General features: G+C 29.9%; 2 protein-coding genes across 5 annotated transcripts; one reads left to right on the plus strand and one right to left on the minus strand.

Annotated features, from left to right (window-relative positions):
* The first annotated feature begins 317 nt into the window (after positions 1–317).
* LOC119603294 (mastermind-like domain-containing protein 1) lies at positions 318–26,500 on the plus strand. The gene is made up of 3 exons (XM_037955281.1): positions 318–338; positions 392–1,157; positions 26,360–26,500. The coding sequence occupies exons 1-3, from the start codon at positions 318–320 to the stop codon at positions 26,431–26,433; spliced, it is 861 nt and encodes a 286-aa protein (XP_037811209.1). The 3' UTR covers positions 26,434–26,500.
* On the minus strand, positions 11,828–46,143 carry LOC119603295. Of its 4 annotated transcripts, none has more exons than XM_037955284.1 (8): positions 46,073–46,143; positions 15,507–16,076; positions 15,258–15,345; positions 13,013–13,430; positions 12,806–12,951; positions 12,659–12,739; positions 12,472–12,600; positions 11,828–12,406 (listed from the first exon to the last, which is right to left on the minus strand). In XM_037955284.1, the coding sequence occupies exons 2-8, from the start codon at positions 15,711–15,713 to the stop codon at positions 12,156–12,158; spliced, it is 1,320 nt and encodes a 439-aa protein (XP_037811212.1). In that variant the 5' UTR covers positions 15,714–16,076; positions 46,073–46,143; the 3' UTR covers positions 11,828–12,155. The 4 variants fall into 4 exon arrangements, with proteins under 4 accessions (XP_037811212.1, XP_037811213.1, XP_037811210.1 ...); XM_037955285.1 differs by lacking the exon at positions 46,073–46,143 and adding an exon at positions 22,122–22,140; XM_037955282.1 differs by lacking the exon at positions 46,073–46,143 and adding an exon at positions 21,639–21,697.
* Between the last annotated feature and the right edge of the window lie 13,790 nt (positions 46,144–59,933).

Below are 59,933 nucleotides of genomic sequence, written 5' to 3' on the forward strand. Positions count from 1 at the left end.
AACAACATAAAAGTTTTTATTTATTTACATAACTATGTTTGTATTTTAAATGCAATGTACTCACTTAATCTTGTGTAACTAATAACAACCAAATAAATAATTCATGTAATAGCCTGCAGTATTAGCAGACTAATACATAGAAAAGTAAAAGAATTTTTACTACTTTCATGCAAATCTAAAATTGTTCCATTTTTATTTATTTTATTATACAATATGCGTATCTGCATGTCATGTTGATAAAACATTATTACCCAAAAACCAATTAATTTTCGTTTGTACTTGCGAATTTTTATTTATCTATGCTTGTATTTTATTTAATGTTTCCTTTCTATTTGCAGGTATTTGGTATAATAGTGAAAATCGTGATTGGGTTCGTATTGCCGGCCGATAGTACCCATTACACCCTGTCAAGGGGTTGAGACATACATCACTACGAAAGCCGTCATTTTCAAACATAAACAATAGCAGCAACATCAACGCTTGTCCAGCACCACCACCCACACCACACTGTGTTTGCAACGCTAACACTGTCACAGCAACAACAACATTAGCCGGAACAGGAGCAGCAACAACTGCTATTGGGGCTATAACAAATACAGACCTTTTCAATCCACCATCCACATCAGGTTTATCATTAACGAATTCCCACATTAATCAACAGCAAATAAATTACTTTGAATTTCCACCGAAAGCATCATTACTAGTCCATTCACCCCTTTCGTCGTTATCTGCACCATCGCTGGCCACAACAACAGTCGTTGCCTTAGCAGCTGCTACAGCATCAAATTCAAGTACCGGTTCTTGTGCTAACACCTCATTTACTACCGGTGCAACAGGCTGTGTATCTGCTAATAATTCACCTAAAAGTATCTATCATTATCAACATCATTCCCATACACATACACATTTACATCAACATCACCATCATCATCGTCAGCAACAAAAACAACAACAACAACAAGAGCTGCAACATCAATTGCATTATATATCACCACCGTTACAATCGCCCCCAACTCCACTAAAACTGCAATCACCCTCAGCACCCCCTACACCCACCGCTTCGCAGCCAACTTCTCATACAATTGCCATGGGCCGTAGAGAGATTAAACGTTCAAACACTAGTGGCTCAACCACCAAATCCTACGATAGTGGCAGTGGTAAGTACCTGATTCAGTTTTATAAAATATTTCTATGTTTCTTTGGATGTGCGCGTCTGTCTAACATTGTGATTGATAGTTTCCCATTATATGGTTATCTGAGTTTACAAGAACATTTGTTTGTATGGCGTCATTTTTCTTGTACATATTTGCTTTTATTGTGACTTATTGCTGGACCTCGAATGGAAAGTATAAGTATATTTGACTATTTGGGGTTTTTGTGTAGTTCTTAACTCTCTAAATGTGGATTTTGAAAGCACTTTCGTTCGGGAAAATTTAGCATGATTTAATTTTGGTTTCTTTGTAATTAAGTCCTTAAAGGACCATACAGAACGTCAAATAATTTTGTTAATATTTTTATCATAATAAGCTATAAATAAGGAAAATGTTGACTCCTATTTCGAAAAAAAAGTCAAAATCCATAAATTTATCGTAATGCTCTAAAGCTATCTTTTTGGACCAAAAATACCCTAAAAAGATTTACATTTTATGTTTCCTGTAATAAGCTTAAAATTAGGGAATTTCAAAGTCGCTTAAACATATATAGTACTTTAAAGTTTAAAGGGTTAATTACTTTCGCAACACGTAAATCTCCGGACATGAACATTTATCTTCTATTTGTCCCTCGCATCACTTAATATGCTGATGTTAAATGAATGTCTTTAGTATATTGTTAATAGCCATTATAAAATGTTAGCTCTGGCTATCGGTTGTTTTTTCTTTTATCTTTCCATTACTTCTTCAGTCAGTCATTCATTGACAGTATTAATTCATATAATTAAGTTTTTGTTTCTAAGTTATTGTTGTTTTTGTAGTTATTTGTGTTTTCTTCCTGTTGCCTGTATCCGTTTGTTTGAATTTCAAAATCCACAAAATTGCCCGTGTTAATTCAAACTAATAGAGATCTGTATGTACTATATATTTACATGCATAAACATATGCTCAAAGATTAATAAGAATTGTGTTATTTTGAAAGCATTTAATGAGTTTTCCATTATGTGTCAGTAAGAGTGACAATATTATAAATGTATGTCACGTTCTTTAAGCACTGCCATCTATAAAGGCTGACCACTGGTGGGTGGTAGTTCTATTGTGACTGATGATTTGATTCGTTTGCATAAAGGTGTAAATTGTATTTAACTTGTTTGCTTTTGGGGTAGATTAATAAATTATACTGTTACTTTAGCACTTTATTGGATGTTGTATAAAGCAGAAGGGTATATCGCCATCTTTTTTTATAATTTATAAACGGCAGAACTGATTTCCGTCTCCTGGAATATCTGAATATACCCTTACATTGCACTCCCAGGGAAAAGAGATGCTACCAATACCTCGGGTTAACCGGGCTTTCCTAATAGAGAAGTCTATTGACATTAACTCTATTTAAGTAGAGCATCTATAACCTTGTAGTGGCTATATTGGTGAGGTTATTCCCTTTGGAATACATGAGGTGTTTGCGGTTTAAATCCTAATCGCGGGAAGTGAATGTTATGTTACATTTCCCTAATTGAATTGGTTACGCGTCTAGTGTAGAGAAATGTATTGAAACAAATGTTTATCCCACCCACACTTCTGCAGTAGGTGATTTCATTATCCAATGTCAATGATAGTTGTCTGACATTACGTGGATGATATTTATACAAAAAGATGGAATTGATATGAAATTTCAGGAAAATCTCTTAGGTGTAGCCCCAGCTAAGGTGTTGGTGTACCAAGTACAATTGTTCCTTTTTGGTAAAATTCAATTTTCAAAAGAACAACGGTACTCCAATGGCCCATTTTGTATCATTTTAAATTTATTTTCCTTATTGATATAATTATGTAAAATTTCACTTCTGACTCAAAGTTCACAGGACTTAACGACTTCGCTCATATTTTTACTAAACTTCAGACGAAGAAATACTAATAACTTTCATTAAAAAAAGTAATATTTTAGGAATACTTCTAAATAGCTAAAATTTTATATAAATGTCTTTGAAGTGTAATTTTGAATAGACGTTTAAAGTACTTTTTATTAGACCTTGGACTAGTCTATGAAATGGTCTATGGTCTAGTCTATAGAGAAGTCTGGAAAGACCATCACACAGCCCGTAGATATACTAAGGAGGGATTTTTGGAAATTTATACATTTAGAGGTAAAAAACGGGTAAAACAGGTTTTCTTAATTATCATACAAAATATTAGTTATACAAGAAAGATTTTAAATGCACCTATATCTACTTTTAAAATGAGCAGATGGGTATCTGGTACTTTTTTGAAATTCGTACTTTTAAGGGATAAAAATGTGTAACAAAGGTTATTTTGGTACTTTTTTGGCCCTTTATAACTTTTTAACTAATAAACATAATAACATTTTTGTAAATATTTTGGATATATCTTTCAAAATTATGAGATACCTATTTCGTACTTTTTTTAAAATTCAGTCCTTTTTGGGTACAAAAGGGAGAAAACTATATTTTTGGTACTTTTTTTAGCACATTGAGAACATTTTCAACTTATTGACGTATACCTATTAAATAACGTATTAACTCGGTAATATTTATTAAAAAAAATATTTGCTATTTCACTGGGGAAAAAGTACCAAAAAGGGGAAAACGGGAAAGTAAATTTATTCAAACTAATTGAGCCATTTTTTTAATAATTTACTCACACAAAACAAGCTATTGGTATATTATTTTGGAATTCGGATCCTAAGGCCTATATAGGATCAAATTCGGGTAAATTGTTTGGTACTTTTTTAAAGCACAATTTTTCTATAATAAATAAATGCAGATTTGAATCGTTTGAGTTTTTTTTTATCTGTGATATATATGTAGATTCAAACACGGAATATTTTGTAAACTTCATTTCCGAAAAACTCTATTCCTAGGCGAAACAAGCGGGAAATGGAACTCATTTTAATAGGAGTTTCCACAAAGGTAGAATTGATTCCACTTTTGGTACTTTTTCTTCAAATGATACTTTTTGTATGTTCTATAATATGAAACCAATACACATGATTATTAAACATAGACGGTCCTTATTTAATAAGATTCTTTAGAATAGAACTTTTCAGTACTATTTATCTTTCACATGGTACTTTTTGAATTTTCTAAAATATTCAACCTAGAAACATACATTTGAACATGCATATGAATAATAATCTGTAAGTGGGGATTCTTTGGTACCTTTTGGATTCTCTATAATGGGGAACCGAACACATGACACACGGAGCTTATTAATGAGAATTTATTGAGAGATATTTTTGCACTTTTTCGTTTTTCAGAAATATACAATTTAATATCTATATAGGGACCTTAGTGAATAAGAATCTAATAAAATTTTTGAATTCACTGTAATATTGAACACAGAAACATTTTATTGAAAGATAATCTCTAAGAGGTATTTTATAGGATTTTTTCCTTCTTCAAATAGTACTTTCGAAATTTTCTATAATTTGGAAGCTAAACTAGTGAAATTAAAAATACACACTACTGAATGCGAATTTATTCACGTGATAAATCTCAATAATTTAGAACACAAACATTAAAGAAACTTTTAATTGATTAAAAATTTTGTAAAAAAAAGTAATCAACATTTTGTGTGTATTTAATTTTGGTTAGAGTAGCGAAGCACCCAGGGTATTCTAGCTAATACTATTTTAATAAATTTCAATGAACTCTCATAGTCAAGAAAATTAAATTTATGATCTAATAAATAAATTAACTACATTCAAGTAAATATTTTTAGATTACAACAATCATTATAAAAATCTAAAAGAAAATAAACTAGCAATATTTAGGATTATTTAAATAAGATTTTAACTGTCCATTTCTATATTCCCCCCAACAAATTTGACAAAAACTGCTATCAAATGTGTGTGTTTTTTTATGTTTCAAAAAGATTTTCAAATTCAATTAAGAAATTAAGAAACAAAAGTAATAATGAAGAAATTTTATTTTTCATAAATTTCAATAAACTTTAATACATACTTAGTCGGCTAAATTACATTTATGATCATCTCTATTCACAAATAATAAATAAATTGCCTACAAAAAACATAGCAATAATAACATTCATATAAATATTTTTACATGAAAGCAATAATGTTTAATTAAAAGCAAAAATAATAAAAGTTAAAACGCAAATAAACTAGAAATATTTAAGGTTAAGTAAATAAGATTTTATCGGACCAAAGAGCCACACAGTGAAATACACCCCCAAACTAAGATGTTTTCACAAGTGAAACATTATTTGGTCTCAAAGACATTTACTAAATACCCATGTTTAACTACTAAATACTGAGAAAATCATGGTCAAACAGTTCAAAGAAATACACATACAATTCCAACTACACGTGTAAATAGTCTAACTAATATGAAAGACCTACGATTGCTGCTACTGTTCCCATTCCCAAAGACAGCAGACATTTACGGTTGATGTCAAGGCAAATAAATGATTTTGTTTTTCTTCTGGCCTACCACCTGTGGAGGCAAAGTAGCCAACCTATAACCACCATCAAACTTTGCCACAAATGCTGTGACATGGTATGTAGTATCAACAATAAACATTGGAAACTTTATAAGAAAATACTTACATTTAAACATTTGTGGCATATTTATGTATGGGTCTGTATGTGTGTGTGTTGCAAATATTTTAGGGCACAGCTTGTTCAAACCAAACTCTAACCAACAAAATGACATACAAATACGCATTAAACATTTAAACATCCATTTCTAAATGCTGTAAAGATCTAAGTTGGATTTAACAACAATTAACTTGTGTATACCAGTTCGATGTATGTATTTTACTTTGGACCACAACTACAAGTAGTAGTAAAAATATACAAATTATCAGCAATCCAACTATAGAAGAGAAGTATAAATTATGTTTGAAATTCTTGTTCAAGACACTAATTGACATCTGGGGCATTAGGGTGATTTTCTTTGTTGTATGTTAATTGTAACAGGCTCCGCACAAAGCAAAAAATATCAGCAACTTGCTGTTTAATGGCAACTAGTAATGACTTACAAATTATATAATATGTAAGTACTTACTTCTTAGTCTTCACATATGGTTTCCGAATTTGTTTGTGAAAAGTTAGCTTTTTCTTCGAAACAAAACTACTTACTTAAATCCTTATTTGCAGGCGATCGTAGTAAGTACTTACCTAACTCCCTATTTGTAAGCGAGCGTGACAAGCCATTTGTTATAATAATGACTTAAAATGCTATTGTGTTATCAATGTAGTTTTAGTAGTAGTTTTATTGATGACAATGTTGCCGATCTTAGCATCACTGTCTTCGAACTCGATTTCCTGAAGAAAAGGAGTTCGAAAGGGTAAAGGAGTTCTAATTTTTTAAATAATTTTGTCTTTGAGCTATCCATCTCCAAAAGAGCTTCGTCCCTAGTAAATGTGGAAAAAGTTGAGAGTATAAATATTTTATCATTCTATAATACAATAAAATTTTTGTGGCAGACCCACGAAACTATATTAGATTCTATGATGATAAAACCATGTCCTTTCGTTTGTCTCTCTATTGAAAGCATGCTATTGCTCGAACATATAGGAGATAAGTCATCATACTATTTATGAACTTTTCTTATTCTGAATGAAAAAGTTTTGGTAAAACAGGTTCTGTTCGATGACTCATAACAAAATTCATTCCAGTTATGGAATTTTTGTTTGTGTTACTGTTTCAAAAAAATTTTAGTTGTGTTTTAGTGAAAATTATTGCTATTTCTTTCAAAAAATCCCAAAATAAATACCACCCTAAACTGTAACTTCCATCACAGGACACATAAATATAAATTAATTTTTTTAAATCCAGTTAAGTGCTACAAAGAAATCAAATGGAAAGCTTTTAATAATTCAAGGTATCTCTACGCAGAAAAATTTTAGCAATAAATATCTAAATAAGTACAACTCTTTAAAAAAATACCTATAACATAAATTTTGATATTTTCAAAAACTGTATAGACTTAAATACACACAACATATTGTTGCTTATACTTTTTGAGATATGTTATTAAATAAGTTACATTTTCCTTTATTTATAATAAGTAAATAATCATGGATATGTTTACATTAACAGATCCGGTTTTCTTATGATTTAATCCATTCATTAGTAGATTTTTTTTCGATTTAAGGAAATTGTTATGAAAAGTTGTTTCACACAAATTGCAGCTTAAATCCATTATTGGGACGACAACAAAATCTAAATCTACTTATAGTAAAATCTTTCCATAAATACTTAAGAGTTATAAGCAGCTTTGTATGTGTGTAGCAATTAATTCCTAACAACGTATGATTTTTAATATTCTTTGATTTTTTTTATTCATATATGTATGTACATTAGGGTGGCCCAAAAATGAGGTTCCCAAAACAGCACCTTTATAGAGGACTCCACATAAACTTGTTATATGTTAATTTTTGATTAATACAAATGAGGTACAAATGCAATCAAATTGTAATCCGGCCCTCAAGCCACCCCAACGAGATAGATAGTATACATATATACCCTTCACCTTGGTGAGAAAGATATACATATAAAAGTTTGTCATTCCGTTTGTAATTTCCATAATATAATTTTCCGATCCTATTAAGTATATATGTATATTCCAAATCCTTATAGATAGTGGAGTCGATTAATCTTTGTCCGTCTGTATGTTTGTTGTAATCAATTTTCGGAAGACCCCAGATATCTTCGGGAACCAAATCTTCAACAATTCTGTCAGACATGCTTTCGAGAAATTTTCTATTTAAAATCAGCAAAATCGGTACATAGATAACGGAGATATGAGCAAAAATCCGAGACAGCCTGTGAAAATTTCATCCAAAATTGAGATTTGTGATGCATGCTTGTTTATAAAAACAAAGCAAAGAAAGATTTTAACAAAGCAAAAATTTCTAATAATATTGAACATACATACATATAAACATGATTAAGTGAAAATATATAAAAAGCGACTTTTTGGTACTTTTTCGTTCTTCAAAGGGTACTTTTGGAATTTTCTATAAAAGGGTACTTTTTGTCACTTCCTCGTTCTTCAAAAGCTATTTTTTGAATTTTTTATAATATTGATCATAGAAACATAAAATTAATCATGTAGAGTCCGGAGTAAGTGAAAACAAATTAAAAGTGCATTTTTGGTACTTTTTCGTTCTTCAAAAGGTACTTTTTGAATTTTCTATAATATTGAACCTTGAAACAAAAAATTAAGCATGTAGAGCCCGGAGTAAGTGAGAACATATAAAAAGGGACTTTTTGGTACTTTTTCCTTTTTCAAAGAGTACTTTTAGAATTTTTTATAATATTGAACCAAGAAACATAAAATTAATCTTGTAGAGACCGAAGTAAGTGAGAGCAAATAAAAAGGGACTTTTTGGTACTTTTTCCTTTTTCAAAGAGTACTTTTAGAATTTTTTATAATATTGAACCAAGAAACATAAAAAACAAAAATCTATAGAAAAGGATTTTTGGTAGGTTTTCGTTCTATGACTGGTAATTTTTTGGTTTTTATGCACTCACGCAGCACCCTGGTTGAATGAAAATCTATAAAAGTAGACTTTCAGGTACTTTTTCGTTTTACAACTGGTATTTTTTGATTTTTGTTTTTTAAATAAAATTCATGCTGACCGTTTTTTTACACATCATGGTGAAGGGTATATAATATTCGGCACAACAGAATCTACAGAACTTTTACTTGTTTTAGTACCGATTCCATGTTTAGCGTACGATTGAAAATTATCCATTATTTGTTTAGTAGGCAGAGATTTGCTAAGTAAACAGAGTCTTCGGCTTCCACCATGCATGTTCGATCATTGGGATATAAAGAGAATTGATTAACTTTAATACAATTCATAATCGGTATTTTAGTGTTATATCGTTGTCATGATTTTTATACCCTACATCACTTTAGTGGGAAGGGATGTTTGTAACACACAATAATATTTGTCCTATACCTACCTTAAAGTATACCAATCGGTTTAGATATGTCCGTCCGTCCATGTAAACCTTGTAATCAAAGTACGGATCACAATTTTGAAAATAATTCAATGAAATGATCTTCTATTGTACCAGAAATGAAGCCTATTGATGGTTAAGATCGGTCTATTATTTCACCTAGCCCCCATACAACTGAACCCCCGACTAGGGCATTTAAGTCTTGATAAACCTTGAAGATAAGTCAATGAAAATTAACATATGGGCAATTCCATGAAAAGGTAAACCACGACTGAAAAAATAAAATCCTTATAACTTCTGCATTTTTGAAGATAATTCAACAAAATTTGGTATATGATCTTTTGTAGCAACAAAGACGATGACTGTTGAAAATTTTCTATTTTTACACCTCATCGCCATAAAAACGGAGCCGAAAATATCACTTTTTAGCTCATAATTCTGTTAATTATAATACTATCCTAGTTCCATCCAAAGTTTAATTTCAGAAAAACAATTGAACGTCCGTAACTCACTTCTAATCACTAGTATTATGAATTTGGCGTAAATAAGTTTTATACTAATTAAAATCACACCCTAGAATTTTATGAAGATCGGTCCATTTTTGACCCTAGTCGCCATATAACTCCAGTTTTTTATTTTTATCTATAAATTGCTTAAACAAGTATATAGGTCGGCCATGTCCGACTGCACTTTCCTACTCCTTTTTTTTTATTTAAAAATTATGGATTACTAATAAAAAATGTGTCCCATAGTGTAAGAAATTATAACAAAAAAGATACATCTACAGAATTCGCAGATTTTCGTAAATATTTACATGTACTTTAAAAACACTTCCGTTTTTTGTCACATATGATATCGTCATATTTTAATCCATATTTTGGAAAACAAGGTTCCAAATGGAATGATTCCTTTTGCAAATATAGTATTCTTTAAATGGAACAGAATGACAAAATTGTTTTCCCAGTACTAATAATTTTACAAAATCTATACCACTCTGAAGGCGTGCGAATGTCACATACAATAGTATGGTATTGCCAATATGATCTTCTATTGTACCAGAGACGAAGCCAATTGAAAGTGGTTAACATCGGTCCATAATTTTAGCTAGCCCCCATACAACTGAACCCATTATGACAGTTGTAGGGTATTATATGGTCGGCCTTGCCCGACTATAATTTCTTACTTGTTTTATAAGAGGTTTGTTTTCAAAATTACGACATACAACGTTAGGCATATATCTCGCATTAAACCTCTCAAAATACTTGCTACTATATCTATATCTGATTTAGAATTTGATTCTATGATATTATTTTTTCAAAAGCATGATGCCCTCCCCATTATAACCATTTTATAAGTTACTTAAATACACATACATATCGCAGCTAAAGTAAAATACTTTTTCAAGAGCATGTCTTACTTCTTTTCTAATAACACCGATTTTATTTATTATACCCTACACCACTTTAGTAGGGAAGGTATATTGGGTTTGTGCTGATGTTAAAGTATACCAATCGGCTTTGAATCGTTTCCTGAGTCGATTAAGCTATGTCCGTCCATCTGGCTGGCTGGCCGTCCATGTAAACCTTGTGCGCAAGGTACAGGTCGCAATTTTCAAGATAATTGGATGAAATTTATCACACACGCTTTTTTGGCCCAAGGACGAAGCCTATTGAAAATGGTTAAAATCGGTCCATTATTTCACCTAGCCCCCATACAACAGACCCCCTGAAAAGGGCATCTGAGCTCATAATTGTGTTAAATATACCTATATATTGATAAAAAGCGACACAACTAAATTTTATACAAGTCTAGATGACCTCGCCAAATTTCATAAAGATCGGGACTCATTTGACCCTAGCTCCCATACAAGGTCCCCTTCAGAAAATTACTTCAATGCCCAAAATTAACTTATAAACACAAATATCGCGATGAAATTCAGCACAAATAAATATTATATAAATATAAATACATTCACAAAACTTTATCGGGTTTGGTCCATATTTGCCCCTAGCCCCCCATATAAAGCCTCTTTCAGAAATTTAGTTTTTCATCCATAAATTGCTTAAATATGTATTGGAACAAGGAACAATATTGAATATAAATGCTTTATTATGAAAAATAAATAACATTTAATATTCATAACTTCTGTAGGGTATCATATGGTCGGTCACGCCCGACTATACTTTCTTATTTGTTTTTATTAAGGTTTGAGAAACTTTTAAAAATAATGCATCATACTAACATTTTTATTTCACTTACCTTTTTCATTTAATTTATAAATTAAAAACTTTTAAAATGTCTCCACTTTGAGTTAACGAACAAAACTTGTTCTTTAAACATTTTTTATTGAAATTTTTCATTCGTACATACATACATATATGCGAGTACAAATTTGTGACTTAAATTTACATTTTTCTTCTGGTAATTCTTAAAAACAAAGAAAATCTTTAAATGCACGTAAAAATCACAACAACATAATTGTTACAAAAAAAAGTTTCGAGAATTGAAATTTTCCACTTTAACAAATAATAAATATTAAAAAAATGAGTAAAATACAATAAAAAAAGGAAGACAAGATAAAAAATAAAATAATTAAATTAAAGTCAAGAGGTTTTAAAATAAAAAAAAAATTCCTTGAAAAAGACAAAACTAAAAAGTATCATTAATATTAAATAAAGTAGACATTAGTACAAGTTTCATTTGCTTATTTTTTTTTCTAGCGAGCTAATAAAACCAATTAAATATTAGTTAAGATAAAAATTTTCCTGGTTTACTTGCGCTTTGCAACAATTACTACATAAGAGACTTTTGTCTCTAATTTAGTACTTTTCTTTCTATTCATAATTTCTGTGCATTTAAGTACACTTATAAAACTAATATAAATGAGAAAAAAAGAAGACATTTTTCTTACTTTAACAAAACAAAATAAAAATTGTTAATTATAAATATTATAAATGGACAAAAATTTCCATCCTTATGATTTTTTGTTTTTCAACAACTTTCGGTTGCTAAATAAGTATTTGGTTTTAACTCTAACACTTTTCTCTTCCACTTAATTATAATAGTCTGCCACATAATTTATAAAGGTATCGCGCACATTATCAGCACAAGGATTTAAACCCCAAAAGGCACCATAACAACCATTTTGTTCGAAACAGGAGTAACGTATTTCCGAATTACGACTCGAACAACAATTCACTATGGCCCACACACATTGTGAGATGCCGGCTTCCGATGCCGGTTGTGGACTTGCGGTAGGTGCTCTAGCCACCGAAGTTTGTTGTTGTGTTTGTTGACCTTGATCTGAAAGAAAATATGGAAAATTATAGAAAACTAAAGAAATTGAATAATGAGAAATTTAAATTTACTCATAAAACTGAAATCAAAATTTGCAGGACTGGGATCACGGAATATTGATTCTGGTTGTGGTCTGCTTGTTGCTTCAGGGCGGCGGGTAAAAATTGGTGTGCGGGTGGTAGTAGCAGGACGTTGAGGGTCTAATAAATTAAAATTTTAATACAAGTTTTAAAAACACACTTTTTTTTAATGACTTACTCATAAAACTGAAATCGAAATTTTCTGGTCTGGGATCACGGAAAATTGACTCAGCGGGCCTACTAGTGGGACGTTGTGTAGCTGTAAAACAGTTTGAATAAACTTAAAATGTGAAACTTTTTAAAATAACATTGCAAAAAAACCTACGTCTACCACTTGCAAAGATTACACGATCATTTTCATCAGCTGCCACGCGATTATCAAATGAAATGGGAACTTTGGCATTGGTAGTGGGTTTGGGACCAGCTACTGGTATATCTAAACCATTGTGTTTTTTACCAGGTACAGCATGTCTAAAATAAATTTATTTATTACATGAAATTTCTTTACACATCTCTAACTCTTTCCACTTACTTTACATAGATGTATTGTACTTGAGTGGGCACTTCTCCCGATACCTTGGGCAAATGTCTAAAATATGGATTACGTTTACGTACAATATGTTCACCATTAGTGCTACGTCTTACACGACGATGGAATTTCTTTGGTCTCTTGTGTAGTTCTTCTTTCGCAGGGGTTTCTTCGGTTTCCATATCTTTCAACACACTAAAGTCATCGATCAAAGGCACTAACTTCATATGAGATTTTCTATGCTTTTCCATATCTTCGGGTACAATTAGTGGTTTTTCGGGTATAATATCAAAGAGCATTTTTTCGGGTTTCTCCTCTATTACAACATCGGTCATATTTTGTCTGCTATGACGTCTTCGGTGGGCAATGTCTTTATAACGACGTTTGTGTTTTTCCGCTTTAGTTTCGTTTTTGGGAGGTACTGTTAAAGCAGAGAGAGAGAGAGAAAGACATATTAAAGAGAAGATAAAAAAGATATTAATTTGTTTAAAAAAAGGATTTCTCAAAAAGAGAAAAACGAAAATTTCCTTAATTAAGAATATTTATAGTAAATTTCCTACAATAACGAAATATATCGAAAGAAAATTTATCAAAAATTTCCCTTAAAAGGAAATTAATCAAAAATTTCCCTTAACAAGAAAATTTATGCAAAATTTTCATTAATAAGGAATAAATGGAAAATTTTCTTCAACAAGAAAATTTATTAATTTTTTTTTTTTAATAAATTCATCAAAAATTTTATTTAATTTTTTATCAAAAAATTTATTTTATTAGAAAATTTATTGAAAATTTTCCTTGAATAGGAAATTTATACAAAAATTTTTTTAATAAGGCAATTTATTGAAAATATCCCTTAAAAAGAATATTTATCGAAACTTTCCCTTTAAAAATTTTGCACAAATTAATTTTCTTTCAATAATTTTCCTTAAAGAGGAATTTTAACAAAACACCCCAAAATTCCATTTAAATATATTCTTGAAAATATTGCAAAAATTAGTTTAAATAGGAAATTCGTAGGAAATTTCCCTTAAAAAGAAATTTCCGACGACATGGAATTTTGTTAAAAACATCCTTTTTTATACCCTTTACCTTCGTGAGAAGGTCGATGTTCGTCTGTCTGTCCGTCTCTGTGTCTGTTGAATCATTTTCTGAAGACCCCGGAAATCTTCAGTAATTCTTTAAGACATGCTTTCGGGAAGTTTCCTATTTAAAATCAGCAAAATCCGCCCATAAACGGAGATATAAGAGTAAGAGTGTTATATTCGACCATGCCGAATCCATCAAATCATAACCGGAAAGAATAGCTTCCTTATAAATGAATATCTGAATAGGATGGTTATTGACCGATCCTCAGAAAATTTGGTAGAAAGACTTTGGTTCTTACAAAACTTGTTTATGTTGAATTTTATCGTTGTACTCGTATTTTCAAGCTAGTAATGAGCGGTGAAGCCATTTTCTGAAGGGGAAATTATACGGAGGATAGGGTCAAATGTATAGACCGATCCTCACATAAGTTGGTAGAGAGATTTTTGTCAATATAAAACTTGTTTATGTTGAATTTCATTGCTGCATTCTTATTTCTGAGCCAGTAATAAGCGTTAAAGTAATTTTCTGAAGGGGATCTAACATGGGGAATAGGGTCAATTATGGACTGATCCTCACAGAGGTTAGTAGAGAGATTTTGGCTCATACAAAACTTGTTTATGCCAAATTTCATCGCTGTAGACTCATTTCTGAGCTAGTAAATAGTGATAAAGTAAATTTCTGAAGGGGACCTTATATGGGGAGTAAGGTCAGTAATAGACCGATCCTCGCATTTCATCTTTATATTGGTATTTTTAAACCAGTTATGACTGTTAAAATTGATTTCCGGGGGGCCACTTGTATGGGGGCTATGGAAAAACGTGGACCGATTTCGTAGAGAATATTTCAACTATCTATATTCATTTCAACAGACAGACAGACGGACAGATAGACGGACGGACATGGCTAGATCGCCTCAGAATATAATAAGGACCCAGAATATATATATATATATATACTTTTAGGGGACTTATGCGAATCTTTCGATGTATTACAAACGGAATGACATGCTTTGACATAAAAGCAACAACAACATTGCTTATGGGACACACTATGGTGAAGGGTATATAAGATTCGGCAAAGGCGAATAAAGACATCTTACTTGTTTAACATAAACTAGTCCTTTTTTAACATAAACTAATCTTATTAAGTTTCCCCTACTCACCATAATCTTCATTAACAAGATCCTCTTTATATATAATAATCGGATGATCTTCTTGCGCCACACCATCCACCACCTTAACACGATGTATCTGTAAATTATCGAAAATAAAAAAATATATATATATAAAAAATAACATTAAAGCAATTGTTATGTTTTCTTTTCATTCTTAATTTCTGTTCTAACTTCCTGCAAGGAAAAAAGTAACAACTTATTTTCTATGTACAGCTTTTAAGCTGATAATTATCTTACCTCTAAATTATCGACATCTCGAAATTCTTCGTTAACATTAAAACCTGGTGGTAAATCTTCATCATGACTGGGTCGAGCAGCTGTTTGATGAGCTATGCCACCGACTAGGAGTATAAGCAGAAATAGTAAACTTCCGTTAAATGAAAAGCATTTCCTGCTTGGCCGGAAATAATCCACAACTGTGTGCCAATTTTGTTGTATATACATTGTTAGATTGTGTGTGTGTATATGTGTGTTTTTTAGACTATTGTTGTGAATAGCTGTTGTTGCTGCCAGTTGGTTTAGTTGTATAACAGACTTTTTGCTACTTTAAGAAATTTATTACAATGTTCTGTTATAAAATGTTTGCTTCAAACGTATTAACTTTTAGCAAATTGTGGCTTAAACTTCGTTTTTATTTTAGGGTATGTGTGTGTGTTTTTCCCTTTATTGTTGCCTTTTGTTGTTTTTTTTTCTAACAACTTCAAGAACTTTCTAAAATGTTATTTTTCCTTTAGTTAGTTTCTTTTTTGTAACAAACTTTTCAACAACACGTTTTAAAAGCTGTTTAGACTGGCGAGTAACTAAAAACTGAAATTGAAAAAAATAAAAAATTTAGTAAATGGTTGAACAAATAATAATAATTTTATGTTTAAATACGCACAAACATATTTAAGTGTGCAGAAAAATAAAGGCCAAATTAAATTTAAAAATAAGTTAATTTGTTATTTTTGTATACTTCTGGGAGTATTAACAAATACTTAACTAAAACTTTAATTTTTCTCTTTTAACAAATTTAAAATTTTATTATAAATGTAAATGCTAGTTGTTTGCAAATTATGCTCTATGAATAAGTCGGTAAATATAAATAAAATTATTCTTATACACTTATTTACATTTCATGAAATAATTTCTTTCGTCCTTCTCTAACAAGAGTTTCTTAAGTCCTTAATTGATTTAAAGTGAGTATTGCTACTACAACCTTTTCAAATATTGTTTATTTTGACTTTCATTTAGAATCATTTATTGATTTTTATTTTGCTAACTGCTACTTTGGCCTGTGGTGTATAACAAATGTTGTTTTATTTCTTTATTTTTTTCATTTATTTCCATTTGTTTATTTATTCCCTCCCGAAAAAATAAAACTGTACGAACTCGTTTACTTAATCAAGGGGATCTTTAGAACATAAATATTTATTAACTTTTGCGCTGGTAAATTCATTTATTTAAAGTTAATTTGTTTACAAAATGTTTTTAAGAAAATTTTCTTTAAAAAGTTTATGTTTGCCAACAGAATACTAACGAAATAAAAAAAGACAGTAATGGAAAAAAGTTGTTTTCGAAACTTTAACACCCTTATTGTGATTAATGGGTGTTAGTAACTAAATATTTGAGGTTAATTGGTTTTGCTACACAAAATTCGTTTAAACAAATTAATCAATTGCTTAAATAGCAATTAAGTGACAGAGTTGCTGAATATATTTTTCTTATGACTACTTTAAAGAAAAGAAAAAGTATTAAAGTAAACGTTAAATTTTTTAAACATTATTCAGTACACCCTATTCTACCTTATATGTAGTCGAGAATATATTAAATATTATTAATAGAAAATTGATTAAATAAGCAGTGATTTTTACCCTCATTTAAATGCTCTTAAGCCCTTATATTTTGCATAATGATAAACATATTTAATGATGCAATTTCAAAATAAACTATTAAATTAAATTAAATTAATTGTGTTACACAAGTAATTATAATAAAATATTATATTACGTCTTCAGATATTTATATATATATAAAATACGTAAGTATATAGTAACTTACAATTAGAAGTTATCAAACCTACATTTAAAAATGTATAAGAAATTTTATAAAATTCTATACAAATCCTAGAAATCCTAACTTACATAAAAAATTTAAAGGATTAGTGTATATTTTTTTAATCGCTTAATTTATACCATAGGTTTGCTAACATTTTCAGCAACGCTATTTATATACATATATAAATATTTGCATTCTATAGTATTAAATGAATGAATTATCTTCTATAAATTGAATAAATTTTCTACAAAAAAAAAAAGTGAGTATGCAAACAAAAAAGAAAACATACATAACATTAATTTAATTAAAATATGTATGTATATTTAAAATGATCATAAACGTATGATGCATAATTATTTACATTTAATTCATAACTCATACGTGATGATGTACTCGACAATTAAAATATTTTCGTTATTTGCAAAAATACCTCAGATAATTCAATTTAAATACTTGCACTAAATGCTTATAAAATTGTTAATAAAGAAAATTGAATTTGTAATTGTGTACGTTAAAAAAATGCTGGTTCAATTATAGTTCAGTTCTAGTTCAGTTCTTGTTCAGTTCTAGTTCAGTTCTAGTTCAGTTCTATTCAGTTCTAGTTCAGTTCTAGTTCAGTTCTAGTTCAGTTCTAGTTCAGTTCTAGTTCAGTTCTAGTTCAGTTCTAGTTCAGTTCTAGTTCAGTTCTAGTTCAGTTCTAGTTCAGTTCTAGTTCAGTTCTAGTTCAGTTCTAGTTCAGTTCTAGTTCAGTTCTAGTTCAGTTCTAGTTCAGTTCTAGTTCAGTTCTAGTTCAGTTCTAGTTCAGTTCTAGTTCAGTTCTAGTTCAGTTCTAGTTCAGTTCTAGTTCAGTTCTAGTTCAGTTCTAGTTCAGTTCTAGTTCAGTTCAGTTCTAGTTCAGTTCTAGTTCAGTTCAGTTTCAGTTTCTAGTTCTAGTTCTAGTTCCGTTCTAGTTCAGTTCTAGTTCAGTTTCTAGTTCAGTTCTAGTTCAGTTCTAGTTCAGTTCTAGTTCTAGTTCTAGTTCAGTTCTAGTTCAGTTTCTAGTTCATAGTTCTAGTTCTAGTTCTAGTTCAGTTTCTAGTTCAGTTCTAGTTCAGTTCTAGTTCAGTTCTAGGTCAGTTTCTAGTTCAAGTTACTAGTTCAGTTCTAGTTCGTTCTAGTTCAGTTCTAGTTCAGTTCTAGTTCAGTTCTAGTTCAGTTCTAGTTTCATTCTAGTTCAGTTCTAGTTCAGTTTCTAGTTTCAGTTCTAGTTCAGTTCTAGTTCAGTTTCTAGTTCCGTTTCTAGTTCAGTTCTAGTTCAGTCTAGTTCGTTCTAGTTTCAGATTCTAGTTCAGTTCTAGTTCAGTGTCTAGTTTCAGTTCTAGTTTCAGTTCTAGTTCAGTTTCTAGTTCAGTTCTAGTTCAGTTCTAGTAGTTCTAGTTCAGTCTAGTTCCAGTTCTAGTTCAGTCTAGTTCAGTTTCTAGTTCAGTTCTAGTTTCCAGTTCTAGTTACAGTTCTAGTTCAGTTCTAGTTCAGTTCTAGTTCAGTTCTAGTTCAGTTCTAGTCAGTTCTAGTTCAGTTCTAGTTCAGTTCTAGTTCAGTTCTAGTTCAGTTCTAGTTCAGTTCTAGTTCAGTTCTAGTTCAGTTCTAGTTCAGTTCTAGTTCAGTTCTAGTTCAGTTCTAGTTCAGTTCTAGTTCAGTTCTAGTTCAGTTCTAGTTCAGTTCTAGTTCAGTTCTAGTTCAGTTCTAGTTCAGTTCTAGTTCAGTTCTAGTTCAGTTCTAGTTCAGTTCTAGTTCAGTTCTAGTTCAGTTCTAGTTCAGTTCTAGTTCAGTTCTAGTTCAGTTCTAGTTCAGTTCTAGTTCAGTTCTAGTTCAGTTCTAGTTCAGTTCTAGTTCAGTTCTAGTTCAGTTCTAGTTCAATACTAGTTCAGTTCTAGTTCAGTTCTAGTTCAGTTCTAGTTCAGTTCTAGTTCAGTTCTAGTTCAGTTCTAGTTCAGTTCTAGTTCAGTTCTAGTTCAGTCTAGTTCAGTTCTAGTTCAGTTCTAGTTTAGTTCTAGTTCAGTTCTATTTCAGTTCTAGTTCAGTTCTAGTTCAGTTCTAGTTCAGTTCTAGTTCAGTTCTAGTTCAGTTCTAGTTCAGTTCTAGTTCAGTTCTAGTTCAGTTCTAGTTCAGTTCTAGTTCAGTTCTAGTTCAGTTCTAGTTCAGTTCTAGTTCAGTTCTAGTTCAGTTCTAGTTCAGTTCTAGTTCAGTTCTAGTTCAGTTCTAGTTCAGTTCTAGTTCAGTTCTAGTTCAGTTCTAGTTCAGTTCTAGTTCAGTTCTAGTTCAGTTCTAGTTCAGTCCTAGTTCAGTTCTAGTTCGGTTCTAGTTCAGTTCTAGTTCAGTTCTAGTTCAGTTATAGTTCAGTTCTAGTTCAGTTCTAGTTCAGTTCTAGTTCAGTTCTAGTTCAGTTCTAGTTCAGTTCTAGTTCAGTTCTAGTTCAGTTCTAGTTCAGTTCTAGTTCAGTTCTAGTTCAGTTCTAGTTCAGTTCTAGTTCAGTTCTAGTTCAGTTCTAGTTCAGTTCTAGTTCAGTTCTAGTTCAGTTCTAGTTCAGTTCTAGTTCAGTTCTAGTTCAGTTCTAGTTCAGTTCTAGTTCAGTTCTAGTTCAGTTCTAGTTCAGTTCTAGTTCAGTTCTAGTTCAGTTCTAGTTCAGTTCTAGTTCAGTTCTAGTTCAGTTCTAGTTCAGTTCTAGTTCAGTTCTAGTTCAGTTCTAGTTCAGTTCTAGTTCAGTTCTAGTTCAGTTCTAGTTCAGTTCTAGTTCAGTTCTAGTTCAGTTCTAGTTCAGTTCTAGTTCAGTTCTAGTTCAGTTCTAGTTCAGTTCTAGTTCAGTTCTAGTTCAGTTCTAGTTCAGTTCTAGTTCAGTTCTAGTTCAGTTCTAGTTCAGTTCTAGTTCAGTTCTAGTTCAGTTCTAGTTCAGTTCTAGTTCAGTTCTAGTTCAGTTCTAGTTCAGTTCTAGTTCAGTTCTAGTTCAGTTCTAGTTCAGTTCTAGTTCAGTTCTAGGTCAGTTCTAGTTCAGTTCTAGTTCAGTTCTAGTTCAGTTCTAGTTCAGTTCTAGTTCAGTTCTAGTTCAGTTCTAGTTCAGTTCTAGTTCAGTTCTAGTTCAGTTCTAGTTCAGTTCTAGTTCAGTTCTAGTTCAGTTCTAGTTCAGTTCAGTTCTAGTTCAGTTCTAGTTCAGTTCTAGTTCAGTTCTAGTTCAGTTCTAGTTCAGTTCTAGTTCAGTTCTAGTTCAGTTCTAGTTCAGTTCTAGTTCAGTTCAGTTCTAGTTCAGTTCTAGTTCAGTTCTAGTTCAGTTCTAGTTCAGTTCTAGTTCAGTTCTAGTTCAGTTCTAGTTCAGTTCTAGTTCAGTTCTAGTTCAGTTCTAGTTCAGTTCTAGTTCAGTTCTAGTTCAGTTCTAGTTCAGTTCTAGTTCAGTTCTAGTTCAGTTCTAGTTTAGTTCTAGTTCAGTTCTATTTCAGTTCTAGTTCAGTTCTAGCTCAGTTCTAGTTCAGTTCTAGTTCAGTTCTAGTTCAGTTCTAGTTCAGTTCTAGTTCAGTTCTAGTTCAGTTCTAGTTCAGTTCTAGTTCAGTTCTAGTTCAGTTCTAGTTCAGTTCTAGTTCAGTTCTAGTTCAGTTCTAGTTCAGTTCTAGTTCAGTTCTAGTTCAGTTCTAGTTCAGTTCTAGTTCAGTTCTAGTTCAGTTCTAGTTCAGTTCTAGTTCAGTTCTAGTTCAGTTCTAGTTCAGTTCTAGTTCAGTTCTAGTTCAGTTCTAGTTCAGTTCTAGTTCAGTTCTAGTTCAGTTCTAGTTCAGTTCTAGTTCAGTTCTAGTTCAGTTCTAGTTCTAGTTCAGTTCTAGTTCAGTTCTAGTTCAGTTCTAGTTCAGTTCTAGTTCAGTTCTAGTTCAGTTCTAGTTCAGTTCTAGTTCAGTTCTAGTTCAGTTCTAGTTCAGTTCTAGTTCAGTTCTAGTTCAGTTCTAGTTCAGTTCTAGTTCAGTTCTAGTTCAGTTCTAGTTCAGTTCTAGTTCAGTTCTAGTTCAGTTCTAGTTCAGTTCTAGTTCAGTTCTAGATCAGTTCTAGTTCTGTTCTAATTCATTTCTAGTTTAGTTCTAGTTCACTTCTAGTTCAGTTATAAATATTATAAATTACGAAGTTAAACAAAATAATTATTTAAATTTAGTATTTAACTTTTCCAAAGGCAGCAATAAATCACGTTTTGTTTTTATGATGTTTAAAAGTCATTTTCAATGATAAGTATTTAAAAATTTTATCACAATTTTTTTTTGTTGTTAAGGTGGTAATTATAAATACATTTAAATTGTTTGAATTAGAAAAATAACGTTTAATTACTTTTAATATATTTTTATTTAAAAAAATCTTCTTATATTTATTCACTTTATAAACTTCACTGTTGACTGTTTGAATTTCAAACCACAATTGATATCTTAATGTTTATTTAAATGCTATTTAAGCAAAATTTTCATTTGTTAAAAACATTATTTTTTTATTTGTTATTTCCACTTAATTTTTGTTTTTGCAGTAGAAATTTTCTTAACAAGACAACAAATCGAAGTAAAATAAAAAAAATTAAAAAAAAACAAAATTGTGCATACAAAGATTAGAACGTTTTAAAGGAACTGAAGCATTTTTATAAAAAGAAAAAAAGCAACAAATACAAGAACATATTGGTAAAAAAACTGAGATAATGCAAACACAAAATATCAATTGTAAAAAAGACACAACACTTTTTATCTTTTTATTTATTTTTTTTTTTTTTCGCTACAAATATCTATTGTTTTGTACTTTTTATCCGCTGAGGAAAAAAACACTCACACTCTTCACTTTTAACTTAATACTATGAAATGGGGAAAAATTTTCAAAAAATCGCAAGAAGCAATAAATATTCATTTTTCAAATTAATACAACACTTGTGTACATAAATTTTAATATTTATTATTAAGTACTTTGTATCTTTTTTTCTTTTTCTTAGATATAAACAGTGTGATTACACTGTGGGTTCAAAAGAAAACAAAACCCAAACAATTATTTCTCAACAATTTTCTATTTTTAAGAAAACAAAATTTTCTTGAAAAATTAAATACGATTAATTTTCTATTAAAATTTTATTTCGATTAATTTTACATTTTTAATATTTTTCTTTTTTTTAATTTTCGATAAATATTATATTTTTAAATTTTTATAAGAATCATTTACTTTTAGAAAATTTTAGTAAATTTTCAACTATTAGAAAACTTGTTGGCAAATTCTATTCTATTTTCTGAGAAGTTTTCTATTTTGCAATCGATATTTTTCTACAATATTTATATTTAATACAGAGTATCAATTTTCGTTAATCAACTTTTCATCACCTCCAATACCACTGTTCGTTCCTATGACTGTTATCATTTAGCATCATACCAAAATAAATAAATAAGTCAGCAATTGTTATCGCGCTAAATAATTGAAAAATTATTTGACAAAATTGTGTCAATATACATTTTTTAATATTAAATTTCTATCACATAAATAAAAATAAAACCGATAAAATTCTAGTATAGATTTATGGAATTCCCACGTCATAAAAAATACATTGAACTTAAATGAATGTTTGGTTCTTACACCAAATGAATCATGTTTGTTTTAGTAGTTAGTGGACGTTTAAATTTAAAAAGCAAACAATTCTTTAAGAATTGAATACCAGTTTTTTTTATAATATAAAGTAAAATACTAATCTGTACATAAAGATAAGGAATTCTTCGTTTCCCTTTTTTTCATGACGTCATTTACAAGAATCAATTGAATTGATAATATTTTTACTGCTAAAAAAACACATGTAGAAATGAATGAATCAATCAAATGTTTCGAATTAAACATTATTTTTAGAGTCTCACAAATGTCTACTTCATTTTTGTGACTTTGCACTTTTTTGCTGAAAATCTTTTAAACTGTTGCTTGTACTAGGTTTTGGGTTTTTCAATATTTGCATCACTGAAAATATTTGATTTTAACATTAAATTAAATGGAATTTAATTTTAATTTACGCTGAACATTGTTTATAAAATACTCGTTTGAATTCACTACAAATGTATTATTTTTAATGGTTTATTTATGTGTAAAAGTCATTAAAAAGATTCTATAGTATTTAGTAGTATTTTAGAAATAAGCGTGCGATCTTTAGTTTGGGTTTTTTTTGTTTCAAAATATTTGGTTTAATAATTAAATATTTAATGTCTGTGGTTAGGTTGAACAAATAATTAAAACACGCGAGTGTGCTTTTTGCCAAATTAAGTTTTTTGTTAAATTTAATTTGTGCTATTACAAATAAATTTCAAAACTTCTAGTTTCCAAGTAAAACTAAAACTAAAAATTACTTATAATAATTTTATATTTTTCTGAAAGCCATTCTTGTGTAAAAGAATATTTTAGTTTGAAAACATATGCTATTTCTCGAATACGTTGCCCCTTTCACGTTTCGAATTTGACATAGTTATTCCCATTCTATTTTTTCGATATTGCAGATGTATTTTTTTTTTGTGTTGATATTTGTCCGATCCGCTAAGTGCTACTTGTATGGTGGGTAGGTAAACGAAAGAATCGGTTTTGAAAAATTTTCAATAGCTTTTTTAAAACTATTTTCAAAAAGGCGAAATTTTGAAGGGTGCTTTCCACCATCGTGGTTTAACTTCCCAGAATTTCCTACACTATTAAAGAAACAAATTTGATTACCTTCATGAATGAAAACATAACTAAAGATGACTATTGGCCTAGCCACCATAAAACCGGACCTTTCGATTTGACCTTTTTAGCACATAATTACGTTAAATACACTACTACCTCTCTAACTAACTAACTAACTAACTAACTAACTAACTAACTAACTAACTAACTAACTAACTAACTAACTAACTAACTAACTAACTAACTAACTAACTAACTAACTAACTAACTAACTAACTAACTACTACTAACTAACTAACTAACTAACTAACTAACTAACTAACTAACTACTAACTAACTAACTAACTAACTAACTAACTAACTAACTAACTAACTAACTAACTAACTAACTAACTAACTAACTAACTAACTAACTAACTAACTAACTACTAACTAACTAACTAACTAACTAACTAACTAACTAACTAACTAACTACTACTAACTAACTAACTAACTAACTAACTAACTAACTAACTAACTAACTAACTACTAACTAACTAACTAACTAACTAACTAACTAACTAACTAACTAACTAACTAACTAACTAACTAACTAACTAACTAACTAACTAACTACTAACTAACTAACTACTAACTACTAACTAACTAACTAACTAACTAACTAACTAACTAACTAACTACTAACTAACTAACTAACTAACTAACTAACTAACTAACTAACTAACTAACTAACTACTAACTAACTACTAACTAACTAACTAACTAACTAACTAACTAACTAACTAACTAACTAACTAACTAACTAACTAACTAACTAACTAACTAACTACTAACTAACTAACTAACTAACTAACTAACTAACTAACTAACTAACTAACTAACTACTAACTAACTAACTAACTAACTAACTAACTAACTAACTAACTAACTAACTAACTAACTAACTAACTAACTAACTAACTACTAACTAACTAACTAACCTAACTACTAACTAACTACCTAACTAACTAACGAAACTAACTAACTAACTAACTAACTAACTAACTACAACTAACTAACTAACTAACTAACTACTAACTAACTACTAACTAACTAACTAACTAACTAACTAACATACTAACTAACTACTAACTAACTAACTAACTAACTAACTAACTAACTAACTACTAACTAACTACTAACTAACTAACTACTAACTAACTTACTAAGTTTAAGCAAGCAAGATCGACCTTTATTTAACCTTAGCACCCCATACAATCCCCCTTGGAAAGTAAGCTACTGACTAGGTTCTACATACCATAAAGTTTCCGAAGATTTTTGTAATGATCGGCCTTTATTTAACCCTTGCACCCATACAAATCGCCCTTTGAATAAAAATGTCTTACACGTCAAAAATTGACATATAAGTTATAACCATTAGTATAGCGATGAAATTCAGCATAACTAACTTTTATATAAAAATACATTCCTTTTCCAAATTTTATGAAGATCGGTCCATATTTGAATCTAACTCCCATATAAAGCCTCTTTTAGAAAATTAGTTCTTCATCAATTAACTGCTTAAATATAGGGAAATTAACGTAAAATTCGGTGGTGTGTCATAATGTACATGAACGTAATGACACACCAAACATGGACATTATGACATTTTCATAAGTGTTATAATGCCCATGAGAAGCGTGGCATTAAGTCCATGGATTACAAAAAGTCCATTTGTCATGAAAAGGCTTAATACAGCAATGCCGGTATTCGAAATACAACGGAGTTTAAAATCCCTCCGAAGGACGGCTATCCAAGACACTTTCTTAAATGAATCCAAAATACAACATGCACCAAAGTTACGAGCAATTCCATCCGGAATAAGAGTGCCTTTTTCTTAAATCCTAAACAAATTTTACATACATTTTTATGTTTTAAAAGTGTCACAAAATCAATGAACATTATAACACTTTTGTAAGTGTTATAACGTCCAAGGGCACTAAGACTCTTTTTGGTGTGACATAACGTCCATGGTCATTATGAAAAGGTTTAAAATACAACATGCACCAAAGTTACGAGCAAATCCTAAATAAATTTTTCAATACATTTATGTATTAAAAGTGTCATAACGTCCATGGACACTATGTGACATAATATCCATGGACGTTATGTCACACCAAAATGAAAACCCCATGTAAAATGAAATCTGAACCGATGTGAAAATACTTTTATGTGCATAAATATATACTACAAAATAGTAAAAGATACATCGGTTCCTTATATTAATTTATTCTTAAAAAAAATCCTTTCCTTTTGCAGCATATGTTTTCATTAATTAAGTTTTTGTTTTATCTTTATTTAATTTGAACTTTTCATTTTGTAATTTATTTTCTTTTATCTTTTCTTTTTTTAGTTTGTATAACACACACATGTAAAAAATTTACAGAAAAACCAGAACATCCAGAAAATCATAGCAATTTCCCTTAGAAAATTCCCCAGAAAAACACCCAGTGTAGTTATATGCAGATTATGATTATACCCTTTTCAATGGAGCTTTATTAAATACCATCATTTTTCTAAATGTATAAATAAATAATTATATTCATTAAATTAAATTAAATTATAAAATTTGTATGAATATTATTTAATAAATCATAAATAAGCTCATTACGATAAACAAAAATAATTTTTAAAATAGTTCAACCGGAATGTATGTATGTGTTATTAAATTATCCCATATTTTACATAGTTTGTATTTAATATTAATGTTGTTAGTTATTTAAAATAGTAATAATTAGATTTACAATAAATAGTAATCAATTATTTTTCATATTGCATATTTAAGATTTCTTTACATATGTTATATTAGTTGAAATAATAAACGAACTTTTTCATTAACGAGTTTTTGTTTTCCTTAGCTGTTCAAATAGCAAAGATACACACACACAATATCATCAACACCTTATTAACATTACAACAAATTCTTATACATAAGCCCAATTTTTATTAAAAACATACACAACCATCCACCACACGTCATACGTCATCAAAAATTTTGTCTGCAAATTTGTCCAACCTCGATTTTAACGAAAAATTGAAATCTTAATACCAGGTGACCAGAATTCTCAGATGGTACTACTATTTGAAATTTGTTCAATGAAAACACATGTAAATAAACCACATATTAAATATGCGGGTAAAGTAACACATACTTTTAGGCTTAAAATTAAAGTTGATTTTAATTACATCCCCAAAGTATGCATTGCAATGCTGAAAAACTTAAATTTGCACAGGGTGAGTCAAGTATTTATGATTTATAAAAAAATTTCACATGCAGCTTGCTGAAAATTCTATGAGCCTGGTATTAAGATTTCAATTTTGAACAAAATCGAAGGTTGGGCAAAATTGCAAACAAAATTTTTGATGACGTAGTAGTTTAAGGGATGCATGTGAGTCTATGTATGTAAAACATTTAATAGGAAATTATGCATGTGTATGTTTGTAAGTAGGCATGTAATTTTGTTTGTTTATTTGTACGTATATTTCTGCGTATAAATAAACATAAACAAAACAAATGAAAATAAAAATGCTTTTGTTTATGAAACATGTTTTTTTTAGTTTAATGAATTAATTAATTTATTACATAGTATTATTTCTTTATTATTGCAAAAATAAAAAACAGTGTATATTTCTTTATTTAATATGTTAATAGAAAAATAGTAAATATGAGAATTTATAAAATGTTGTAAATAAAGATTTTAATTAAAGAAAATTGAATATTTTATTTTAATTAAAAATACATATGTACAATGTACATTGTACATGCTTTGAATAAAACAGGAATTTGGAATAAATTTATATAATTTACACATTTTTTTCTATTAGTTAAATATATAAAAAATATGTACGAAGTATGTGCATATAATTACAATATAAATAAAATGAAGTTTAATGAATGATACAGTCCAGTAAGAAAATGATTGAAGCTCCATTAGTACTGATGATGAATGGATGGATTGATGAATGAATAGATGATATATGTAGAAAGAAATTGCTGCGTTAATCCGAAATTCGAATATTAGTTAAGACATCTCTTCCTTACAACATTTATAATTAGAAGAAATCTTCCTTAACCTGAAATGTTTGATATAAGTAAATCAAATAGAATAGAAAATTATGGAAGTAATTTCTATAGGAAACTTATAGAAACGCTTTGAAAAGTGAAGTTTTCTATAGAAGACTTATTTTGAAGGATCTTTTCTATAGGAGACTTATTTAAGGGAACATTTTCTATAGAAAACTTGTTGTAGGAAAAGTCTTCTATAGAAATTTGAAGGGCGTTTTCTATAGGAGACTTATTTAAGGGAACATTTTCTATAGAAAACTAGTTGTAGTTAGTTACTTAGTTAGTTAGTTAGTTAGTTAGTTAGTTAGTTAGTTAGTTAGTTAGTTAGTTAGTTAGTTAGTTAGTTAGTTAGTTAGTTAGTTAGTTAGTTAGTTTAGTTAGTTCGTTTTTCGTTAGTTAGTTCGTTCGTTAGTTAGTTAGTTCGTTTCGTTAGTTCGTTCGTTAGTTAGTTAGTTGTTCGTTCGTTCGTTCTTTGTTCGTTTCGTTCGTTTTCGTTCGTTCGTTCGTTAGTTCGTTCGTTCGTTGTTCGTTCGTTCGTTCGTCGTTCGTTCGTTCGTTCGTTCGTTCGTTCTTCGTTCGTTCGTTCGTTCGTTCGTTCGTTCGTTTCGTTCGTTCTTTCGTTCGTTCGCTAGTTCTTTCGTTCGCTCGTTCGTTCTTCGTTCGTTCGTTCGTTCGTTCGTTCGTTCGTTCGTTCGTTCGTTCGTTCGTTCGTTCGTTCGTTCGTTTCGTTCGTTCGTTCGTTCGTTCGTTCGTTCGTTCGTTCGTTCGTTCGTTTCGTTCGTTCGTTCGTTCGTTCGTTCTTTAGTTCGTTCGTTCGTTCGTTCGTTCTTTCGTTCGTTCTTTCGTTCGTTGCTCGTTCTTTCGTTCGCTCGTTCGTTCGTTCGTTCGTTCGTTCTTCGTTCGTTCGTTCGTTCGTTCGTTCGTTTGTTCGTTCGTTCGTTCGTTCGTTGTAGTTCGTTCGTTCGTTCGTTCGTTCGTTCGTTCGTTCGTTCGTTCGTTCGTTCGTTTCGTTCGTTCGTTCGTTCGTTCGTTCGTTCGTTCTTCGTTCGTTCGTTCGTTCGTTCGTTCGTTCGTTCGTTCGTTCGTTCGTTCGTTCGTTCTTTCGTTCGTTCGTTCGTTCGTTCGTTCGTTCGTTCGTTTCGTTCGTTCGTTCGTTCGTTCGTTCGTTCGTTCGTTCGTTTTCGTTCGTTCTTTCGTTCGTTCGTTCGTTCGTTCGTTCTTTCGTTCGTTCGTTCGTTCTTTCGTTCGTTCGTTCGTTCGTTCTTCGTTCGTTCGTTCTTTCGTTCGTTCGTTCGTTCTTCGTTCGTTCGTTCGTTCGTTCGTTCGTTCGTTCTTTCGTTCGTTCGTTCGTTCGTTCGTTCGTTCGTTCGTTCGTTCGTTCGTTCGTTTCGTTCGTTTCTTCTTCGTTCGTTGTTCGTTCGTTCGTTCGTTCTTTCTTCGTTTTTTCGTTCGTTTTTTTTTTTTTTTTTCGTTCGTTTCGTTCTTCGTCGTTCGTTCGTTCGTTCGTTCGTTCTTTGTTCGTTCGTTCGTTCGTTCGTTCGTTCGTTCGTTCGTTCGTTCGTTCGTTCGTTTCGTTCGTTCGTTCGTTCGTTCGTTCGTTCGTTCGTTCGTTCGTTCTTCGTTCGTTCGTCGTTCGTTTCGTTCGTTCGTTCGTTCGTTCGTTCGTTAGTTCTTTCGTTCGTTCGTTCGTTCGTTCGTTCGTTCGTTCGTTCGTTCGTTCGTTCGTTCGTTCGTTCGTTTCGTTCGTTCGTTCGTTCGTTCGTTCGTTAGTTCGTTCGTTCGTTCGTTCTTCGTTCGTTTCGTTCGTTCGTTTCGTTCGTTCGTTCGTTCGTTCGTTCGTTCGTTCGTTCGTTCGTTCGTTCGTTCGTTAGTTGTTCGTTCGTTCGTTCGTTCGTTCGTTCGTTCGTTCGTTCGTTCGTTTCGTTCGTTCGTTCTCGTTCGTTTTCGTTCGTTCGTTCGTTCGTTCGTTCGTTCGTTCGTTCTTCGTTCTTCGTTCGTTCGTTCGTTCGTTCGTTCTTCGTTCGTTCGTTGTTCGTTCGTTCGTTGTTCGTTCGTTCGTTTCGTTCGTTCGTTCGTTCGTTCGTTCGTTCGTTCGTTCGTTCGTTCGTTCGTTCGTTCTTCGTTCGTTTCGTTCTTCGTTCGTTCGTTCGTTCGTTCGTTCGTTCGTTCGTTCGTTCGTTCGTTCGTTCGTTCGTTCGTTTCGTTCGTTCGTTCGTTCGTTCGTTCTCTTCGTTCGTTCGTTCGTTCGTTCTTCGTTCGTTCGTTCTTTCGTTCGTTGTTCGTTCGTCGTTCGTAGTTGTCGTTCGTTCGTTTCGTTCGTTCGTTCGTTCGTCGTTCGTTCGTTCGTTCGTTCGTTCGTTCGTTCGTTCTGTTCGTTCGTTCGTTCGTTCGTTCGTTCGTTAGTATCCTATCTAAACTGAAGTTTAATGAATGATACTTGTTGTAGATTAAGTTTTCTATAGATAACTTATTTTAGAGAAAGTAAAACAGATTTTGTATTGAAAACAGATTTTAAGTGAAGTTTCTATAGAAAACGCATTTTGAAGGATTATTATTAAAGAGATATTTTTTATAGAAAACTTAATGTAGAACAAGTTTTCTTTAGAAAACTTACTGTAGAGCAATTTTGCTATACACAATTTTATAAAGAAAAATTTTTATAAAAACTTATTATAGAGATAGTTTTCCATACAAATCTTGTTGAAGAGAGAAATATTTTATTGCAATCTTATTAGGAGAAAGTTTTTTTATAGAAAAATTAATGGTAGAATAGACAATTTCCGTTAAATGAAGTTTTCTAATGAAAACTTGTTCTTCATTTCTATTCTTACAAATTTCATAAATGGTTTTTCTTCAGAAAACTCACCTTAAATGAAACCCATAAAGTATAATGCAAGTTTTATGAACAAAACCATTGCGGAAGACTGCATTAATAACAGACCTGGGCGATTTCCATTAATTTTGCATTAACATTAAATTAAAAAAAAATTAATTTAATGTAAAAAATATTGCATTAACATTAAATTTTTAAAATTTAATGCATTAAATTTCCATTAACATTAAATATTTTTGAATTTAATGCATTAATTTTACATTAACATTAAATATTTTTCAAATTAATGCATTAATTTTGCATTAACATTAAATATATCTGAATTTAGTGCATTAATTTTACATTAACATTAAATAAGCAATAAAATTAATGCATTAATATTCCATTAACATTAATATATATAAAAATTGATAAACATAAATAAAAATACAGCTCAAAAGACCTCGATCTAACTAAACAACTAAAATTAAATAGGTTAAAGTCCTTTCTAATAACTCCTATGTTCCATTCAAACTTGTGTGTTTTAAATATGATATTTATATAAGATTCCACAGACAAAATAAACTAAAAAAGGAATATCTGGGAAGTGATATTATTCTTCTAATATGTATTATCGAGTATAGGACTTATTAGAAAGAACTTTAACAAAATAAACTAAAAATGGAATATCTGGGAAGTGATACTATTCTTCTAATATGTATTATCGAGTATAGGACTTATTAGAAAGGACTTTAACACATTCAATTTTACTTGAATTTTGTTAGACCGAGGTCTTTAGCGCTGTATTCTTATTTTTATAAATTATTTTATACATTAATGTTAATGGAAAATTAATGCATTAATTTTATTATTTATTATTTAATGTTAATGGAAAATTAATGCATTAAATTCAAAAATATTTAATGTTAATGCAAAATTAATGCATTAATTTCACAAATATTTAATGTTAATGTAAAATTAATGCATTAAATTTAAAAATATTTAATGTTAATGCAAATTTAATGCATTAAATGTACCCATGTTAATGTTAATGCAATAAACTTGCATTAACATTAATTTTTTTTAATGTAGAAAAAATTGTTAATGCATTAACACATTTAATGCATTTATCCCAGGTCTGATTAATAATGTCAACATCATTTCAAAAATCAACGTCTATAAGTTTTCAATTGCAATTGCAACAAGTTTTGAAAAAAAAACTCAATATAAAGTAGACTATTCCCAACTGACAACACTAAAAAAACAATGAACTCTTTATGGTTATAGGGTATTTTAACAAGAGGTAGACAAAAACTTCTCGGAATAGAGAAATTTTGGTTAAGAATAATTTTCAGTTTTTTTTTTAAATTCTAACTTTAAATTTCCTCTAGTTAAAACACCCTTTTTAGATGTATTTATGTTTGAAAAAAAAAATCAATACTAATGTAGAAAAACACTTTAGAAAGTCTGCTTGCTATAAGTTTCTTAAAATATTTTTGAAACATTTTTGTTTTGATATAGAGCAAAAAAATATAAATAAAAAAACAACAAAAATTTTCGAAACTATATACAACGAAATATATACAGTAACAGTTTCAAACACTTTTAATATTAAATGTCATGAAAACTTTCCATTTGCAACATCTGTAAAAGTTCTCATCTTACATAGTAAACGTTTCGAATTTCTTTTTACTTTAATTTTTTTTTTCTAACAAAAATCTTTAAAATAGAAAATTGGTGGAAAAAAAAGCAGCTCAAAAAATTTAAACAAATAAAAATGTGTAAAAACATTTTGTTTTTGAAACTTCTAAAAGGCAACAAAATAATTGACAATATGATGGCTATCATTCAGTACAAAAAATATAGAAGGACAAATTGTCTGTCCAGGACAGAAGTAAATAATAGTCAAAAGAAAACACAATTAAAGTACTTAAACATAAGGACACCCTTTTAAAATAGTTTCTTTATATGGTTCGGCCAAAGGATGTTAATGTAGCAGTGTTTGTATCTGTATAGGTTATCGGTCATACATGTAGACAGGTTCATATTAGAGAGAGAATGTTTCAAGATGTCAAACTCACATCCTCAACAAACAAGCAATCAATCTTAGAAAATTTACTAAACAATAAATGTAGCAATATAATGTTGAAAGGGCTAGTAGCCATGTTACAAAGAGTCAGGTGGAATGGTCAGAGAAATGCAACATGCAACAGTGGCAAACTTGTGTGTTACTAAAGACATATTGATGTTGTCATGGTTTTTAGAATGATATACGAGTGTTTGTAAGCATTCATACTGTGCTATATAAACGATATATGTTTGTATATATAGGGCCTTATTCACAAACATTTATCAAAGGTTTATAGAACAAATTTTATATGAAAATTAATTTAATAAACCTTTGATAAAAGTTTATGAATAAGACCTATAATCTATACATTTATGGACTTATGGAAGAGTATATTGTTTAATGTTTGCTTATAAGATTATTCTGTATAGTTGATCACAAATGTATGATGTAACTGATAAAATTTTTAACAAAGTAATGCTTTTTTGAGCCCCCGATGAGAACTATATAAAAAATTAATGATTTCACCAAATTCCTAAATAGATGTCCTGTTACCAAAAAACCATTGACTTTTGAGAAAACTATATTTCCGTTCAATTTTGTTGATCATTGTACAATTTTGTTCATAAGTTAACAAAAGTAACAGACATTAATATCGAATACAGTTTTAAAGTGATTTTACAGGTAGCAGTAGAAAGAATGAATCATTTATCTTAGCTCTTTTTTGCAATTCAAACGTTCATGTTAGACTTTCATTTCAATTATCCATATTTCTCCTCTAACATCAACATTAAAGTGTTAATATTGATTTTTATTTTGTCTGATTTATGGTCCAATAGCCTGGTCACTGTATCTTTTGAACAGATACATTGTGGTGGGCAAAAATAAGAGAAACAAAATTTGATGATGTTTAAGAGGAAACAACTTTAAGTGTTGCAAAGCTTCATTGCAAATTCTGTTACAAGTGATGAAAATCTATAGAAGTTTTGCGGAAGGTATTTTTAATTTGATTACAGGAAACAGGAGCGTATGGTGGAAAAAGTTTCCAAAAAAGGACACTTTGTTATTAAAAAATGTTATGCAGGATATTTGCTAAAAATATAGATCCCTCTTCCAGCAACGCCTTCATATTACTTAACTTGTTGTAGTTAACAGTTGCAGTTGTTGTTATTATTGCTTTATCTATAAATTTTTTCATCAATGAACCCACAGAAGTTGTTAAGTGTCAACAGTATCAACCAAAGTAACCAAGCAACAACATCAACATCTTCATTATTATTGTCCTGGATTTTGTTTGGCTCTAGATTGTTAGATAGCTGTCGGTTTACTATTTTTTTTTTAATATTTTGTTTAATGTGTAATCATATTTAAACAAATTTTTATTTTCGTAAAAATAAGAAATGAAAAAAGTTAATAAATTGTAATTGTTAAAAAAAAAACAACTCAATAACAAACATATGCCATGATAAATAATAAAACTACCAACAAATTGAAAATTATTTTTTTTTTAATTAAACACCAACAAATTGAAAAAAATGTGTAACAAAAATGTAATCTACAATATTTATAAATAAATATTTAATAAAAAAATAAAGTAAAAAAGAGAAAAAAGTAACTACCAAATAAGTTAAAACCACAAATAGTGTTCAAACCCAATAAAACTGTAAAAAATATACGACAACTGCTAGATAACAAATACCTACATATGTACATAACATGCAAAAAGGTAAAACATAAATATTTTGTGCATTTTTCTTTTCATCCATAAAATTCATATTTTTTTGCGGGATAGTAACCGGAGGTTTAATTTAAAATTTGTCAAAAGAAATAAAGAATTTCATTTCTCGACTTCGTTTTGTGTGCCGTATATGCGAAAATAAATTAAATGTCTTTCGTTTCCTAATAGCTTTTTTAAGTTTGTCATTTTATAAATGTAAAAAAGAAAGTTTCAGAAAATAAAAATTTAAGGATTTTGTCGAATAATGAGTTTTATAACTTCCCAGCAAAAAAAGAAGTAGAATTTACTCCATGGAAGTACTGAAAAAGACCTGAAAGAGTCCAAATGCTCCTTTTTTGGAAGTTATTCGGAAGTGAAATTGTGTTATTGTGGAATACAACTAATTTGACTTAAATAATATTAACATTAATAAGGGTAATAGATACATTTAAAACAGAAGAACAAAAATAACAATTTTTATCTCACAAAAATGTAAGAACAAAAAAAAAATGTCTTCAGCATTGAAAAACTAGAATTATTTTCTCTTCTTCGGAAGTCATTATACATCACTTCCACAGAAAGTATAAAATTCGCTAATTGCTACTTTTGAAGTACTTCGCTTTATTTTAGCTGGGTTTTTTTTTCCTTCGTTTTGATTTAAAAAGTTGTGAATTTGAAAAGACAAAAATCAGAACTTCTGATTCCAATCCAATTAGATAAAACTTCGAATAATAATACCAATAGTTTAAATCTGAAATTGTAGTATTTGAAGTCAGGGTATCAAAAACAAAAAGCAATATTTTTAATTCTTTTTATAGATCTATTAGATCCAAACTCTCTTTATATCATCATTAGTTATAGAATGTTTTTGTGTCAACAAAGTCTCATAATCGGGAAATTTTCCTTTACTTTTATTAATTTGAAAAAAGTCCAACTGAAGTATAGCGATTGCCAATCGATGCTTATGGTGAAAGCATTCAATCGGTTTCAATGTGCGAGAGATACCTTGTGTGGTTCTGAAGTGGGGTTTTATCAAGGAAACCCAGATAGTTGAAAACCAATAATTGGAGCCATTACTCCATGAAGATTGTGGTCAAACTCAACAAGAGCTTATAAAATCTTTGCAAGATTTATCCAAAAACAGGGAAAGTGGTTATGATATATAATATTATGTTCGTCCAAAGTCTGAACACGTCTATTATAAACTGCTGAAATCTAGTTTATTTGAAAAGGGCATCGGTAGAAAAATGCCAGGAATATGCCGACAGATCGGTCACATGTGGCATTGCCTTACAACATGTGGATTAAACACGCCTTATAGTCCAGACCTTGTACTGCATTACTTTATTAATTTGAAAAAACTGCAAGTGAAGTATAGCAATGCTTATGGTGAAAACATTCAATCGGTTTCAATGTACGAGAGATGCTTTGTGTGGTTCTGAAGTGGTGATTTTAACAAGGAACCCCAAAAAGTTGGAAAACTAAGAATTTGAGCAATTACTCCATGAAGATTGTGGTCAAACCCAACAAGAGCTTATACATATCATTGAAAGATTACATGCAGTATGATTTATCCAAAAACCGGGAAAGTGGTTATGATACTGTGCGTCCAAAGGCTGAACATCTATTATGAACTGCATTACCTTGCAACATGTGTATTAAATACGCCTTATACTGTTTATATCGAGCGATGGGGAACATTCAGAACCAGGTATCTGAAATTAGGTGAATTAAAAAAGATGGATAGTTCATTTGGCACTAGAGTTTGGGAATTTCCGGACTTTTCAATTTCCCGGGAAACGGGAATGAAAAAATTAAATTTATATAAAATTTAATTTATAACTATAATAACAAAATTTTTAACAAAAACAGACTACTTTTTTATAAATCTAGCGATATCTAAAATATTCTCTCTTTTGAGAAGAAATCAAACCATTGCTAACGAAAAATTTTAAACATACTTATTTAAATCAAGTCTGTAGGGTACTACATGATCTCAATATTCACGGCAACATAAAAATATTCTTCCACTAAACTCTTATACTACTACTTTCCTATTATTTATACAATGTAAGAATGATCTGTGTTTGTCTTTGTTTGGATCCCTGTGCGTAGGGGCTTGTTTGCTAGAACGGGATCAGCTCTTGATATCTCTAACGCCGTTTCAGTAGCAACTCCGTTAGGTATTATAAAGAGCAGTATCCTCACATTCTTTCTTCAGAATGCTGAAGATAGATGGAAGGCATTGTGGCCTTCTTTCAATGAGAAACGCACAAGACACATTATAACCCGGAATACTCGATTGATAGCAGTCATAACAAGACACTGAGTGCTAGGCAGATATGCAAGTCGGCTTGGGCATGGAAAAGGTAGAAACTGTCTTCCATCTTCTCTGTGAACGTCCTGCTCTAGCCGCTAAGAGAAATTGCTTTTTGGCAGTTACTTCATAGCCAACCTTGGTGAGATAGTTTGCATACCATAGGACTATTAAACAGACCATATACTCCATAGGCAGAGGAATAGTTAAGTATTAAATTAATAAGATACATTCATACTTTTTAGACTTAATTAAATATAAGAAAAGATAAACTATTCCGTTATTTTGTGGAAAAATATCCAGCTACTGAGATAACTCAAACACTTTCCACAAACGTTGGCTTTCGAAATTCATTCATGTCAAAATGTTTGGTTTTATTTGTACTTGCTTCAAGTTAAGCTTTTACATAGATTGATAGTTTTTAATTAAGGATTTTTTCATTTCCTTCTGCACCATTAATGATGTTTTGTAATTTGTCTTTAAAAAAAATCTACGATAAATTCTAAAATCGCTAATTTTTCCAAAATATGTTACAAATACGTTTAATTAAAAAATTTCCCGTTTTCCCGGGAATGCTTAAAAAAATTCCCGGGAAATTCCGACAAACTTTTCCCGAGAACTCTATTTGGCACAGATTTCATAAGATAGGGAAAGGTTAGAGTTAACAATGACCATAAAAAAGGCTACACAATTGAATAACCCCCGCAAATTTTTTATTCTTATTTGAAATAGAAAATTTCTCTGAGAGCACCCAACATCCATATTCCTTTAAATTATTGTGGAAGGTTGGACAAGTTGACCGATATCTGTAAATAGTTTTTCAAATATCGGAAAACAATAGTAGAAACGAAAAATACATATAAACACTTTCTGATACAAGACTATCCAATGTTTAAAACCTCTATTCTGCTGCTTATCTTGCTCTCCAAAACGATTATTTAAATTTAATTTTTTTTTTTTTTTTGGAAATTCTCTTTCAATTTTGTTTTACTATTTTCAGTAAATATGTACATTGGTTTTTTCTAATTTTGATGTTTGCCAACACTACCGAATTACAACAACAACAAAAATGAAAATATATAAAGACAAAAACAAACAACGCCATTGTTTTTCTTAATTGGCTTTATGTGCAACATGTAAAAATGTGTCAAAGTGTCACACAAAACATAGATTTCAGTTATTGTTATTTTGACTATTCATTTGTTATAATTTTTTATTTTGTTGGAATTTCAAATCCTATAAGCTCTGTTGCGTTTTCTCCCCCAAGTATAGGTATGTACTATGTTCTACAATTACATGAAATATTGACATGTGTATACTTCAAGGTTTTTTTATGTATTAGCAACACTAGAATATTTTTGTAACAATAATAGCAAAAAGAGAAAAACTCTAATATGTATGTTGGCAGTTAAATATTTTTTTTGTTATGAACAAAAAAAAAAGGAAAACAGGTCTTAAAAGTTCATAATATTTCACAAAAAGGCTGTAGAATAGAAAAGAAACCCAAACAGCAACAAAAGCGTCAAAAATATGTTTATACTCTTGAGCGTATGAATGATATTATTGAATACAAAGAATGTAAGTTAACACTCATACGCCATGTTGTATCAGCAATATGGTTCATTAAAAGACAGTTTAGATAATAAAGCAAATAATAACACTATCATTATTATACATACATATGTATGTACACATACATATATAATTTTATGTTTAACTAGGAAATTCAGGAGAAGTGAAAACATGATAATTATTTCGTCAAAGACTTTCATAAAGCAGCTTGCTGCTACAAATTATAATAACGGAAATTACAAAGCGGCAAGTAAATTTTGTGATTTAAATATATATTTAATAAATATTAATTAAATTTATTAAAGATGTGCCAACCCCAAATTTTACAAATATTAATTATTCAAAGTAATGCTAATGAATACTTTAATTATAATTAACTAGCAGAGTAGACATTATCATTATCATGTAATATTTATATATGTAAATTGATTTCATATTTATAAAATATATAAAAGACATTTTCAGTTTTAAACCACACTCATGTAACTTACAATCTTCTTTTTATTTTTCCTGAAGGTGTAAGAATTATCATTTAAACATATTTAAATCCATACAATTATTGCCATTTAATCACACATTATACCATATCATAATTGTATGCCTTTGTTATTAAAAGTACTTAAGCATTTTTAAGCAGACTTTTGCTGAAAAAAATGTAATGTATAAAAAACCCCTACTTCTTGCAAAATTTAAAGAATAATATTTATCTTAAACACCCTTCTTAACTTATGTTATTGTGTTTTTTTATTACAATTTATTATCACAAGATAATATTTAAGTAAAAAAGAATACAAAAAAATTGCATTTATTTTTCATTAGAATAACAGAAGACAAAAAAAATGTTAGAATGAGTAAGAAAATACAGTCGGGCATTATTGGATATGTGATAACTCACTAAATTTAAAGAGATTTTCGGAAGGTTACAAAAGTGCGTTTGTTTTATACAAATATCTTATTTGTGTGACTTCTATAGTTTCAGATGTTAATTTTGTGGACAATTAAATTTTATATATTTTAATTCAGGACTGTTTTTGCATGTTTTTGAGATATAGTGCATTACTTTTCCATTGTAGTGATATACTAAAATCTTTGTGATCATTTTTGCGTCATTCCCAAGCTGTTTACACGCTTATATATTGTTATATGTTTTATCGCAGAATCACACTATGGCCCATAGTGCAATGTCTGTCTATCCACATATTTAGAGTAGTATTTTCTAATTTTATTAAAATCACTCTTTAGTTTTAAATATGATGTTATGATAAACTCAGACATTAACTCAGCAGATTTCTCATTTATACCACATTCCACACATTCATTGAGAGAAACATCCGACAGATTCACTCTAGGTATACGGGTGGGTATAGCCCTCATACCTCTAGATCCATGACGTATTATATACACTTGACACCAACTCATTTCAAGCGCTTAGTCTCAGTCACTCTGCGCGGTGTCAGTCATATAAATTATACTCTTACACTAACACTTCCCTATTGATCAGACAAGAAGTCGTAGTGTTTTACGTGAACACCTGCCATATAGGCCTTATTTCCCGATGGTACTTTTACAACTACAGCGTGAACCGATGACAATTTTTGTACATGGTTCTGACGGTTTATGTACAAACACTTTGCTCAAGTACTAGAGGTAGCTAATCTTTAATCATTGCTGACCCGTTGCTAAGCTTCTGAGATGAAAAATATCACTTCCAGTACAATCACGTAGATGGAATGGCTGCTACACCTAGAGACGTAATCGCTAGACTTAAACACGAATCCATCAAATAAGGACTTGTTCATACTCACGGAGAACACCCTGTCGTAAATCTGGTATGAACAGAGTAAACCCTTAACGCTTCTCATTTATACGAAAAACTCATTAAGAAAAACATTCGACACACTCACTTTACGGTGAGCACGACATACCCCTACATAAAACCCGTATAAAATACACAAAGCACCAACTCATTTTCAACGCTTAGTCCCATAGTCACTCCTCTGCGGGGTATTTGTTGTCTCGGCAACAACTCCGAATTTCAGTCTTTTAACCAACATTCTCTTCCCGCGAGTTTGGGTTTAACCACAGCCACCACGTGCACCTCGAAGGGACCTCTCCAATAACTGGAATAAAAAAAGTCCGAAACTCTGCCCTGTAGACTACCGGGTCCCATGGTAACGGATTATAAGGCTCCCCGGTTTGACCTCAGGTCAAACCATTTCAAAGAAAGGCCGAGGATAAATTTAACACCACCAGTTTATAGTCCCGGCACCTCTTCTCCCCCGGATTACAATAACACCAAGATGGGAAAGATCATCAATGAAGATTGTTGTTAAACTCGACAAGAGTTTGGAATTTCAAAACTTTAGCAAACAGCAGGTTTGATTCAAAAACAGTTAAACTGCAGACAATTTTACATGTCCGAAATGTTGCATGTCGGTTTACATAGACAGAAAGGGATTCTGGGTCGATCGGCATACATACTTTAAGGTGTATGATCAATATATATTTTATATTCTATAGACAAGTTAAAGTTTCTGTAGAAATATTCTACTCTATTAAAAATTGCTCATAAATTTTTTAAAAAGGTGATGTTCTATAAAAAGTGTTTCACAAGTTTTCTATTCTATAGGAAATTTTCAATAAATTTTCTACTCGAAATGTTTTTGAAAAATTTTATATTTCAAACATAATTTTCAATGGAGGTTTTCTGGTTCTCTAAATAGGATTTTAAAGGATTTCGGAATATGTATCAATAATCTCGTATTTTTACTATGTTCAGCTTTAAATTGTTTCTTATATATTCATTTTTATATATGTATGTATGTACATTGTTTTGCATTTGCCTTTATATACTTTATAAAGTACAATCAACCAGATGTGTATCTGAAAATAATATTGAAAATAAATTTACGTTAAATAAACTAAAAGGCTGTTGGGTATTGAGACATGATAACAAGGAATTCAATTGGAAAACTAGTACAATAAAAATATGAAAACTGAAAATGTTATTGGATAAAAGTGGAGTTTCAAGTTATTTTAGCTATGCGGTTAATAAAATTCTCAAGATAGAAAAAGCCAGCTGAGCAGGACTAAAGACATTCAATAACTTTAATTTATTGATTTAAAAAAGTAGTTAAAAAATCTATGAACAAAAGTTTATGTGTAAAATACATAACTGTAAACTTTAAACCAAAATATGTTTTTAAATTTTATAAAGTTTAATAACTCCAAACAATTGTGTGTTTTAATCAGACAGTTGCTAAAATAGTTTTACGCATCAGTGAAATTCATATTGTATGTTAAACCACCACAATTGAATGTTGGTTTTTTTTTTATTTTTTTACCATAAATTAACTTGCAAAAACAGCAAATGTTCCATTAAAAGGCATAATGTTTTTAAGTATTTTGTAATTATTTCGGGGGAGAAAAAGGTATCAACAATAAAGAAGAACACAATTAAACCAAACGTGAAACTATTTTTCCGCTTATTTTGATAACAATTGTTATCAACAACTTCGGCGTCATCATCATTAACGGCTACAGCATTAGCAACAACAACAACATCGTCATCATTATTGTTATTGTCATCAACGACAACTATAATAACGATTTAATCATCAACAATAAATATGTAATATAAACTTACACTAAGGAAAAAATATTAGTAAATTTTATAAAAAAAAATGCCCCTGAAATTAATACATATTTGTTTTAAATTTATATGTTGATATTAATCTGTAGCCTTTGCAAGTATAATGCAATATTATATTAAACTTAATATGGTAATTTTTTTTTCCTGTGTATTTTAGTACAAATATCGTACACACATTTGTACCCACATAAAAGTACAATATTTACTGTATATACAAACATCAGAATATGTATTCTGTATTTATGATATCCCACATATTTAGCAAAAACAAATGCCATTAAAAAGACACGACAACTATATCGTTGGAAAAAAGCAAACAATTATGTATAGTTAAGGTTTAAATACCATACATAATATATACCTGTATAACTACAGATTAGGATGGCTTAACGAAATAAACATCGAAAAAGGAATATTAATAAATTTTCAAATAAATTTATAAAAATAAAAAATACCGTAAAAACTTTTAGATAAATTTTCTGTTCTGTAGGAAATTTTGAATGAGTTTTCTATTATAAATATTCTTAATTTTTTTTTTACTTCAAAAAAGGTTTTGGTTTTAACCAGACAGAAATTAAAAAAAGGTCAACTGTCAAACGAACAGTCATGATCAGTATACTATGGCAAATCATCACGACATGAAACGGACCCGTCTACTAGACCCAAGATCTTGCGATTTCACATCCTTCTATAATTTCATGTGAGGCCATATGAAGCTACTAGTTTATGCTGAAATCAAAACTGTTCGTGTTATACGTTGCAAACAGCTGCTAACTAATTAACTAACTAACTAACTAACTAACTAACTAACTAACTAACTAACTAACTAACTAACTAACTAACTAACTAACTAACTACTAACTAACTAACTAACTAACTAACTAACTAACTAACTAACTAACTAACTAACTAACTAACTAACTAACTAACTAACTAACTAACTAACTAACTAACTAACTAACTAACTAACTAACTAACTAACTAACTAACTAACTAACTAACTAACTACTAACTAACTAACTAACTAACTAACTAACTAACTAACTAACTAACTAACTAACTAACTACTAACTAACTAACTAACTAACTAACTAACTAACTAACTAACTAACTAACTAACTAACTAACTAACTAACTAACTACTAACTAACTAACTAACTAACTAACTAACTAACTAACTACTAACTAACTAACTAACTAACTAACTAACTAACTAACTAACTAACTAACTAACTAACTAACTAACTAACTAACTAACTAACTAACTAACTAACTAACTAACTACTAACTAACTAACTAACTAACTAACTAACTAACTACTAACTAACTAACTACTAACTACTAACTACTAACTAACTAACTAACTAACTAACTAACTAACTAACTAACTAACTAACTAACTAACTAACTAACTAACTAACTAACTAACTAACTAACTAACTAACTAACTAACTAACTAACTAACTAACTAACTAACTAACTAACTAACTAACTAACTAACTAACTAACTAACTAACTAACTAACTAACTAACTAACTAACTAACTAACTAACTAACTAACTAACTAACTAACTAACTAACTAACTACTAACTAACTAACTAACTACTAACTAACTACTAACTAACTAACTACTAACTAACTACTAACTAACTAACTAACTAACTAACTAACTAACTAACTAACTAACTAACTAACTAACTAACTAACTAACTAACTAACTAACTAACTAACTAACTAACTAACTAACTACTAACTAACTAACTAACTAACTAACTAACTAACTAACTAACTAACTAACTAACTACTAACTAACTAACTAACTAACTAACTAACTAACTAACTACTAACTAACTAACTAACTAACTAACTAACTAACTAACTAACTAACTAACTAACTAACTAACTAACTAACTAACTAACTAACTAACTAACTAACTAACTAACTAACTAACTAACTAACTAACTACTAACTAACTAACTAACTAACTACTAACTAACTAACTAACTAACTAACTAACTAACTAACTAACTAACTAACTACTAACTAACTAACTAACTACTAACTAACTAACTAACTAACTAACTAACTAACTAACTAACTAACTAACTAACTAACTAACTAACTAACTACTAACTAACTAACTAACTAACTAACTAACTAACTAACTAACTAACTAACTAACTAACTAACTAACTAACTAACTAACTAACTAACTAACTAACTAACTAACTAACTAACTACTAACTACTAACTAACTACTAACTAACTAACTAACTAACTAACTAACTAACTAACTAACTAACTAACTAACTAACTAACTAACTAACTAACTAACTAACTAACTAACTAACTAACTAACTAACTAACTAACTAACTAACTAACTAACTAACTAACTAACTAACTAACTAACTAACTACTAACTAACTAACTAACTAACTAACTAACTAACTACTAACTAACTAACTAACTAACTAACTAACTAACTAACTAACTAACTACTAACTAACAACTAACTAACTAACTAACTAACTACTAACTAACTAACGAACTAACTAACTAACTACTAACTAACTAACTAACTAACTACTAACTAACTAACTAACTAACTAACTACTAACTAACTAACTAACTAACTAACTAACTAACTAACTAACTAACTAACTAACTAACTAACTAACTAACTAACTAACTAACTAACTAACTAACTAACTACTAACTAACTAACTAACTAACTAACTAACTAACTAACTAACGACTAACTAACTAACTACTAACTAACTACTAACTAACTAACTATACTAACTAACTACTAACTAACTAACTACTAACTAACTAACTACTAACTAACTAACTAACTAACTAACTAACTAACTAACGACTAACTAAACTAACTAACGAACTAACTACTAACTAACTAACTACCTGACTACTCACTAACGACTAACTACTGATTGACTAACTAACTAACTAACTTCCTAACTAACTAACTATAGATTATTATAAATTATATTAAATTTAACAAATTGCATATCTTCTGAAATAAACGTTTAACTAAAATGTTGTTGGGTTCATCTCCTCCCCTTAATTATTTCTGTCATTGTAATCAGATGAACACGACAACTTCAGAAACAAAAGAAGCAACTTAAGGTAGAAAATAGATTTTTTATTTAAATTCATTAAATTTCATTGTTGTTATTGTTATTGCAAATTTATATCCACTTCATAGTTTCAAAATGCATGGGGGTTTTCCAGTACGAAAAAGCATTTTGTGCAAATGATTTACAAGGTTTTTATTTGACATGTACATATATGTATGTATATTATTGGATTTTAATTGAAAGAACAAAAAAAAAAAAAAAATAATAATAATAATGAAATTAAGAAGCAGTTGTGTTTTATCAAAGTAATGTTAATGACGACTTTGTTAGATTTCCAAAAAAAAAAACTCTCGAAACTTTACTGGTATGTTTATAATTTTTGTAACGAAGCAAAAATGCTTTCGTCTACATCTAATGATCACAAAATTCTTATTAAATTAAATAACATTTTAATAATAAATAAACAATAAATAGTCCTTGTATTAAATGGAAAACATGCAAACATTTTCTAAAATGAACAATGTTACAAATACAATTCAAATAAATTAAGTTAAATACACAAATTTACATTAATTTATTTTACTAATAATACAATAGAAAAAAACGTATAATTATTTAACACAAACATCTTAAGCAACTAGAGCATTGAACCTTAATTATACTCTATAAAATTAACGTAACTCTACTCTAGCCCATAGCATCTGTCAACACTATTTAACAAAGCTAAATACTACATAGTGAAAAACAAAACAATTACTTACCCTTTTAGTTAAAGTATAAAATTTCAAATTCCAAAAATGTATTTCTCGCCTTTATTTAAAACACCAACAACAATCTGAAAAGACAGACAAAAGAAGAATACATTCGCATAATTAGAAACTTTGGGAAAAGAAATATCTAATTGGTAGATGAAAAAAAAGAAACACAAAATCTTAAATAGAACAGCAATAAAGTCTTTATCTTGGAAAATGTCTTTGTAATTTTCTTTCAATTTAAATAGTAAAACAGGAAAAGAAGACAAAAAAGAGTAAGGGGTAAGAAAAGGGAAACGATACAAAGAAATTAATGAGTTTATAACTATTATAACAATAATTGGAAGGCTTTCGAAAACTTTTTCTTACCTTTCAACAAAATGCTTACAACAATAACAAAAAAGCCAACAATAAAAACAACAAGCTTAACAACTGCCAATTAATGTCATATTGTGTTTATTTGTTCTTTTTTGGTTTTTGTACACCAGGTATATACATATATTTAAGTTTGTTATTCCGTGTGTAACATTGAGAAATATTTTTATCCATTTACTTGGTCCTTATGAAATTCTCAGCCGATTTAGCAATGTACGGTCTGTCTGTCTCTCCGTCCCTCCATCGCCTGTCTGATACATTTAGCAATTACGTCTGTCTGTGTGTCTATCTATATGTCTGTCTTTCTGTCTGTCCGTCTGTCTCTCCGTCCGTCCATCGCCTGTCCTACACAGTCCATATCGATCTACAACAGAAAAATCGTTTTCTATTGCAATACTACTTCTTAATTTCCTTACAATCTTTAGCCAATTACATGTTATATTAAATGTAAATGTGATAACAGTGTTTTTTTAATTTATATACAATTTTTAATTTCATAATTTATATAAATAGTTTAAGGTGCAGGGTACTTAAAATTCGGCACAGCATTATAACATACTGTCTCATTAACATTAAAACTACATTAAGGAGAAAACAACTATTTAGCATAACGATTAAGCTTTATCTCTTATTTTATTTGGGTTAAGTATTTAATTAATAGAATACTAGTACAAAATTGAACTTAAATTGAGAATTAAACAAAAATGCCTAATAAATTATTAAGAAAACTATTTAAAATAAATAAAAAAAAAATAACAAAAACTTTATCAAAATCTTAAAGTTTTTAAGACATAAAAATCGAGTAGAAAATTGCCATCGAATAGAAAACGTTTCTAAAACAGCAATAAAGTCTTTGGCTTGGCTTGACCTTTGAAGCGATTGCGTGGTTCACTATCTTATTGTTGACCAGGTCTTCTATTTTACTTGGTCTATTGGAATTTTGGCTTTGGATAACCGGCATCTTAAACTGCATAGCAGAGATCGCCCCGGTGTCTTCTTCTGGCAACTTTGGCGTAGGATGGCGGCTCTTTTCCTTTTCCACAGTCTTACTTCTCCTTCCTCGTTTTTCGGGACTTCTTTTGAAATACCCTTACCTTCGAGGTTGATTTCGCCCACGTGTTCGTCTTCGGAATATCTGGCTTAGCGTTGTCAACCTTACTCGCAGGATTCTAACTTGAGTTTCCTTTGAGTTATGTAAGGCTTGGCTTCGACTGTGTATTAGAAGACGGGTAGCTCTTTTTTTCTAAGGTTTATTCTCAGTTGTCAACTCCTCGGGAGACCTGATGCTCTTTGCCTCAGATCTTGTGAGAGAGTCCGATTTTTTCCTTTGGAATGTCTTGGAATTGACTAACTATGATTTCTTGAAGCATCTTTCTCAACTCCATCCTCTGTGCTCCAGAAAGTCTTTTCTTAGTAATAGGTAGTTTAGCTATGCTATCACTCAACTCATTCACAATTTGCTCTACTATATTTCATCCTTTTTTGGGATTTGCTATAATGGTGTTGTAAATATCCTCTCATGATTCAGATTCGGAGCCCTCACCTGTATTTAAAGGCTGAGTTTAGAGCTCTCTCCGAGTACATCCTTCTCTTTCACCCCTATGTTTTTGCCAATGGCATGCTGTACACTTGACGCCTTGTCCCTCACGGAGGCCAAGATATCCACCTCCGTAGTAGTATTTTGCTCATGATTGCAGGATGACGACGACACGTGACTCGCGAGTAGATCAACACTTGTCGCCGGTCCTGGGTTATTTAGGCCCGCACCGTAACTTTTATCTTTTTATTTTTGTTTTTTACAGTTTTTACAGTCCGCGGAGAATATAACATTACCTGGTGGTGGACAATCAGCCCTCCTTCAGCTTAAGTGACTCTAAATCTGGGAAAGGACAGATGGTTCATCACCACCCCTATCCGCCACCCAAGGACGCGCTCGGTAGGAAACTCCCCCGAAAAGAAAATACGATTTTCTATTGAAAATATGGAATAGAAAATGTATCAGCAACATTATCTATTATATCGAATAGAAAACTTACTGAAGAGTTTCTACAGAATAGCATATTTATGGAAAATATTCTAAGAAATAGAAAATTTATCGAAAAGTTTCTATGCAATAGAAAATTTCTTGCATATTATCTATTGAAAAATAAATTTATTGAAAATATTGTATAGAATAAAAACCTAATATATGGGCAATTTCGTGTCAAGTGACCTAACTCAAAAAATAGTTTTATATGATAGTATCGGATAGTAGGCCAGACACAAACTTTCAGCTCTATCGGTCATGAACTGCCGGACTTAGAGTGGGTCAAAATTGGACATTTTGGTCATACAGATAACTATTTCCTCATTGTTTCTAAAATTTTTTTTTTTAATTTTTTAACATTTTTCTTTGCTCAGTTTATAGTCCAAAATGGGATGCGAGTGGGATATCTATCAATCGGTAGAGATCGATTTTAAAGTTGGGTAACTTGCCACGGAATTGCCCATATGTAAAAAATTGAATTAAAACAGAAACTTTTTCAAACATTTTCTGCAGAATACAAAAAATATAATAAATTTCAATTTTACACTGTATTTAGTTTCAACTAATTTTATCTTAACTTCTTTTAACATATATCTTATCTTACCATATTTAAAAAAATGAAAATAAAAAAAGGATATATTACTTTTATTCGACTTACTTATCTTCCATTAAGAAGACCATAAAAAAAATTCCTTACTAAATGCTGAACAAAACATTTTCTTCATACACCCCCGCCCCCTTTCATCAACATTTGTAAAGATAAATTTTAATGTTCGTCAAGAGATTGATTTTATTATACAGTTGAGTGAAAAATCAATATAATTTATTGTATTTGTACTACCTCCTATACTCGTATTATAATTTCAATTTTGAAATATTCATTTCATATAACATTTTGTTCAGCAGACAATTTTGCTCGAACATTTTTTGGTTGTAGTAAAACATAACGTTATAACAATGTAATAAAATTTATATATAAAAAAAAACTTTATAATGTATTATTAATAATAATGGTTCAAAGTGAAACTCAGCCAATTGTAAAATCAAGTTAAATTCTAATGCATTTTTTATGAATTTTTAAACCACCACAAACCCAACTATATCGTAAAAGATATAAGCCCCAGAATTTTATTTATTTATCTTTAGGTTGGTTTTTTTATAAAATATTTGTTATGTGTTTAAGAAATGAAATAAAATTGTTTGAAATACCAACAAAGTATTAACTCATACTACTTACATCCTACAGGGATAAACAATATATGTATGTATAAAGATAAATAATCAATAATAAATTAGGAAAAATTGAAAGCAGCTTATAATGCATTTAAGCTTTAAGTATATTAAGCATAAAAACTCAAAATTACTGAAATGCCAGTTAAAACCAAAAATTGCAATGAAAATCGCATAGATTTTATTATTATTTTATTATCGCTTGATTTATTAAAAATACTTGGAATTCACATTTGAGAAATAATAAATAATTTTATGGAACAATATTCCTCTATCAAAAATCCTTTACAATTTTGATACACATTTCAATTATTACTTAAATTCCCAACCAAATGGTCCCCTTTACCACAACACAGAATCCTTAAATGTTTTTTTTTTTCAATTCCATGTAAATTGCCTTTGGCAAGGCAACCAGGACCAACAAAATAATTTATATTTTGTTCGTCGGAGAAAAGTATGAAAATTCCATAGAACTCATAGTTGTGGCAGGTAATTCAAAATTCTGTAACAATATTAACAAAGTGAATAAATGAATAAGTGTATGATTTTGTATTGGAATTGAGTGATTGATTTAATGCAGAACTCGACGTGAGGTGTCTAAAAATTGTGTGGAACAATACTCATCATCATTGTCATTGGCAACAACATAATTAACATTTACCTACATAAATATTATCATTTAAAGTTATAACGAAATGCTATTTATTAGTGGTTTCTCGTAGGTTTGTTAAAAAAAAGTTTTGAAACTTTATTGTGGATTCTGTATAAATTTTATAACCTAAGCCACTATAGTGGGGAGGGTGTTATACGCTGATGTTTGTAACACACAAAAATATTGGTTCTACACCCACCTTAAAGTATACCGATCGATTCAGAATCACTTTTTGAGTCTATTAAGACATGTCCGTCCGTCCGTAAACCTTTTGCGCAATGTACAGGCCGCAAATTTCAAGATAATTTGACGAAATTTGGACCAAGTATGTTTTTTGGCACAAGGACGAAGCCTATTGAAAATGGTTTGAATCGGTCCATTATTTCACCTAGCCCCCATACAACCGTACCTCCCGATTTGGGCTTTTTATGCCATAATTACGTCAAATATATAAGTATAAATGACACTGCAGATTTTCGTAATGATCGGCCCTTATTTGACCCTAGCCCCCATACATCGGTTGATGTTTGACCTATACTCCCATATAAAGCCTCATTTAGAAAATTTGTTTTTTATCAATAACGCGGGTAACTTTATATAAGTCTTAATGATACTGCTGATTTTCGTAATGATCGGGTCTCAGTTGACCCTACAGTCCATACAAAGTCCCCTTCAGAAAATGATTTGATGGTCAAAATTTACTTATAAACACTAATATCACGTTGATATTCTGCATAAATAAATGATGTAGACGTAAATTCCTCTACCAAAATGTATAGGGATAGGACCATATTAACCTCCTGCCCCCATATAATCCCTCTTTAGAAAATTCATTTTTTGTAAACAAATTGTTAAAATATTTCTGAATTAGGGTAATTTATAAAAAATGAAATACTTTATTTTTAAAAAAATAACCAAAATTTGGAACATAATCACTGGTGTAGAGTATCATATCGGTCGGCCATGCACGACTATAAATTCTTACTTGTTATCAATGCCAAGTGAAAAATACTTAGTGTTGCACAACAAAGAAACAAGTGATAGCGTTATGTTTGGATATGACGAACTTTATAAACCCACCATCAAAACATGAGTCTGTATGGACCTACAAATGGACTTAAAGTCTTTATGAATCCGATTCTTTCTGCATTTATTTTAGCGCTTTAGTGCTTTATTAGTTTTATAAAATCATAAATCGACATTAGTATAAATATGTAGATAGGTGATTTTCGGAATAGGTCCTTTATGGACCGTCTTTACAAAATTTGTCTTAACATAATTTTGAGTTTGTAAAACGTTTTTCTGTATGAAGAGTTATATGAGAGATAGGGTCAACTATGGAGCAATCCTCATAAAACTTGATAGAGTGATTTTCCCTTATAGGGGGCCTTATTGCGCAACGTGGGTCAAATGATCCTAGGTTTGTCATACTTTACAGTATAATTTCAGTCCAAATAAACTTATTACGATTGGTGCATAAGCAACGTATTCATATCTGTTCTAACTATATTCCAATATGCCACCTGTTTGGGCGCTAGGTGAAATCGTGATCCTATATTACCCATGTTTAACTTGTAGCTTATCAATGGATTTCTTCTTTATGTCGTCTAGTAGAATTTTTCGAACATTTTACATAGTTATAGAAATGACTTGTACTTAATCAACTGACTACTTTATATCATTTGCAATACTTTTAAGTAGTCTAGTGCTGGCAGACATAGCAAAAACTTAGATTGAGTTAAAATGTCGCTTTTCTCCACTTATTCAATAACATTTTAACTTATTACTTTAACACAGTGATAGCATTGGCAAGTACTTACTGCGCTCGCTTACAAATAACTAATGATTTAGGTACTTACAAATAAGGAGTTTAAAAGTAGTTTCGTACTTAAAAGTAATACGGACGATATGTAAAAGACATTGATAAGTAAGTTTTTGCTGGGCACGTATATATAAGTACTTATTTTAGGCTTTTTAATTTAGAATTAAGAACTGCTTTTTTTTACATTACATAAATAGTATTTCATTGTAAAATTTATTAGTTGACTGCCAACTGACTTAGACAACAGCTTATTTATAAACATGCATGGTAATGTCTTATTTTACTAACTATTTGTAAGTCAGTACTTTATATGACATCGTTGTGCTTATATAATAAAGTTCAATAACTTTTTTCATTAATTTTTATAACTACAAACAACTATACATATACATATGTACATATGTATATATATAGTATACATACTACAAGCTATTCATTGATTTTTGCTCTTTCCGAATTTTTTTATTATTTACTTTTTGTTGTTTTTCGTTAATGTTTATTTAATGTATTCATACATTGAAACAAAAAACTCATCCATAAAGATTTTCACACATACAAACATGCCCTTAGAACATACATACATATTCGCACATTTGTTCAACATTATAATTTTCTGTCCGATCAAACATAGAATTGGTTTTAATATTCAATATAATTTTTGCAAATTGTTGTTATTTTTCATGTAATTGTATTTGTTTTACAACAATGACAGCAGGCTGGCTAACTGGCCTGTCCGACTGATGGGTTGATTGGTAAGCTGTTACAGTAATTAAGTGTCTAGAATATTTGCGGTTGAATGGTCATTTTAAGGCAGAACGAATGTGAAAAAAAATGTAAACATTTAAAAAAATACTAAAACGAATTTGTGTAGCCCTACATTAAGGAAGTATAAATTCTAGCAGTTGCAATTAATATTACAATAAATACTAAATGTTCTATACTAAATATCAAACTAAGTGTATTACTAGAATCATAGTAGGGTACTTCCTCAACATGCTGTAACATAAGTATTGTACGTGCAAAAGTATTGTATTTGTGTAATATTTCAGTAAAAGCAATATAAATTAATGTTAAACAATATATTGATTAAAATTAGTGAGACAAAAATTCCATTTAAAAAAAGTTTATTTATTTGTTTCCAGGATAGATTGAAAAAAATTACAAAACAGGATTTTGCCTATATTTTTGACAAAAATTTTAATTCTTCTAAAATTTTAAATAATTTAGTACATTTTATTTTTTAACTACTTTGGTATATCGTTTATTTGATTTGGGGGTGTCGTAACGAAATTTTTCTCCGCTGGGTTGTAGGGTCAACATTTGAATTAAAAAAATAGAGAGTTTTATTCAAAACTATATCATACATATATAGACGTTAATATAAGAATTAGGATGATTTTGGATATGGCCTTTTATGGGGACTTGGGTAAATTTTGGAGCGAAATCTTTAGAACTGGGGAAGTGACTAAATTCAAATCCAAATAAATCCAAATAAACTGCATGGTAGAAAACATTTTAGTTCTTAAGCTTCTCCCGTGTTTTCAACAGAAGGATGGACATGTCAAGATCGCCTTAGAATGTAATATGGTTTTAGAAATTGAATTTTCGATGTGTTAGAAACGGAGTGAGAAAATCAATATAACCATTTCTGTTTTAATAGTGGGTTAACCAAAATTAACTTTAGTTTATCTCTTTTTTTATTGATAAATATTTAGGTTTCCGTTCCATTGCACATTTGTTCAAATCATCACTTTTTCTGTGCGAAATTAAACTCTTTAAAGCCTAAACTGAAGCAACGGCATTAATAGGTATATTAGAAGAAATTTAAGCTAAAATGAACCCTATGTGGTCATTAACCCATTGACTATAATTAAGAGGAATTATATACTCTTTTTCATTTTGAAAGGACTTGTCCGTTACGCTTTTTAGAAATAATTGTGAGGTTCTTTGCTTCCGAGCTGCGGCTGCTACTGCCCGAACTAATATATCAGTTTTAATTTAAAATTTGTTATTCCTTCTGCAATTTTCCATTTTGCTGCTAAAAAATTTGGAAATTTCTGATAAGGACGTCGTCCTTTGCATGCTTCTTTAATTAAATTTCAAAAAGATTTAAAAATCAAATTCAATTTCTTTAAGTTTATTTTAAATATTGTCTTTTTTGAAGTTAAGGGATATTATTTCCAACCATTTACAATAATATATATGGGCAATTTCATGTCAAGTAACCAAACTCAAAAAATAGATTTTGATGAAATTTGCAACAAGGTTAGGACTATTGAATAGTAAGCCAGACACAAATTTTCAGCTCTATCAAGTCAAGAACATTTTGGTCATACAGGGTTTTATTCAAATGAGTGTAACTTTTCATCTATGGGTCCTTGCTAAAATTGTCCAAAGGAGTTCAGATAGCTATTTCTTCATTGTGTTTCCAAAAAAAAAAATTTTAATTTTTTTTTAAATTTAAATAATTTATAATTTTTTTCAAAAAACTCCTTTTTTTTGCTCAAAAGAATGATTTCCTTTAAGAGCTTTATAGTCCCATAATGGGATGCGAGTGGGATATCTATCAAAAATTTGCGAATTGCGAATTTGAATATATTGATAATAGAATGATATCAAAAAATAAATCATATTCACTGCTCCAAAATTTGAATTTCGCACAGGAAAACTGGTAATTTTGAACTGTAGTGCATTATTATATCAAAAAAAATTTTGTTTATAATTTGACATAAGACTCTAAAAGATCAAACCTTTGCCGCACATTGAATGCAAAAACAAGTAGAAAGGCATATGGCCGATTATATATAGGTTATTACACCTCCACTTATGAACTGATTCTATGTAGCCCGCTATCAGGGCTTGCATCGATCTTTGTTAAATTGTTATATAAATTTAAAAGAAATTGACGGGGATTCTACCTAATTTCGTCTACATAGTTATTTTGAAAATTGCTACTTTAAGATTGATTACAAGGTTTAGATGGATGGTTGGACAGACGGACATAACTAAATCGGCTCAGGAAGTGATTCAGATCCGACAGAAAAAGTGGTAGTTTTGATCCATATTGCATTATTATATAAAACAAAATTTTGTCATATTATAATGACATAAGATTCTAAAAGATCAAACCTTTGTCGCACATTGAATGCAAAAACAAGTATCAAGGTAGGAAGGTGCCATATGACTATATATAGCTATAGGTTATTACACCTCCACTTATGAAACGATTCTAGCTCTATATCGGGGTTTATTTAAAAAATGCTACTTTAAGATTGATTACAAGGTTCAGATGGATGGATGGATGGTTGAACAGACGGACATAACTTAATTGATTCAGGAAGTTATTCTGATACGATTGGTGTACTTAATAGTGGATATATATTTTTGAATGAAATATATTCAGCACAAAATCATAATTCCGTTCCCACTAAAATTGTGTATAAATATAGAAAAAAATTAACTTTTAAAAATGTTGCATTCTATCTGCCTTTTAAATAAATACTAAAGTATTAAAAATTAACAAGGTGTCAGTCGTTCACAAAAACAAGTGTATGTCGTCATAAAAATTAAAACTTAGACAAACACTCTAATCATAAATGCAATAATAAATACTTTAAAAAAAGGTTTCGCCATTAAAATTTAACCGCATATTTATAATAAAAAAAATAAATAACACTTTCTCCGAATAAACATTTACTTGTTGAGGGAATTTAGTGTTTGTTTAGGAAAAAAATCATATATAGAAATAATTTTATTACATGTAGAAAAACTGGTCTTACGGACAAATGCTAAAAATATACATATTTAATTGTTCTTAATATAGAAAACCCAAAAAAAACCTGTTTAAGCATGATTTAACAGAAAATTCAATTCTGAAAACAAAACAAAAAATCTTGTTTTGAGAGAAAAATTTCACTTCTGCTTGAATAGAAAATTTATTACGCAAAAATGTGGAGTATCATTTTACTGCTTAAAAGAACTTATAATTATAGTACTTTAAAAGTAATGCTGACGATATGTAGTAGTCATTGAAAAGTAAGTTGTTGTGTAAGTGCAAGTCCTTACTAAGTTTTGCTAACTTCATCTGAAAATTCAGACTTAAACTTTTTTCTTATGTATTTCTTTAAATTGTTTACCAACAGTCCCCCCTTTATCGTCTGTACAATAAAATAATGACAACTTATTTAGCATAATAAACTAGTTAAAGCTAGCTGTTGCTCGCCAAATAAAAGAGAGGAAAAAAAGACAGCATCAGAAACACTTGCTGTTTTCATTAAAAACAAACTCAAAAAGAAGCTGTATACTTTAAGATGAATGTCAAAAAGTAAGATTACGTAAAGAGAAGTGTGGCGTCATACAAAAGTGGAACAAAAAAACGAAATACATAAATATAAATAAGTAACTTGCATAAACCCAAAAAAAAAAAAAAATGGAAAGAAAGAAATAAAATGGCATAAAATTAGAATAAAATCTGTTGGAATTAAATGGAAATTATATGTACCTACTTTGAAATAAAATTCAATTTAAAACTCATATTGATTATTTAAATCTGAATTGAATTACGTTTTATTTAAATAAATTGTTAAGAAAATAATACTTAATGATTTGTGGGGTGTGGTAAATAAAAAGTTTGCTTGGAATTTATTGGAATTTCTGGCAATAACAAGTTTGACAATAAATAAATGTTAAAGAACATTTTAAATTATTACAAATTATTTTGGAATTTTTTTTCTACTTAACAGTGGTAATTGTAATAATGCCTACAGTGGTACTGGTGGTTGTGTAGTTTTGATAAAATTAATTCAAAAGCTCAGCGAAATAGGAGCCTTTTAAAAATTGGGATTAAAAAGAAAATTGAAATAGAAAACTAGACTCAATTTCCTATATACTGATATATAATAAATGACTTGAATTGAAGGGGCACAAAGCACTGCTACCTATGTGTGTATCTCTTGTGCAACCTGTTGGTTCACCATACAAGTTTAGTTCACGCATGAAGACAACAGTACCCCGTTTCTGTATTTTTCACATCGAGAAAAATTGTCGGGAAATTTGTGATCATCCTGCGTACATTTTGAAAATAAACTGAATAACCCTGTTAAAAACTTGAAGACCATCATATTTTTATTTTTTCTCGATTCGAGAAAAATACAGAAACGAGGCACTGGTTTAGTAGGTGAGAGGTTGAAGGTTGTCTTTCGCGGTTAGTAAGGTATCACCCAAGATCTTAGCTCTGCAAGACTCTAATGTTGGGCAGTTACATAATAAGTTCTGAGGTTTTATCTTTCCCCATTAGTACTCTAAGATCGCTTTTATTCATCGCTAGTAGTTTTTGCGATTTTCCCTTTGACAGTGTATTGAAACGTTTGTCTGTCTGAGCCCTGGTATTGCTCCCCAATGACGAGTAAATTCAGATTTCACCCAAGAGTCACATTTAGCAGTCCATTACAACACCCGACCTTACTTCGTATGATAATAAGGCCTTTGAGTCATGATCCGACATTATAAAAAATTCTTAATCCCTATATAATACTTTGAAATGTTAAATATTTTCTCCTTAAATTTACTTATTAAAAGAACCATATATTGTAAACTATTCTGGGCGTGACACCTCCCATATAAAGAAATCGTTAATTAGTATATTTGAAAAAATATTTATAACAGTGTCCTCATTTTTTTGGGGAAGCCACTTAGGTATCAACATGAATATTTAGAACCAAAAATGGGCGGACTAGCAATAGAGGGCGTGGCACTTCCTATATGGATTAAATACTAAAATTCGTTTAACCAGTAATCTAATAGTTTTCTGAATCTTCAAATATGTCAAAAAAAAACTTAACATCCATGTGAAAATTTTGGGGGGAAAATGGGGCGGACTTTCATTGGGAGTACTTTAAACCTCCCATATAATTTAAATACAAAAATTCGTATATATGAGAAACTATTGGAGCTAAAATTTTACACGAATAACTTTGTCATCCATTTAGATAATTTATTTTGGTACTAGCAATGGAGGCGTGGCACCTCCCATATTTTTAAATACAAAACTTCATTTATCTAAGAAACTATTAGAGTTAAAATCTTCAAATTATTCATAAAGAAACTTAACATCCATGTAAACATTTTGGGGAAAAATGGACCGGACTTTCATTAGGGGGGCATGGAGCCTCCCATATAAATTAATTAAAAAAAATCGTATATCTGAGAAACTATTAGAACTAAAATCCTCATATTTTGCCCGAACAACTTTGACAACCATATGTACATTTGGATAATAAATTTCAGACTAATAATATGGGCGTGGCACCTCCCATATGAATTAAATTTAAAAATTCGTTTATCTGGGAAACTGTTAGAGGTGGAATCCTCAAATTGCACGAAGAACTTTGACATTCATGTGGTCATTAGGGGAAAATCATACATCTGGGAAACTATTGGAACCAGAATCTTCAAAAGTCGTAAAATAGGTTTTTATTTTTTATTGTTTTTAGTGTAACAAAGCACACTGGGTATAGAAAGTTTTATATAAAAAAGGGTTATTTTTGAAGGGATCTGGTCTCTTCGGTATTAAACATGGAGGATCTTTTATTCATAATATAAATTTAATAAGATATAATGGTGGACCAATTAAATCGTTTTTTATAGAATTCATCTTTGAACCAAAACTAGTTGTCAACCAAATATCATTTAATTATTTTCAAGATTTACATCGACAGACATACGGTCACATAAATATTACATAATAGATTCAAAAAATGATTCCTAATGGTTATAGAGCCATTGTTTTATATATATTTTTTGATCCAGCTTAATATAAGTATGTTTATGTAGAAACATGTATTAAGTATTTCACGTGTAAACAATGTATGTAAATATTTTGTCTCAAGTACTTCTAAGGAGTCTTCACTTTTGCTATTTCGACAGCAATTTTCTTTTATATCAACGAGCCCTCTACAATCGCTCGCCTCTTTTTCTAGCACTTTCCCCGTTTTTATATATATATAAGTATTTTATCTCATTATTACTTCTTTCTTAACTCTCATGCCATGCATGCATTCGTTTTCTTTCACTCATGTATTCTATTTGATTTGCATATCTCAAAGTCAATTTTATTATTTGTTAGAAACATTAAAAGCTGTTGCTATTGCTGATGTTGAAGATGCCGATGATATTGCTGCTCTTGTTGTAGTTGTAGCAGCATCAACATCAGAAAACTTTTAATGTGTTTACGAGTATATACTTGTGAGACAAAAACCCATCAAACATTAAGTTTTCATTTTTTCAATTGAGTATAAATTGAGAGATTTTTGAGAAGTTTCTATTAGCAATTTAAATAGTGGTTTAATATGACATTTGAGGTAAAACGTTTTGCTTAGCATTCTCCACTATTAGCAGGGCGTTTCCTTAAACTATATAAAGGATCTATTTTGATTTAATATCACAAATATAATTTTGAGAATGAATCCAAGTAAACGAGTTTTGTCAAGATCTTAAAAACGAATGACCTTATGTCTACTGGGTATGTTTGAACTTTAAGCTACATATGCATATATGTATAATAAGATGTCTGATATTGATATTTCCCCAGTTACATCCTTTGAATGTCTATCTGGTTGGGTGCTTGCCTTATTTATTGTTTGGTTTTTCCATTTTCCTAAGAGACTCAATTTGGTTGTCATTTTCATCTACAACACACATACATACATACATGTATATACATACGATTCTTTTCTTTATATTTCTCTAATGTAATTTGTCGGTATGT

This window comes from Lucilia sericata, unplaced genomic scaffold, assembly GCF_015586225.1.
Source record: "Lucilia sericata isolate MDLA Ls3-8-SP2 unplaced genomic scaffold, ASM1558622v1 Contig000289F_arrow, whole genome shotgun sequence".
Taxonomy (NCBI): domain Eukaryota; kingdom Metazoa; phylum Arthropoda; class Insecta; order Diptera; family Calliphoridae; genus Lucilia; species Lucilia sericata.

Bases quoted from the DNA above. Each gene is read 5' to 3' on its own strand.
- LOC119603294 (XM_037955281.1), top strand. From the start codon at position 318: ATGTTTCCTTTCTATTTGCAG. The intron at 339-391 runs GTATTTGGTATA...GCCGGCCGATAG, and splicing joins TGTTTCCTTTCTATTTGCAG to TACCCATTACACCCTGTCAA. The intron at 1,158-26,359 runs GTAAGTACCTGA...TTCTTTTTTTAG, and splicing joins ATCCTACGATAGTGGCAGTG to TTTGTATAACACACACATGT.
- LOC119603295 (XM_037955284.1), bottom strand. From the start codon at position 15,713: ATGTATATACAACAAAATTGGCACACAGTTGTGGATTATTTCCGGCCA. The intron at 12,601-12,658 runs GTAAGTCATTAA...TTAATTTATTAG, and splicing joins TTTCGATTTCAGTTTTATGA to ACCCTCAACGTCCTGCTACT. The intron at 12,407-12,471 runs GTAAATTTAAAT...ATTTTCTTTCAG, and splicing joins TTTTGATTTCAGTTTTATGA to ATCAAGGTCAACAAACACAA.